A 72,089-nucleotide genomic window follows, 5' to 3' on the forward strand; every position below is an offset into this window, starting at 1 on the left:
TATCCGTGTAGTATATATCCGATAGCTATCGTAACTCCCTTTAAGGAGACCGAGCGTCGACGTCTAACACCGATGGAGAAGAAATTCAACAATTTTCACAGCAAGGCCAGGACTGTTGTGGAGTGTGCTTTCGGGCAGTTGAAAACGAGATGGAGGAGTATCTTTAATAAAGATTTGGAGCTTCGAATCGATAATTCGGTTAAGGTCATTGTGGCTTGTTGCGTACTCCACAATATATGTGTTGACGAAAAGGACGTAATGGAAGCAGAACCTATTATTGACGAGACGGAGCAAGTTGCCAATAGAACAGAACGGAACGAGTGTGGTGAACCACCTGGAAGAGACACTGGAGAAGGAATCGCATTCCGTCAGACTCTTTTGCAACATATGCTGAATCAAATTAGCTGAATGCATTGCACACATTACCGACTCCAAATAACTTCAGAATTACAATAAAATAACTATAAAATGCAGTTCTTTATTTTCTTGACAAAATAGCTTAGCTACAGTGATCAATTTTCTTCATTCGTTTCCTCCTTTGTTAATAACTCAGCTGGATCCTGGTGCATTCCCTTTGATTTTGCTAGCCAATACAAACTTTTACTACACTGTCTTGAAATATATATTAAGCGTTAATAAATCATACGGGCTTGTTTGATTCTGCTAATCTACCTTCTCTATGAACTAGTATTATAGTAGCGTGAACTAATATTCCGATTTTTTCTACTACAGTGACATTAAAGGTTGTATTGGCTAGCACTCAGAATCATAAAGGCCTTCCTGCAAATGATCGATTCGCTTATTCGAATTTCTCTTTTGTTAACAACTTGGCTAGATTACCATTCCTCGGTGTATTACTTTTTACGGTGCTGTTGCTTTTGCTACTAATACAATTTTTACAGCTACATTGATAGCATTTCGGTAAATTATTTCACTTCGCTGTACTGCCCAGAATCGCATGTTAGTCGATATGGATATTCGTCAATTTTGAGATATCAACGCTATACACTATCAATTGGCATCTAGTTTTATATTATGTGATAAAACTACAGACTTTGATCGTGAAAAATGTGAAAACAACATTAGGTCGTATGAATAAAAGCGTTTACTTTACTTTTCCCGTAAGAAAAGCACGGGAAAGTAAAGTAAACTCTTTTTATTCATACGGCCCATTAAGCCAGTTTTTCCCACCAAGCAAAGTAATCGCATATCAGTCCCAATCTGAAATTCCATCGTCGGAAAGTCAAGTTACAATTCTGCTTTTTGAATTACCATATTTTCGCTGAATAGTAAAACATGCAAACCTCATTGCAACTGATTATAACTCGAAAACAATATCAATAAATTTGCTATTGTTTTTCAAATATTAACATGAAAATTGCACTTCATAACTTTAACTGTCATTTTCTCAACACCTACTTTTTTCATATGGGACTGATTTGCGATTCTAGTCAGTGTGGTAATTTAAAGAGAATCGATCATTGCAGTTAAGCCGAGGGGCACGCACTAGTCTTTCAATACTACGCAGTCTGCTGATCAAATATTTAAAATCTTGTCATTACTGCATTCATTACTTTAAATACACTTTAAATTTAATTAAATACTTTAATTACTGACAAAATTTGATATTTCAATTATTTTCAATACACTTAAATTACGTTTTATTATTTTAATTATCGTTAATTATGTGTTGATTATTTTCAATACCGCTAAAAGTATTTAAATTCAAATTATTACTGCCTTCAAAGTATTAAAATTACAACGATGTATTTTAAATATCACACACACATACCTGGAAGGGCGCGCCCCTCGAGTTAAGCCCTTATGAGTTAAGTTAAACTCTGCAGTTAAGCCCGCTCTCTTGTTGGTACCATGCTTATAAAACCCGAGATAAAACCACATATCATCATATTGTTGACTGTCATGTACCTTGGCGATATTACCTCGTCGACCGTTGCTATCCTTCCCCCCGTAAGATATTTGACAGTGACGGCGACAAAGCGAGCAGAAAGAAGAGTAGGTAGAAGAGTACAAATTTTTCATTCCACATGTAACCTTACACTAATAAAGACGCTATTAGTCAAGCCGCGTGTTGTTCACCTTTTTAATCAGTGCGCGTATTCCGAAGTTTCCCTAGCCGGTCGTCCACAGTTCGCCCGTCGGAATTCCCTGCATAACCTGTCCGCTCGAACCGGGTTCTGTCCCAACAGGTTATGGGCCCAGAGGATGGTTGAAAGGAAGTGAACTTTTATTGTTGGATATTGCGTTCCAGTTCGGATTGGTGGCGTCCATTTTGCTTCTTGGCTGTTGGCTGCTCATGGACAAGGTATCTTGTGTGTGCTAGTGCGAATTGTTATTCGGCGCGAGTGTTGGTAGCAGCGACACTGTCGTGTGGGTTATTTGGCTGTGTTCGTTTCATCTCGGCGCGTGTGACTGACTGGTTCGTTTTCGTTGCGAGAGCTTTTGTTTGCTGCTCGATCGATTGCACCAACACCTTAGTCGGTGGAAAATACTTTCAGTGCGGGTGGAAGTTGTCGTGCGCGAGTGAATAGGAGCAAAAATGTCTGAGAACAAGTTTCTGTTCGCACGTCTGTGTAATCAAAATTACCAGACATGGAAACAACGAATGGAGATGCTGCTGAAACGGGAAGATCTCTGGTCTGTAGTGGACGACCCAAAACCAGAGCCAGTGACTCCAGCATGGAAAAGATCAGACCAAAAGTGCCACGCGACGATTGTGCTCTATCTAGAGGACAGCCAGTTAAGTTTGGTTAAGGATGCGGAATCGGCGAAAGACGTGTGGGGGAAATTAAAAACCTACCACGAAAAGGCTACGATGACGTCGCGAGTTTCATTTCTGAAGAAAATCTGTAGCCTGAACTTGTGCGAAAGTGGCGATGTTGAAAAGCATCTAAGTGAATTGGAAGAACTGTTCGACCGACTCGCGTGTGCCGGACAAGCTCTGGAAGACCCGTTGAAAATCGCGATGATGCTCAGAAGTCTCCCGGACTCGTACAGTAGCCTGGTGACGGCTCTCGAAAGCCGACCGGAGGCTGACTTAACAATGCCGTTTGTTAAGCAAAAGTTGTTGGATGAGTACCAACGAAGATCGGAAAGAAGTGCAGATTCGGGAGAAAAAGTGATGAAAACGCAATTCAAGGGACAAAAGAAGAAAGTGTGTTACCACTGCCAGACACCTGGACATTTCCGGAAGGATTGCCGATTGTTGCAACAGCAGCAGTCGAAGAAGAGCGAAGAAGTTCTGAAAAGTGGCAAGCAGCAAAAGAAGAAAAGTGATGCAAAGCAGGTCGCAGAGAGTGATACTCAGTTGTGTTTCACGGCAGCAAGCGTCCGGCATCGAAGTTGCTGGTATATCGACAGCGGCTGCTCAAGCCACATGTCGAATGACCGTTCGTTCTTTGTGAAACTGGATACAGACGTGAGAGTGGATGTGGTTCTGGCCGACAGTTCCACGACAAAATCCGATGGAATCGGTGAAGGATTTGTTAACTGTGTGAGTGGTGATGGACAAGTGAAGAAGATCCTCTTCAAAGACGTAATGTACATTCCAAAGCTGGACAGTGCTTTATTGTCGGTACGGAAGCTGACTCAAAAGGGTTTCCAAGTGAACTTTTCTGGACCCTGCTGTGACATAGTGAGTGCGAGTGGTGAAAAAGTGGCTCTAGGTGAGTTGTACGGGAATCTGTTCGTTTTGAAGACGGTGGAATACGTGAAGCTTAGTAAGGAGATTCGACACCTGCCGAACTGCCAACATACATGGCATCGGCGGTTTGGTCACCGTGATCCGGTGGCCGTTGAGCGGATTAAAAAGGAGGAACTCGGCATTGGATTGCAGTTGCAGGACTGCGGTTTGAGACAAGTATGTGAACACTGTCTCGCAGGTAAATCCTCTCGTATTCAATTTCCGCAAGCCTCGCAGAACAGAGCCACCAGCATTCTCGAGCTGATCCATACGGACGTTTGTGGACCCATGTCCACAGTGACGCCCGGCGGTGTCCGATATTTAATGACTTTGATCGATGACTACAGTCGAAACACGGTCGTATGCTTGCTTCGACACAAGTCTGACGCTGCTGGATACATCAAGCGGTTTGTAGCCCAAGCGAAGACAAAATTTGGTAAGACACCTTACGTTATCCGTTCTGATGGGGGAGGGGAGTATGTCAACTCGGAGCTCAAGACATTCTACGATCAAGAAGGTATCAAATCTCAATTAACAGTGGCATACTCCCCACAACAGAATGGCGTCGCCGAACGGAAGAACCGTTCGCTCCAGGAGATGGCGACGTGCATGCTCGCTGATGCAGGACTTGCTAAACGATTTTGGGGTGAGGCAGTAGTAACTGCTGCTTACCTTCAGAATAGGCTTCCCTCTCGTTCGATTGACAAAACGCCTTTTGAAAAGTGGTTTGGTAACAAACCCACTCTAAGCCATTTGCGGGTGTTTGGGAGCACTGCCTATGTGCATATCCCAGATTTAAAGAGGGTAAAATTGGATACCAAGGCTGAGAAACTCGTATTCGTGGGCTACTGTGAAGATCGCAAAGCATACCGTTTCCTCAATCCAGCGAAGAATACAGTAGTAATCAGTCGTGACGCTCGGTTCATTGAGTTAGGCAATGGCTCGCTCATGGAGGCATCTGACGATGATCCAGTCGTTGAAAGTATTGGTGATGATTCCTGGTTCAAATCACAAGACGAAGAAGCTGCAGCTCAGGAGGAGAACAGCAGAGAAGTACCATTGGATGACGTGATTGATTCCGGTGATGAGTACTACGGATTTGAGGAAGCAGAAGCGGTAGCTGAGGAAGCGGATGTCGAGCAAGACGAGGCATCGGAGCAAGGCAGTTCACGGGAGCAAAGGAGTACCAGAGGTATCCTACCTGCAAGATTGCGAGATTACGTTGTGAACATTGCGAAAGTGATCGAAGAGGAGCCGATTAGCTACGAGGAAGCCGTTCGTCGACCAGAGCAAGATTTGTGGAAAGCAGCTATGAGAGAGGAGTATGATTCGCTTATGGACAATAGTACCTGGAGTCTCGTGGAGTTACCCAACGGCCGTAAGCCCATCGGTTGTAAATGGGTGTATAGGCGAAAGGAGGACGTTTCGGGAAAGGTTTCGAAGTTCTAAGCGCGGCTGGTTGCACAGGGCTTCTCCCAGCAGCCAGGAGTAGATTATGACGCTGTGTTCGCACCAGTTGCTACCCAGACAACTCTCAGGGTTTTGCTAACAGTTGCTGGCTATAAACGTATGACTGTACGGCACCTGGACGTAAAGAGCGCCTACCTGCACGGACAACTACGAGAGGAGCTGTACATGCAGCAGCCGAAGGGGTTCACAGTTCGTGGAAAGGAGCACCTCGTCTGCAGGCTTCAACGTAGTCTGTACGGCTTGAAGCAGGGGGCAAAAGCATGGAACGACACCATTTGTGCAATACTCGGTGAATTGGGTTTCAAGCAAGGCAGAGCGGATCCGTGTTTGTTTAGCAAGAAGTTGGAGAATGGTGAGCTGGTCTACATCCTGATCTATGTGGACGACATGATCGTCGCGAGTGTCTCCGAAGCGGAAGTCGACAACGTTGAGGAACAGCTGAAGAACAGGATTAGCTTGTCGTCTCTCAAGGAAGTTTCTCATTTCCTTGGGATTCGCGTTACGAAAGGCGAAGATGTTTTCTGCGCTTTGGATCAGCATAATTATGTTGCGAAGTTGGCAAGCCGGTACAAGTTGGATAATGCGAAGGGATCGAAAGTGCCGTTAGACGTAGGATACTACCGAAGTCATGAAGGTAGTAAGTTGCTTCCAGATAACAGTGAATAGTGGGAGCCTTACTCTACACGCAGAAAAAAATATTTTAAAACTAATAATATTTGACGTAAAATTAATAAGAATTTCATTTTGTTTTGGCTGCAAAAAGAAATTATTATTGTTTCAACAATCCAGTATTTTTGTTTCTAAAAACCCATGGATTGTTAAATCAAAAAGAAAATCTTTTAGAATTTACAAGAGCTTTCATGGTTTTGACGTAAGCTGTCAAATTTGGCAGCTGGGTCAACAACAAAAATATGTTTGTTTTTAAAAGAGATTTCTTGTTGATTCAATCATATTTATTTTATAAAGTCTGACAATTCACGCAGTAAAAATAAAAATGTGTTTATTAATGTAAAAATAATATGGCATTTTTTTTTATGTTTCGTTTTCATTTTGAAACAAAATTGCAGAAATTGTAATTGAATTTCTGAGGCATAAAATAAAAGCCCCCGGTTCATGAGTTGATGGGTCGATATGTAGGGTCCAGATGTGGGAGCTGCCTTCCTGGCGTCGGGAGCATTGGTACTCAGTACGGAAAACAAGATCGACGGAAAAAAATAAAGGAAAAAAACAGAAAAAATGATTATATTTATCAACTGCAGCTCGAATTGCAGCATACTTACACAACTCAAGTCTCAAGATTTTCGAAAATCTTGCACTTATTTCCCAAAATTTACAATTAAAAACAATACTTACGTGGAACGCGTAAGTATTGTTATTGTTTACATTTTTGTCCGGGTGAAAACGAGGGAATGGTTGGTAGTTAGTTTTGCTTTCATGGCCCAGAGAATGGACACAGCAAATAAATGCTAAATTAAAATTAACTATTGTTGGCTTAATAATAGAATATTGTTATTTTTACAATAGTTGCATTTGAAAAGTGGCTGATTAAAACAAAAAGAATCATATTTTGAATTTATATGAATAAGTATTATTGAAACAACAAAAAGAAATATAATTTCAACTGGAATTGTTTGCTTAAATACAATTAAAGATTTTTTTTGGTTCAATGCAAACAATTTTCTGTCCGTGTACGTGGCGGTCAATACGCGACCGGACGTGGCAGCGTCCGTATCGATCTTAAGCAGAAAGATAAGCCAGCCAACGGAGACTGATTGGACGGAGCTAAAAAGAGTCGTCCGTTACCTACTGTGGACCAGTGAATACAAGTTAAAGCTTTCAGCGAATAGACAACAGCAGATGGAGTTGATTGGTTATAGCGACGTGGATTGGAGCGGTGATCCAACTGATCGAAAGTCGAACACCCGGTACGTATTTCTGTTGAACCGTGCAACAGTCTGCTGGGCAGTATCCCTATCAAGCATGGAAGCCAAATATATAGCTCTGTCCGAGGCATGTAAGGAACTTGTCTGGTTGCGGAGCTTGTTGGAGGAAATGGGTATTAAGCAGGAGGGGCCAACTACGGTTCACGAAGACAACACTAGTTGTATTGAGTTTGTTGAAGTGGATCGTCAATCCAGGCGATCCAAACCCATAGACACGCGGATGTTCTATGCCAGGGACCTATGCGAGAAAGGTGTTGTTTCGGTGCAGTATTTTTCTTCGGATTCCATGATGGCGGATGTGTTGACTAAGCCCCTTGGCGCAGTGAAGCAAAGACGATTTGCGGAGATGCTGGGCTTGGTCGACAGTGTTCAATAAGAAGCAGATCAACATTGGAAATATCGAGGAGGAGTGTTGACTGTCATGTACCTTGGCGATATTACCTCGTCGACCGTTGCTATCCTTCCCCCCGTAAGATATTTGACAGTGACGGCGACAAAGCGAGCAGAAAGAAGAGTAGGTAGAAAAGTACAAATTTTTCATTCCACATGTAACCTTACACTAATAAAGACGCTATTAGTCAAGCCGCGTGTTGTTCACCTTTTTAATCAGTGCGCGTATTCCGAAGTTTCCCTAGCCGGTCGTCCACAGTTCGCCCGTCGGAATTCCCTGCATAACCTGTCCGCTCGAACCGGGTTCTGTCCCAACACATATTAAGTAAATTAACATTATTTTGGATGCACTATCTACCAGATCTTTTGTAATATATAGTTATTTTAATTTCAAAAAATATTTAGGCTATTGGATAGGATAAAATGCATTTATTAATATTTTACAAATATAAAATATAATTTACGTTTAAAATTCCATTTCAGATTCTGAAGAACCAGAACTGAAGTTCGGAACATTGATGTTTTGAGATTGCGCAATGCATTTTAGCATGGTTAAAAACTTTTTCCCTTCTTTCGTCTTCCTTTTCGATTCTTGAACAAAATGCTCGAACATATCTTGTTGAGTAAATCGTTTTCGCCGCCTGTTTCCTCCTCCAGCATGTTCTGCAAAAGTTTTAGGGGGGCTTGAAGGCTTCCGGGCTGGATAATATTGGCGCTGACTCAGCGCTTGAAATATAAGTATCTTTATCTTCAGCTTCATTGGGTATATTGTGAGAATTTTGCACCACAATCCCGCAACCACAACCAACGGTGGGTTAATGATATGTTGCGTTGCCATAAAATCATGAAGTTGGTTGAAGTGTTCCCAATCGTCTGGGGTTTGTTTCCCGTTCTCCGTAGCTCCGCCAGTGGGAGGTGTAACTAGTACCTGAAAAAGGAAATCGTTAAAATTATGATTATATTCAAAGCGTTCAACACTTACTTTGTATTTTGTTGTCAAGTTGGCCCACTTGATTTTAATCTGCTGAATGGAGAATTCACCCAGTCCTGCTTTTTCTTTAATTGTACTGTAAATAAAATTAAAAGAAGAATTAGAGTCCACACTTTGGCTATAAGGTTCAATTTACTTTCATGCATTTTCGAAAAATTCAAAATCATTTTTTTTCGACGCATTATTTCAGATTGCAAAAAGCTCGCGTCATTTTGTGTAAAATAGCAAAAGGAATGGAATGACGCGAGCTTTTTGCAATCTGAAATAATGCGTCAAAAAAACTGCTTTTGAATTTTTCGAAAAAGCATCAGAGTAAATTATACCATAAACGAGGAAAGTAATACACATAACTGATTATTTAAACGCAAAATATATGGCAATTCACAAAATAAAATTCCCTAGAAGATTCAAAGAAGAATCTCAGAACGCTTATAAAAGGAATTATTTGAAAAAAATATTCATAAGGTATACTTTTCGCAATCCTTCATGAACTGCTCGTGGTATCCTTGAAGGATTTTAAAGGGAATCATTTAGGAACCCAGGCATATTTTTTTGGAGATGATTCCAGGTGAAATTACTAATGAATTCCCAAAAATGTCCTTTAAGTATTCTGAGATCATGTTCTGAAAAAATCCCCTAAGAAGTTCGTAAAAACGCGTAAGTATCCTGGAGGATTTTTATGGTATTTATGTTTATCAAATTCATTACTTCTGAAAAAAAGAGTTTCTGAAGTATTCCAAAATAGATTCAAGAAAGCATGTTTTCCCGAAGTTACCTTTGAATTATTTTAAAGAAATTCCTGAAGGATTACCCTAATACAAAACATTGAATAAACGAACGATTACCCAAATCATAGAGCGATTCCGCATATGGTTTGAATGATACCCCGAACACGTCGTTAAGCAAAATAACCATAACATATATTAGGGTACTTCAGAACTTCAAAAGCATTCCAAGAAGAATTCCGGAATGGATTCTTGAAATATTATGGAAGCAATCCCTGGCAAAATACCTGGAGGATTGTCGGTGAAATTTTAAGAAATTCTGATGGATTCCCGAAGTTTTAAGAAGTTCAGAAAAAAATCTTGCAAGATGCATGCAGAAATTCCCAAAAGATTTAAAATAGGATTCCGCAATGGATCCTTAGAAAATAGCAGAAGAAACTACTGGAAACATCTATGAAGGATTCTCGAAGAAATCTCTTCCCGAAGCAATCCCTTAAAAATGTAAGCAGAAGTTAATGAATAAATTCAGAAGGATTACCAAAGGAGCTCCTGAAGGATCTTAAAAAAAACAGAATTAAAAGAAATATGAAGAAATCTCTTACAAAAATCCCTGAAGATTTGCAGAAGCAATTTTTAAGGATCCTCAAAGGAATCCCAAAAGCTTTTCTGAAGAATTTTAAATAATTTTTTTTGAAGGATTCCGGAATGTTTGTTTGAACAACTGTAGAAGAAATCACTGAACAATTACCGAAAAAATCCCTGAAGGATTCCCAAAGAAATCACTGCATTTGTTAAGAAATTCCGTGAAAGATTCCCAAAAGAATCCCTGCCGAGATTTCCGAAATAATCACTGAAGGATTCTCGAAGAAATTCCTAAAACAAAATTGGAGAAATTTCTGAAGTAACTTCCCGAATAAATATCTGAATTTTTTTAAAGCATAAGCATTAGCATTAGTAAGGAAATCCCTGAAGAATTATCCTTGTTGTTCTTGGAAAAATTCATTAATAAATCAGAGTGTCTACTACCTTCAAAACCTGGAAGTACCTGGAATGCTCAGGGAATTTAATTTTTCCTAAGAAGAACCCTGAAGGAATTTTAACATCCTATGAAGATCTCCAACAGTATCAAGATGATTCATACAATTTATTTTAAGATCACAACAAAAAGTAAGGTATGAAAAATTAAAAAATCTGAGGCTTATACATTTTGTACTTGATATATTATACTTAGAAAAGTTATCTTGAATATGGGTTTAGTAAAATTAAATCTTAAAGATTTAAATATTTTTTTTTTACATTCTGGGCTTATAAAATGTGAATCCTCAGATTCCAGGCATGGAAAATGTCCTAGATTTTGAATCATGAGAAGCTTTCAAGATTCTTAACTAACAGAAATATTCGAATTTTTTAACGTATTTTAAATAAAGGTTTCATCTAATCATCTTGAAAAATATGTTTGAGGAAGGAATCGTTGGAGGATTTATTGGGGATATTCTGGAACATTTTAGTAAGAATCCGTGTAGCGTCTCCAGAGTTCATGGAAAAAAATTTCATAGTAAAGCTATGTAAAGCTAAGAGTATTTAGGGTATTTCTCGCAAGGTTCCTGGCAGATAAAATATCAATAGCTTGCATTTAACTTATGAAAAGTCTTATCGTTTCGAAGATATCGATATGATAGGTTATAATTTTTACCGGAATCGTCGGACTGACCAGAGCATTTTCAGAAGAGTGTATTACGGTCTTCAATGGTAAACCATTCATTGATTGCTCAAAATTTGATTGCCTGACAAGATCATAAAAAATATAAAATAATTCATTCAATCAAAGTATAGTGTTACTTCATACCCGAAGTTTACGATTTTCAGAGATGAGAGGAAATGCTATACTAATATCAACATGAAGGTTTAGTGCGATAATTTATTAGCTACAGAAAGTTCTAAAGAGGATAGATTGATAGTACTCTAGTGGAACTATCAATCTATCCTCTTCAGGTATTTATCTAGCAAATAAATTATCACTTTAAAGCTTCATGTTGATATTATAGCATTTCCTCCCAACTGTGATAAAATAATTGCTAACTTAATGGAAACAGAAGTATCGGTATGATCATCGATCAGTGTCGTAATTGTAACAAACAAACAATTAGGCATCTCGATTGCCAAATCAAAGCTAGGTAAATACCATATAATAAAATCAAGCATCGACTGATACCGGTAAAAGCCACACAACAGTGGTAACCTTAACCTACGAACTAATCTAAACGAGGAAAGTAATACACATAACTGATTATTTAAACGCAAAATATATGGCAATTCACAAAATAAAATTCCCTAGAAGATTCAAAGAAGAATCTCAGAACGCTTATAAAAGGTGTAAGTGTCAGCCACCTCAGTCAGGAGCACTTTCGAGACTCCCTGACTCCAATGGCCTCAGGGTCGGCACGCTTACCGATTGCAATTACGCGGGCAGGGAATGATCGCACGTGACACACAGAAAAAACTCCACAAGCACTTCACTACTCAAGAATAGACATTTATTGCACTTTCCTGAACTTTTATTCTCCCTCTTTACTACCTTATTCTCCCACTTTCTTACAATCTATCTGACCTGGTTTCTTCGTCGGGGCCCCTCGCAACACCTCCACTATGTGTCTTCGATTGTCGACCGCTTGTTCTCGGTCGACGTCCGCTTCCTCTCCACTTTCTCGTCGTGTATCTCGTTCGCGCGCTTGATGTACGGGGTGGCGAAAACGAGCACCAGGTTACTCTTCCTGGGCCTGTGAGTTGGTGACGAACTCGGCCGGCAGGCAATGACGATGTAACCTTCCGGTACGTCTACCGAAACTTCACTGCGTACAGGTGATTTGTATTAAATACAGCGGGGTCCTGCTGTCCTTGACTCTCTCCTCACACTTTTTCACTGTTTCCACTCTTACTTGCGTCAATTTAGCTGGCTTGCTTTCTTGATAAACCGTTTTCGCTGGTGGTCTTACGATCAGTCATTATTAATTTCAGAGTTGAGTGAGTCATTGGGTCACTGCTCCAGGCTGTCGGCCAGTGACCCGGGCCATTCGTCGTTCATCGCCAGTTTGTCGTGCCCGTTATCGTCCATTCAAAATGGCCATCTCTATCGCCACCCCCCATGGCCTCCCAACAGGCAGTTGTTTGTCCATCTGGTGGCGGGTTTTTGTAATTTTCGGTGGGGTGGATTGTTGCGTTCTACAGTAAGCTGTCCTACCTCTGCCTACTAGGGAGTTAGACAACGGAGAAAACTGCACAACACTCACGAACATTACCTGCCATTTTTTTTTACACTTTTACGGAACTAAACAAAAAACAACGATAATCTAAAAAATACTCGAAACAAAGACACTAGCACTTACACTCTCCCTCAGCTCGGGTAAAAATATTTACAAAGTAAATATTTTTGCTTCAAACCTCACAAGACTTCCCCGGTTACACGTACCTCTGAACCTACACAACACAAGAATATTATCACCAGGACAAAATCACTGCAACTGACTGAAGTTTGCGAAATATATACATTGTAACGTACAGGGTTAAGATGACTATACAAAAATAAAAAGTATGTGAAGGTTGCTATTAATCATCGAGTATCGGGGTCATAAGTTTTCATCGTTGAACTTAATCAACTCCTCTCAATTTTATGACATTATATCAATACTGACCATCAGTGTTCATAGACTCCGATCTCCAGCGATCAAATACATAGGTTTTTACACCTAGTAACCTCGAAACAAATTAGCTAAATTTTCACCGATTGTTTAAAAAGATATTTACTATAACATAACTATTTACTACATGCAATATTCCATTTACTATCAATTTTTAAATCAAAACAAAATATTAATAACTTGGAGCATATATATATACAATAATTGAGTCATGCGAATGGTGCACGAAACATTTCACGCGACTTGTCGGAGTTGTGTTCTAGTACGTTTTTCGAGATAACGTTATCACTGATTTATCTGTGTGCGTGATCTTGGTTCGGTCTTCTTAGAAACATTGTCAAACTGCTGTCAATAGTGATTCTGATGCGATGATGATAACATGTGGTAAGTAATGATGAGGTTTTAATAAGAAATTATTTGATTTGCCGGCTGCGAAAAATCATCATATCATGATAGATTTTTATTAAAAAAATTGGCCAATTGATCTTTCCATTGGTTTTGATTTTTCGCTTAGTTGAATTTCTTACTAGAAGCTCATCTCTGCACTTCTTTTGTTGATCACGTGACAATATGTGAATGGTGAGTATGTATAACGAAAGTGGAATCTGCTAGAATATGAGTAAAACTCATCGATTTGGTGTTCTATTGTTTTACTATATTGACTTGATCATGACCTTGACACAATTTTTTAACACACAGCTCATTTACACACATACATCTCTGCACAATAGCTTGCTGACTGACTGTATTCGAAGTTAAAACTTGTTTATAACTTTGCTTTCAAGACAGTTGAAACATACAGACGATATACGGTGCGCTTTAACATTCTGACTTTGAATACCAATACAAAACAAACAAATTAAAAGAAAATTATCCCCTTTTGGGAACTAAAATATGAAAATAACCATATAATTTCTAAAATTTTAGGTAAACATGCAAATTTACAATACTACTAGATTAAAACTATCAAACTACAGTGCGCAATCAACTACTAAACAACGTTGCTATTTTTATACGGCCGTATTTACAAATATAATATGGATGCAACTGAATATTCATGCTACTCACGCATTGGTTTGCGTTCTTCTACCCCGGGGTTTTCCTGTTATTTTTGGAAGCTGATTTTCTAAACCATGGAAGGACAGGTACATTAAAACATGATTATTCACTAAAATATCTATCCCTTTCCACATTAAAACCTTCAACTTCTGGATTGCATAATTGAAATGATGTGATTTAGAGCTCTTATTCTTCTTTTTTTTTTTTTTAGGGAACTATGCTTTTAAATCCGCAGCTGAGAATACACCCAACGATTTTCCGTTTAAGTCCGACACCTCGTACGAACTGGTACCGACTTTCCGGAGGATGACGCATGGTGTGTATTGAGGTCCCAGCTTCGCGTTGAATTGGATTCCAGCAGACGACTGACGAAAACTCCGTTTATACACACGCTGACCCACATCAAACGTTGGTGAGTAACGCTTATGTCGGAGATCGTATCGTCTCTTCGTGCCCTCATGAGCTTTCTGGAGATGATCTCTTACCAACTCACTGATCCTTTTGTTTACACCTCTCCACCTTTCCATTCTCTGCTCTTCGGTTTGCTCTGTGATCGCCTCCAGTCTATGCTCAGATCCTTTGCTGATGATTTCGTGACCAAACACTACGCAATATGGGCTGAATTTGGTCGTCGTATGGATCGTATTATTCAGTACGAATTCCATCTCCGAAATCTTCGTGTCCCAAAGTTTTTGGTCATGTTTTACGTAGGAACGAATCATTGCGTTAATCGTTCTGTTGAGTCGTTCAGCCGGATTTGCCTGGCTCCTATGGCGAGCATTCGCCCAATGTTGAACATCATATTTCTCAAGCAGATTATGGAAATCTTTCGACAAGAAAGTTGTTGCATTGTCCGTGATGACGATTTGAGGTGTAGAGAATTTCCTAAACCATTGCTCCTCTAATATTTTGCACAGCGAGACCGTCGAGATCTTCTTAACAGGAGCAAGTAAGCAATACTTAGAAAAGAGGTCCATGACCACCAATAAGTGCGCGTTGCCTTGCTTGCTTCTGGGAAGGGACTGGATGTAATCCATGCAAATTATTTGAAAAGGTCGTGAAGAAATCCTCTGCTTCCCCATTTCCGGAGCTGTCGACACGGTAGAGTGTTTATTTTCCTTGCATAGCTCGCAGTTGGCGATATATTTTTTAATATCGCCGCTCATGCGAGGCCAGTAAAACTTTCGTTTGATTTTCTCAACACATTTTATGTATCCAATGTGGAGATTTTGGTCGTGTTCCTGTTTCAGGATCTGGGTTCGTTTTGAAGTTGGAACACACTGCTTCCATTCAAACCGGTAGTCCATTAAGTCGGACCTAACGGCTACAAACTTGTAGAGAACTCCATCCACAATTTTGAAGTCTAAGTACTTCTCAGGATCTTCCTTCACTGTTGCTAACAATTTCTTGTACCATCCGTCATCGGGCTCATCATCTAGCGTTTCGATAGATCGGGAGAGCGCGTCGGGAACAATATTCTCTTTCCCTTTACGATGACGGATCTCCATGTCATGTTGTTGAAGTTCGATGCTCCAGCGACTGAGCCGTGAGGAAGACCGCCATTTCGCTCGCATTATAAAAGTCAAGGCAGAGGAATCCGTCACAAGAGTAAACTTCGTCCCCTCTATATAACCTCTAAACTTTTCTATGCAGTGGAGCGCAGCGAGTCCTTCCTTTTCTGCCGCGTGGTAGTGCAACTCCGCTCCCTTGAGCTTTTCGGAGTGGTACGCTATGACCTTCTCCTCCCCATTATGCACCTGCGTCAAGACCCCTGCGATAGCGTTGTCGCTTGCATCCGTTTGGACCGTAAAGGGAAGCATAAAATTCGGGTTGGCCATCACAGGAGCAGAGATTAGTCTCTCCTTGATGACCTGAAATGCATTATCAGCTGCTGTGTTCCATTGCACCCTCTTTGGCTTATTTTTTAATAAGTCAGTGAGAGGTGCTGTAATTTCACTATAATTTGCGATGAACCTACGGTAGTAATTGATCATACCGAGGAATCGACGAAGTTGTCTAACCGATTTCGGAACCTGATATCCTAAGATCGCCTGTACACGATCTGGATTAGGCCGTAATCCATCTTGAGACAAAATGTACCCAAGATACGGCAATTCTTTGCAGCAAAATTTAGATTTTTTTACATTAATGCACAAGTTTGCTTCTCGTAAACGCTTCGCTAGGTCTTGAAGTTTTTGAATATGCTCTTCGAAAGTTTTGCTGACAATCACAATATCGTCTAAATAAACGAATATTGCTGGTTCTAAAGCACCGTGACTTAGCACACGATCCATCAATTTACTCAGAGTAGCAGGACTGTTTACCAACCCAAACGGAAGCCGTGTAAATTGAAACAGCCCTCTACCTGGGATTGAAAAGGCAGTGTACTTTCTAGAGTCCGGGCTCAACGGAATCTGTAGAAAGGCTTGCGATAAGTCAATGGTCGTCAAATATTTGACCGGCCCCAAATGACTCAAAATTCTGTTCTGGTGCGGTAATGGGTAAGTGTCCCTTTTGGTCCTCTCATTCAATTTTCTGGCGTCTAAGCATAGTCTTACTTCTTGACTGTCCCTCTTTGCAACAGGTACTACTGGTAAAGCCCAATCTGAGTTAGATTGCTCAACGATCCCATCTCTAATCATGTCGTCCAGTGCTCCGTGAATTTTCTGCTGTATCACTGGACTCCATGGATACGGGTTCTTTCTAACCGGATCTGTTTCCCTAAATTCCTCCTTCAATTCGATCGTATGTATTATTCGGTTCGTTGCTCCGAAATTTCCAGGTTCTGCGACTAAAAACTCCTTTTTCACATTTTCCAGTTGTATCTTCTGTTCCTCCGTTAGCTCATCCTCCATCTCTTCTTTCCTGCTAACGCCATCATCTAAGATCTCAACTGGATCATCTCGAATAGTTGGTCTAATCCCAAATTTTAGCCAAAAATCGTAGCCTAGCACACACCTACGGTTTAGATTCGGAGCGATTAGTACAGGCAAAATTTTCGTAGTGCCATTGAATGTGATTGGAATGTCTGCACATCCTTGGACTTCTAGCTCATCCCCAGCTGCTGTCCTCAAATTGACTGAAGTTGGTTGAAGCTTCAAATTAAGTTTTTTCATGATTTTGCTCGCTCCGATCCCTAGAACCGTCCATGCTGCTCCACTGTCTAGAAGCCCAATCACATCAATCCCCATCAATTCAATCCTTGTAAATGGCCGGGCGTCTCCACTAAGCTTGACGAGCAATGTTGCTATCTCCTCCCGCATTGTGGCACGTCCTTCCACGATTGAGTATCCTAATTCCTGGAGACTGGATGCTGGATCTTCCGGCGATACGTGTTGAGGACTTTCGGAGACGATTTGACTGCTCTGCCTCATTGAGCAGTCTTCTTGGCGTTTTTTGATTCGCAGAATGGGCAGTCATTCGTGGGGAACCCTGGAAAACCACATTTCTCACAAAAGACGTGGCGTTCTTGTTCACACTCATGAAAACTGTGCCCCTCCTCGTGGCAATTAAAACATAAACTACGTTTTATCGGAATGTATGCTTTTACAATCCTTTGTAACGCACTGGTACCGCTCGGACCTGGTTTTGGGTTTTCCTGTCTTCGTTGATGATTTTGGTTGTTCTGCTGGATTGGCTTCTGTTTTGGTTGAAATTTCTGTTGATTATGTTCACCCTGAATTTTGTTCCTCTCAGGTGGAATTTGTTTACCTCCGGGTTTAAAATTTGGGTTAAAATTTTGTCCTTGGTATCCTCCTGTGTACCCTGATGGAAATCTATTGTTTAATCCATTCCCACCTCGGTATTGATTCTGCTGACTGATTTCCTCGACTTGACCATTTGGCCTTTCAAATCTACTCTCCTTTCTTGCATAAACCTGCCAATTAATACTATCGAACTTTTTTCCAAATTCCCTCATTTTAGGAATGGAGGTCACGTTCGCAGCCAACATCGCCGTTCTGCAATCTGCTCTGGTGTTCCGGAAAAGCACATCGAACTTTCTGGCATCATCCCATTGTCTCGACATACTCCGGAAAATTCGTACCATATCCAGATAATAGTCCTGGAATTTCTCCCTAGGACCTTGCTTTCGCGCATTCGCCAGACGTTCATACTGGTAATCAATGTCTACAGGTAAGAACTCGCTTTTAAGTTCAGTTACCAGATTCTTCCACGATCCTAACTCATTGTTCCCATTGACTTCCATAAACCACGACCTAGCTTTCCGCGTAAACAGATGATGTGCAGATACGAACAATTCTGCTTCTGTGCATCCTTCCGACCTTGCATTAAATTCAACTTCTTTGAGGAATTCGTTTAGCTTTCTCCCATTATCCATCCCATCGTACTTTGCTGACCATTTATGCACCGGTAATCGGCTAGTTCTTGCCCTATCTATCTCTACTTTCTTCCTATTGCTCTTGTCTGCATGATGGGAGGACTGAGTAAATCTCTTTTCTTCTACTACACTCTGAATCGAACCATATTTATTCTTCACCCATTCACAAAAATCCTGCTGATTAGCTTTCTGACGCGCATCTTTCTCATGTTGTATCGAACTTTGCTCTAACGGTGTACTAGTGCTTTGTTTGATTGGTTCATTTCCTTCACAATGTTTGGTTGCAGTCAAAGCTTCCAAAGCTTTAATACGCTGAATCAGCTGACCTACTGTTGCCATTAGTCGCCTATTCTCATCCGAAAGCTCTGCAACTCTTTCGTTCTCTTTTTCACCAATCACATCATCTCCACCTACAGCACCAACATCGTCAGAATTCTCCTCATATTCCTCTCTCCTAATACTTTCGTTCATATGCTCACTGCTCACACTCTCCTGTTCTCGCGTTTGTACCACTTCACTCAGACCAACTATGGACTCTACTTCTTCATTTTCATTCTCATTCCTCTCATCTATTTCTTCGCGGACTTGTCGTAGGCTTTCATTTACGATTGCTATCTCAGCTTCTCTCACTTCGGAGAGTGGTGAAGTGATTGAGTAAAATAGATTTAATAACCTGATACATTCTCCTGCTATCGTTGCTATGCTATTCAAATCTTCTTCTTCTTCTGCCTGTGACCTCAACCGTTTCATTCTGAAGAAAATGTGAAGAAGCTTGGATTTGAATTTTTGATCAGCGGCTTTTCGTATTTTCTTGCCTTCCAATATGGATTTTACACCCTGTAGCTTTTCATCACACCATTTCAACTCATCAATCAACGCAATCTCATCGTATTTGAAACTTAATCTTCTCACTTCTTTTTCAGCTTTCAACAAATTCCGCAAGGCTCTCTCCTGTTTACTACGCGATTCATCATCCATGTTCACACCACGAATCCGCAATTCATGATGGAGTTCGTCATCAGCCAGATGAGCAGTATTGAGCGCGTGGTACTGCGTCTCAAAGTGAATTAATTCCATTATGCAATGTTTGCGTGAAATTTAAGCAAAATTATAAAAAGAAAAATTAAAAAGAACTACCTATATTACGCTTAGCGGTCTTTCACGCTGAAAATTAATTTGAAAATCCTAATAATTGTAAAATCCTAGTTTCAAATTCAGAAATAAATCACTTTTCCTTTCTGGTGTTTTAATAACTCCTTCCGAAAACACACCACGCACACGGATAAACAGTTCGCTCCTTTGAATTCAATCTACTTGTTACTCACTTTTTGAACAATCGTTCTTTGTTACTTTTTTACGGACAATCAGAACCCCTCCATTGCAAATAAAATATTTGTTAAACTGTGTCAGGTAAAGTAATAATGTCAAATGTGCTAAGAGACTTGTGAAGGCCTGGATGTTTTCTCAGAGACCTCTGTAGAAACCAGCTCTATCAAGTGCGATCTTCCGAGCTGTATTCTTAAAACAACTGCCGATAAGACAATTTTAAGTTGGGCGCCAAAGTGTAAGTGTCAGCCACCTCAGTCAGGAGCACTTTCGAGACTCCCTGACTCCAATGGCCTCAGGGTCGGCACGCTTACCGATTGCAATTACGCGGGCAGGGAATGATCGCACGTGACACACAGAAAAAACTCCACAAGCACTTCACTACTCAAGAATAGACATTTATTGCACTTTCCTGAACTTTTATTCTCCCTCTTTACTACCTTATTCTCCCACTTTCTTACAATCTATCTGACCTGGTTTCTTCGTCGGGGCCCCTCGCAACACCTCCACTATGTGTCTTCGATTGTCGACCGCTTGTTCTCGGTCGACGTCCGCTTCCTCTCCACTTTCTCGTCGTGTATCTCGTTCGCGCGCTTGATGTACGGGGTGGCGATGACGAGCACCAGGTTACTCTTCCTGGGCCTGTGAGTTGGTGACGAACTCGGCCGGCAGGCAATGACGGTGTAACCTTCCGGTACGTCTACCGGAACTTCACTGCGTACAGGTGATTTGTATTAAATACAGCGGGGTCCTGCTGTCCTTGACTCTCTCCTCACACTTTTTCACTGTTTCCACTCTTACTTGCGTCAATTTAGCTGGCTTGCTTTCTTGATAAACCGTTTTCGCTGGTGGTCTTACGATCAGTCATTATTAATTTCAGAGTTGAGTGAGTCATTGGGTCACTGCTCCAGGCTGTCGGCCAGTGACCCGGGCCATTCGTCGTTCATCGCCAGTTTGTCGTGCCCGTTATCGTCCATTCAAAATGGCCATCTCTATCGCCACCCCCCATGGCCTCCCAACAGGCAGTTGTTTGTCCATCTGGTGGCGGGTTTTTGTAATTTTCGGTGGGGTGGATTGTTGCGTTCTACAGTAAGCTGTCCTACCTCTGCCTACTAGGGAGTTTGACAACGGAGAAAACTGCACAACACTCACGAACATTACCTGCCATTTTTTTTTTACACTTTTACGGAACTAAACAAAAAACAACGATAATCTAAAAAATACTCGAAACAAAGACACTAGCACTTACAAAGGAATTATTTGAAAAAAATATTCATAAGGTATACTTTTCGCAATCCTTCATGAACTGCTCGTGGTATCCTTGAAGGATTTTAAAGGGAATCATTTAGGAACCCAGGCATATTTTTTTGGAGATGATTCCAGGTGAAATTACTAATGAATTCCCAAAAATGTCCTTTAAGTATTCTGAGATCAAGTTCTGAAAAAATCCCCTAAGAAGTTCGTAAAAACGCGTAAGTATCCTGGAGGATTTTTATGGTATTTATGTTTATCAAATTCATTATATCTGAAAAAAGAGTTTCTGAAGTATTCCAAAATAGATTCAAGAAAGCATGTTTTCCCGAAGTTACCTTTGAATTATTTAAAAGAAATTCCTGAAGGATTAACCTAATACAAAACATTCAATAAACGAACGATTACCCAAATCATAGAGCGATTCCACATATGGTTTGAATGATACCCCGAACACGTCGTTAAGCAAAATAACCATAACATATATTAGGGTACTTCAGAACTTCAAAAGCATTCCAGGAAGAATTCCGGAATGGATTCTTGAAATATTATGGAAGCAATCCCTGGCAAAATACCTGGAGGATTCTCGGTGAAATTTTAAGAAATTTTGTTGGATTCCCGAAGTTTTAAGAAGTTCAGAAAAAAATCTTGCAAGATGCATGCAGAAATTCCCAAAAGATTTAAAATAGGATTCCGCAATGGATCCTTAGAAAATAGCAGAAGAAACTACTGGAAACATCTATGAAGGGTTCCCGAAGAAATCTCTTCCCGAAGCAATCCCTTAAAAATGTAAGCAGAAGTTAATGAATAAATTCAGAAGGATTCCCAAAGGAGCTCCTGAAGGATTTTCAAAAAAAAAACAGAATTAAAAGAAATATTCCCTGAAAATCCCTGAAGATTTGCAGAAGCAATTTTTAAGGATCCTCAAAGGAATCCCAAAAGCTTTTCTGAAGAATTTTAAATAATTTTTTTGAAGGATTCCGGAATGTTTGTTTGAACAACTGTAGAAGAAATCACTGAACAATTACCAAAAAAATCCCTGAAGGATTCCCAAAGAAATCACTGCATTTGTTAAGAAATTCCGTGAAAGATTCCCAAAAGAATCCCTGCCGAGATTTCCGAAATAATCACTGAAGGATTCTCGAAGAAATTCCTAAAACAAAATTGGAGAAATTTCTGAAGTAACTTCCCGAATAAATATCTGAATTTTTTTAAAGCATTAGCATTAGCATTAGTAAGGAAATCCCTCAAGAATTATCCTTGTTGTTCTTGGAAAAATTCATTAATAAATCAGAGTGTCTACTACCTTCAAAACCTGGAAGTACCTGGAATGCTCAGGGAATTTAATTTTTCCTAAGAAGAACCCTGAAGGAATTTTAACATCCTATGAAGATCTCCAACAGTATCAAGATGATTCATACAATTTATTTTAAGATCACAACAAAAAGTAAGGTATGAAAAATTAAAAAATCTGAGGCTTATACATTTTGTACTTGATATATTATACTTAGAAAAGTTATCTTGAATAAAGGGTGATACGGTCAAAATTTGGTCAAGGGAAAATGCGTGTAAATCGGTGAAATCGTTTATTTAAAAAATCAAATTAAATTTCTTTTTCAAGTTCAATTAGTATAAAATTCAGGAAAAATATTCAGTTAGGCTTCCGCTTTTCCAAATCCGAATTGCCGGGCCTTACGCTTGACCCCTGCCATCAGATTTTGTACAGCCACCTTGTCCACCTTCTTCGCCGCAGAAAGCCAGTTTGCCTTGAACTGCTGCTCGCCCTTAGCAGTTTTTTTGGTCTTCTTTAGGTTCCGCTTGACAATAGCCCAGTATTTCTCAATTGGGCGGAGCTCTGGCGTGTTGGGAGGGTTCTTGTCCTTGGGAACCACCTGCACGTTGTTGGCGGCGTACCACTCCATGGCCTTTTTACCGTAATGGCAAGATGTAAAATCCGGCCAAAACAGTACGGAACAACCGTGTTTCTTCAGGAAAGGCAGCAGACGTTTATTCAAACACTCTTTCACGTAAATTTCTTGGTTGACAGTCCCGGAAGCTATGAAAATGCTGCTTTTCAAGCCACAGGTACAGATGGCTTGCCAAACCAGATATTTCTTTGCGAACTTTGACAGTTTCATGTGCTTGAAAACATCTGCTACCTTTCCCCTTCCTTTTGCCGTATAAAACTCCTGTCCCGGAAGCTGCTTGTAGTCGGCTTTGACGTAGGTTTCGTCGTCCATTACCACGCAGTCAAACTTCGTCAGCATCGTCGTGTACAGCCTCCGGGATCGCGCTTTGGCCGTCGTATTTTGTTTATCATCGCAATTTGGAGTCACTACCTTCTTGTAAGTCGATAGTCCGGCTCGTTTTTTGGCTCGATGCACGGTTGTAGACGATACACCCAGCTTATTTGCGGCATCTCGGAGAGAGAGGTTAGGGTTTCGCTTGAAACTACCGGCAACTCTCTTTGTCGTCTCAGCGGCTTCCGGCTTCCGATTTCCCCCCGATCCAGACTTCCTGGCTGTCGACAAACGTTCCCCAAACACTTTAATTACATTTGTAACGGTTGATTTGGCAACTTTTAGCGATTTTGCCAACTTTGCGTGCGAGTAGCTCGGATTTTCGCGATGCGCGAGCAAAATTTTGATACGCTGCTCTTCTTGCTTGGACGGCATTTTGACAACTGAAGAGTGAATTCCAAAATCAAAATAGGAGCAACATTCTACACACACACACCTTCAAAATGAGGGGTGTTCAGGATTTTTAAATGCAAAATTGAAAGAAATACGTCAAGTTGATATTGACCAAATTTTGACCGTATCACCCTTTATGGGTTTAGTAAAATTAAATCTTAAAGATTTAAATATTTTTTTTACATTCTGGGCTTATAAAATGTGAATCCTCAGATTCCAGGCATGGAAAATGTCCTAGATTTTGAATCATGAGAAGCTTTCAAGATTCTTAACTAACAGAAATATTCGAATTTTTTAACGTATTTTAAATAAAGGTTTCATTGATAACCTGGAAATGTTTTGTTGAAGTCCTGGAAAAAAAACCAGGAAAACTAAAGGGAATTTTATTTAGCATAATGAGTAGACATGCTGTAAATCTTTGCATAATTGCAGAAGAAATCTCAGAAGATTTTCTGTAAACATTCTGAAGGATTCCCAAACGAATCCTCGAAAAATGTTCGAAGAACACACTCCGATATAATTCCAGAATAAAATAATGAACAAACCTCCCGAAGAAATACCTGAAAATTTTTTGAAACAATTCGGTAGGATTCTCGAAGGAACTCCTTAAGGATTTTCAAAAGGATTCGCAAATAAATGAAGGAATTCTGGAAGAAATTCTCGGAATAATTCATGAAGAAAAGCAGAAGCATTGCTTATTTAATTTAAGGCCTGATAATGCCACAATAGTGTCCGAGATTAGCTCTCTAGAAAACTTGAAGTGGCAGTGAAAATCCCTATTATGTGTGGACGCTGGATCGTATCACCTTAAAGGATTCCCAAAATACTCCAGATGGATTTCGGAATGAATCTTTACAGAATTGCCTCGAGAATTGTGGAACAAGATACTGAAAAATTCACGAAGCAATTCAGTGACGGACTGTGAGATTTTTTGAACATCTAAATTTGCGATTTAGATGTGTTGCACTCCTAGTTCCCGAAGAAATTCCTTATATAATTCAGAAGAAATCCAGGAAAAATTCTTGAAGGATCCGCAAAAAAATTCTAATAAATTCAGAAGATATTCAGAAAGGAAATCTCTAAAGATTTTTCGAAGAAATTCTGAAAGATTCACGAAGAAATCACAGAAGGATTTCAGATAGAATCTCTGAAGCATTCTTGAAGAAACGATCATTAAAATTCATGAAGAAATCTCTCTAAGACTCGCGAAAGAAATTTTGAAGCCTTGTCAAAAAAATCCATGACGGTTTTTCGCAGAAGTTCACAGGAAATTCTTGAAGGATTCGGAATGCATACTTGGCGAATAGCAGAAGAGATCCCGATTAAAACCATGGCATTTTAAAAGGATTTAGGATGAGTTCTGAATGTGATGGATAAATCAAGAAAGAATGTCTTAATGATTTCCTAAGGAGTATTGTTGAGAATTTCAGGAGGAATCCATGGTATAATGTGAACGAATATAATTCACTTGCATCATTATGAAAACCGTTGTGACAGCAATTACATCTAATCATCTTGAAAAATATGTTTGAGGAAGGAATCGTTGGAGGATTTATTGGGGATATTCTGGAACATTTTAGTAAGAATCCGTGTAGCGTCTCCAGAGTTCATGGAAAAAAATTTCATAGTAAAGCTATGTAAAGCTAAGAGTATTTAGGGTATTTCTCGCAAGGTTCCTGGCAGATAAAATATCAATAGCTTGCATTTAACTTATGAAAAGTCTTATCGTTTCGAAGATATCGATATGATAGGTTATAATTTTTACCGGAATCGCCGGACTGACCAGAGCATTTTCAGAAGAGTGTATTACCACAAACGAAGTGACAGACGGAGCGGCTCGAAAACTTTGGTGACTAACCTGCTATTTCAATTTTTCAGTGTACCACATGGCAACACCACTACTACTGGATTGTACCACATGGCAACACTACTACTAGATTGAACTAGCATTTTCACCAAATGTACTAGAATGTTTTGGTTCTATCTCTTTCACTCTACTCAAAACTGAAATGCATAAAAAAATGACAAAATGATACGCACTCTTTGCACACTGTCAAAGAATCATTGTACACAAAATCAACTTTGTTCAAATCAAAACAAAAAAACTAACCCATCTGGTGGATGATGGCACAAGCTTCCAAGAAAATTCTATTACAGTGAACCACATTATTTAAATGGATTTCTTCGCCAGTTAGTCGTCTGTCACTTCGTTTGTGGTATTACGGTCTTCAATGGTAAACCATTCATTGATTGCTCAAAATTTGATTGCTTGACAAGATCATAAAAAATATAAAATAATTCATTCAATCAAAGTATAGTGTTACTTCATACGCGAAGTTTACGATTTTCAGAGATGAGAGGAAATGCTATACTAATATCAACATGAAGGTTTAGTGCGATAATTTATTAGCTACAGAAAGTTCTAAAGAGGATAGATTGATAGTACTCTAGTGGAACTATCAATCTATCCTCTTCAGGTCTTTATCTAGCAAATAAATTATCACTTTAAAGCTTCATGTTGATATTATAGCATTTCCTCCCAACTGTGATAAAATAATTGCTAACTTAATGGAAACAGAAGTATCGGTATGATCATCGATCAGTGTCGTAATTGTAACAAACAAACAATTAGGCATCTCGATTGCCAAATCAAAGCTAGGTAAATACCATATAATAAAATCAAGCATCGACTGATACCGGTAAAAGCCACACAACAGTGGTAACCTTAACCTACGAACTAATCTGAACTGCGGACTCGGGTCCGAGTCGGAGAGTCTTTCCGTAGTATCTGGGGTCAAAATCAGATAAATTCATTCTATTCCACCGGTAAAAACACCATTGGCAGTAACTACGACCCCGGATCCTACCAAAAATGGCTCCGACTCAGCAGCACTAAAATTAACACACGCATGAGAGTGAATAAAATTGCTCCAGGCTACCATCCGGCAGTTTGTCCTTTCCTTTTTAGGAAATCGTGTGACACGAAACTGATGCCTATTATTGCCACGACCGCAGCAGTGAAATAATGATTCATAATTTGAAAAAAACTTACGCCCACGCTGCTTTCCTGTCAAAAAATTTGTGGTGAAAAAATGGTTGCACTCCACCCGGGCGGTAATCATGCGTCTCACTTGCTCCTCAGACACTGCAATGTAAAAATTCAGAATAAATGACAAGGTTACGTTAATTGCTACAGGTTTACTTATTTTTTCTGCTTCTTGAGCTACCCTCCATCACAGCTAAAAAGTTTATTGGTGATAAAATCCACCGAATAATATAATCACCGACCGAAATCGAAAACTGCGCGCGATCTTTGCCAGCAACCAACACAGAACAACAACAGAAGCTAACAAATTTCCATCTGTCCTCCGGAGCAGACTTATTTTTGACAGATTGAAATTTGAGGGGAAATAATTTCTCATCTGTCAAGTTTAAGTGAAAATTCTCCAATTGGAACACAGTGTAAAACGCTGTACAGACTGGAGAGTTATAACATGTTATAACGGTCGTCAAATAATTGCAACACAGAAACCACCATCAAGATAGCGCTATAACATGTTATAACTCTGTAGTCTGAACGTACTATAATACCCCAGACAGACTATGGCTTATATCATGTAATATAGGCTGTCTTGCAATGAGCACTCATACATCTAGTTTTCACTGGAAATCCTATATACGAAATCCTATATAGGAAATAATCATTAATTTTCACGAGTTCTTCATTGTCTGCAATCCAATGTTCTGTAACCAGTTGGTTACAATCCGTGGATTTTCGTTTGTATGAGTTGTTGTTGTTTGGAAAATTCACGTATTTTAATTTAAAAGACAGAAGGCAACACACAGCAGCGAGAGGGTTAGTACCGCTGCAAAAACACTCGAACGATACTAAAGGGAGGACAATTAAGCTAAAAATGGAGAATGATCGGCAAAAAGCATGCGAGTGGCCATGTTGTAAAAGAAAAAAACCTTCTAATTGGCAGAAGTAATCAGGCGTCCGTGTAGACCGGTATTGTGAAGTGTAGTGCATATATAACAAACCCCCCCCCCCTTGTGGGGTTTGGGCTGGAAAGCCTACCTCCGTTCAGGACCTCTTGTGCTCTTCTGCTCTTGTGCTCTTGTGCTCTTGTGCTTTTGTACATTTTGTACACCTCGTACCGTAAGCAAAACGGTTTTACACGGCTCGGCTCGGAAGTCAAGATGGCTTCCGAGCCTAATAGTAAATGATCCTCGATCGTCCGTCAGGGACGATTCCCTCAGGCCGGTGGCCTTAATTGCCAAGGAGGGTCCCGTCTCGGCTCGACCAAGGTGGCCATGCCACGGTCAGCCGATTTTGTCAACGACGGAAGACGCCTGCCAGCCAAACGAGCCAGCAACGCCTGCTGAGCCGTATGTGGCTGATGAACGCCACCAGATCCGCCATTCTCCCAAAGCGGCAACAACACTGTCTGCAGCCCGCGCCGCAAGTTTCCGGCCACACGGTAGTGCAGGAGCAGCCGTGTGGGCCAACGCCAGCGTCGCGACGCCGAAGAAGAATCTGCTGCAACAGTGAGTACCGTAACATTTTAAACCCTCGCATACACGCCACATATATGTGAAAACCCACACCCACACGCCACAGAAAAGGGCAAATAAATATGTTAGAAAATGTGAAGATTCCTGTGTTTCATACTTTGTCCGCGTAGCCCCTCCGAATACCCAGTAACATGCCGGCCCTGCGACACAGTTCAGGGGTCTCATGCTACTGAGTTAGTTACCCGGGAGTGTCTGGTCATGCCATAGTCACAATTGGCGACCGACGTAAAATCGTGAAAGGTATTCGGAGGATCGCTTAAAGTATGAAAATCTAAGGATTTTCCAACGGGAGGTGGCAGGGATCCGTGCTTAGCACGAATGTCTAAAACCGCACACTTGATACGAGACCGATGAAAAGTGTAAATTTACAAGGGATTTGTTAAATCAAAAGAGGTTCTGAACGAGAGGACACAAACCAAAATTAGTTCAAACGATTTTAACTTGTTCGTGTTCGTCCAAATTTGTATTTAAAAAATCATAATCACCCTACCCGTACTATACTTACCGTACATACTTACCTGTGATATAAATGTAGTAATAATTAAGTCAAATGCAGCTCACTTATACTTACCATCCACTAAAATGTTTGACATTGACAACTTTTCTTTTTTATAGAACTATTCCCTATTTTTGCCCAGACCAGAAAGGGTCTTGTGGCGCTAAAAGGAGTTAATAATGTTTATTTTTTCTTTTTAGGATAATAACAATCACTTATCCTAGTGCCATAATGGTGAATGACACAGCAGGTAACTGGGCATGGATGCACGAGTTGGCAAGGAGTCATCGAGACTTGTCCTTGGAACTCGGTGTACAAATCCTCCCCGACCACCACCGCTACAGTCCAAACCAGCACACCAGTAGGAATCGATTGGCCTAAAAAGAAAAATACAACAACAATTAGTTGATAGAAAGTTGTTTTAAAATTTTCAAGAGAAAATTTATTTGTGCTTTCAATTGATTAAGGAGTTCAACACTCCATTAAAATCAATTATGGATCACCAGATCAAAATTGATTGTTCCTGTTGATGGAACAAGGGATTTTCGTACCAGCAACAACAGTGAAAGATCGAGGAATTGCATGTATTGCCCTCTTTCTTTGCACTTGTTACGATAAGACTGCAGAAAATACCCACTTGTCAACTTATGTTGACCTTTTTATGCTTCGATCAATTTCAACGATCGGCAATATTTTAAATTCACTGAATTGTGTGCACTTTACTCACCTGCAGTGCATCTTGTGGATACAAGATGGCTAGCATGGTAATCCCGGGATTTCATGGGTTTTCTGCAGGCAGATCTTCCCCAGGAAGATTTTGGCACTGGCAGCAAAACAACCCACCCACTGGAGCTCCAATCCACTTTTATACACACATACACCTACAAGAAAAACAGGAAGCATAAATGTCGATATGCTTAGTCGATATCTTTATTTACTTACCTCATTTCGATTGAAATTTGGCCAATTTCAACGGAATAAAACACACAACACAACATAAATAACGCGAAACATAAACATTGCTCATGGCGATATGCTTTGACAGATGTTTATTTACACATTGATGCCGTATGACAACCTGTCATCGGTGACTGATCGCTTGATCGACTAATCGATCAAATGACAGTTCACCCGCCGGTAAATCCCGCCTGCGCAAGGGGGACTACCAATGCGAAAGATCGAAAGTGATCTAAATGAAAATTATGTAAATATTAGAAATAGGGTTGTAAAATTGTTTTGCTGCAGCATTGTAAATATGTTTATATGAATGTTTACCCATGATTCGGGATGATTTTTGTAATTTATTAGTGTAAAATAAATGAGTAGTGCACGTTTTTATTATTATTTTAAAATTTGATTTTAATTTATTATTTTAATTTGTATGTACATAGTATGATTATGAATTCGCGTTTTCAAGTAGATTGTAAATAGTTTGTTTTGATTGTTTTTGATGCGGTTGCACTTCCATGATACCGTTTGAGCCGAAGATGGTTTTGATAAAAAAAAAATGCAAAATCACTTCGTGCTTTTACATTTTTCATCGGGGTAGTGGATAGTGTAACCAGTTGGTTACAATCCGTGGATTTTCGTTTGTATGAGTTGTTGTTGTTTGGAAAATTCACGTATTTTAATTTAAAAGACAGAAGGCAACACACAGCAGCGAGAGGGTTAGTACCGCTGCAAAAACACTCGAACGATACTAAAGGGAGGACAATTAAGCTAAAAATGGAGAATGATCGGCAAAAAGCATGCGAGTGGCCATGTTGTAAAAGAAAAAAACCTTCTAATTGGCAGAAGTAATCAGGCGTCCGTGTAGACCGGTATTGTGAAGTGTAGTGCATATATAACAAACCCCCCCCCCCTTGTGGGGTTTGGGCTGGAAAGCCTACCTCCGTTCAGGACCTCTTGTGCTCTTCTGCTCTTGTGCTCTTGTGCTCTTGTGCTCTTGTGCTTTTGTACATTTTGTACACCTCGTACCGTAAGCAAAACGGTTTTACACGGCTCGGCTCGGAAGTCAAGATGGCTTCCGAGCCTAATAGTAAATGATCCTCGATCGTCCGTCAGGGACGATTCCCTCAGGCCGGTGGCCTTAATTGCCAAGGAGGGTCCCGTCTCGGCTCGACCAAGGTGGCCATGCCACGGTCAGCCGATTTTGTCAACGACGGAAGACGCCTGCCAGCCAAACGAGCCAGCAACGCCTGCTGAGCCGTATGTGGCTGATGAACGCCACCAGATCCGCCATTCTCCCAAAGCGGCAACAACACTGTCTGCAGCCCGCGCCGCAAGTTTCCGGCCACACGGTAGTGCAGGAGCAGCCGTGTGGGCCAACGCCAGCGTCGCGACGCCGAAGAAGAATCTGCTGCAACAGTGAGTACCGTAACATTTTAAACCCTCGCATACACGCCACATATATGTGAAAACCCACACCCACACGCCACAGAAAAGGGCAAATAAATATGTTAGAAAATGTGAAGATTCCTGTGTTTCATACTTTGTCCGCGTAGCCCCTCCGAATACCCAGTAACATGCCGGCCCTGCGACACAGTTCAGGGGTCTCATGCTACTGAGTTAGTTACCCGGGAGTGTCTGGTCATGCCATAGTCACAGTTCAGTCCTCCGATGGAACGGGAATCGACTGACTACGGTGCCCCTGTAAACGGAGTCCCATAGTGATGGTTCCGTGGTCGTAATACATTCGCCATGAGCCTGCAATTTGGAGAGATTTGCTGCTGGGGGAACTTGCCTAGTCGAGTGCCGTTTTTATCATCAAAAAAGCCGAAGGCGAAAGAGATCAGAGCTATCGAAAACAAAAATCTAGGCAAACATGATGAAACAGAAAGCTGCAGGTAACATAAACAACAACGGTGAAACGTCATTGAGTGTATGCGTTAAAGCTACACTGTTATTTTTTTTTTACTTTGTAGCTTTCCACTTGACAGTTAATATCATTAATATTTATACTAAAAACTATAATAACTACCAATATGAGCAATTTCTACACCAAATATTACTTCATATCAAGTTGTACTCCCCCTAGACCGGCTGGCTCGCCGACTGGTGAACTCGATGACCTTGATTTTGCCGTTTCGTGATGCGATGAAACTTGTTGGTTAGAGATGTACAGCTCATCTGCTTGACTCGGCCGGAAATGACTGCTTCCTTTCTCGAACGATTGAGCGGCAATTACAATTCCGCGATGCTCACTACACTGTTGTATACTGCAACACCACTCAGTATGAAAGCGGATTGACAAAAAAAACCTCAATAGGGGAAAAAAACTAGTACCGATTACGGAGTGCAAGCAATACTTGACCGAAACAGTCGAGCGTTCGATGTGGAATGACGGTAAGTACTTATCATCATTCAATAACTATTTCTTAATCAGTAAGAAATCTACCATTCATTCCTCATTTCCTAATGCTCAGTTTGTTTACATCCAGTTTCTCCCCATGGTCTGCAGTTCCAGGAAGAAAAGCTGAATAGGCTGATACTAATACGCTAAGTGTTAATTTTTACGTCAAAATTCCATTGACAAAAACCTAATCAACCTATCTGGTAATCATTTTTTTTTCCTTTTTTTTCTGTTTTAGGTGCCGGGCTTTAAATCAGCGGAGGAGAAGATTCCGAGGTGTTTTCCAGAGTCGTCTACCAATTCATACGAGCTTGTACCGATCCAGCACGGTGCAAGTTTGGCATTGAATTTGTCTACTGCGGAGGACTGTTTGAAACTTCTTTTGAGGACCCTCTGACCAACTTGACACACCGGTGCGTGCTTTTTCCGACGTAAGTTGTAATATTGTGAATTTTTCGAGTATTGCTTTTGTAAATTTTTGACCACAAGATCGCGAATAAACTGATCAACCTTAGTTTTGTTTTCTAGTCTTTTTTCATCCGAAATTATCGTCTCATCCCTATCGACTCTATGTTCATCACCCCTTCCTACTACTTCATGACCAAATATGATCTTATACGGAGAGAATCCAGTTGAGCTATGAGGAGTAGTGTTCAATACGTGTTCGACTTCCGAAATCCGAGTGTCCCAGATAGTTTGATCTGATCGGACGTATGTACGAATACACGCATTTATGGTCCTATTTAACCTTTCGACGGGGTTCGCCTGACAATGGTGTCGTGAGTTAGCCCAATGCTGGATGCGGAACTTTTCGAGGAGAGATTTGAATTCCTTCGATATTAAACATTCCGGCACGGCGTATCGTCGAAACAGGTTGTCTTCTAAGATTTTGTTGACTTGAGAGGTGGAAATCTTGCGAAGCGGAAACAACCAACAGTATTTCGAAAACAGGTCCATGACTACGAGCAGGTGACAATGGCCGGTCTTACTTCTGGGAAGCGATTGAATGAAATCAATGGCAATGATCTGAAATGGCTTCGTAGTAACCCTCTGTTGCCCCATCACGGGATGTTGGGACTGGTTACTCGGCTTGCTTTCTTGGTAGATCTTGCACCTTTGCACGTAAGCCTTGATTTCCTTCGCCATATGGGGCCAGTAGTACTTCCTACGGACCTTCGCCAGCGTCTTCTCGTAGCCCATGTGAACAGCCTCATCATGTTCCTCAAACAAAACCTTCTCTCTCAACGCGAACGGAACGCATATCTTCCACTCAAAACGGTAGTCAATGTTCTCCGGGCTGGAGACAAACTTCTTCAAAATCCCATTCTCCACTCGAAAATCCTTGTAGTTTTCCGGCTCCTCGATAACCTTCTGCGTCATGTAGTTATACCAATCGGACGTGGCCGATGTTGCCCTGACCTCTTCCACGGCTCTGGACAGAGCGTCAGGCACAATGTTGTCGACTCCTTTGCGATGGTGGATTTCCATGTCGTGTTTTTGCAATTCGAGGCTCCATCGACATAATCGAGAGGACGTTTTCCAGCTGATCCGTAGGATGTACGTCAAAGCCGACGCGTCGGTGATTACCGTGAACCTCGAACCTTCGATATAACACCTGAATTTTTCCAACGACCTCAGGACTGCTAAGGCTTCCTTCTCGGTAGCAGCATACCGTTGCTGAGTGGCACCTAGTTTTTGCGAAAAGTAGGCCACCGGCTTGTCGATGTCATCATACGTCTGGGTTAAAACTCCGGCAATGGCGGAATCACTAGCGTCGCAATGGATAGAAAATGGCTTGGAAAAGTCGGGGTTTGTCAATATGGGGGCACTGATCAACAACTCCTTGATCTTGACAAACACCAATTCAGCGGAATCGTTCCACTTCACAACCTTCGGCTGATCTTTAAGCAGATCAGTCAATGGGCGTACAATCTCACTAAAGGTTGCTATAAACCGCCGATAGTAGTTGCACATACCCAGAAATCTCCGCAATGCTCGCAGCGACTTTGGACGTTCGAAATTGAAAATGGCTTCGACCCGATCCGGATTTGGGCGAAGTCCATTCTTACTCAAAATATACCCTAAGTACGGGACTTCCGATACACAAAACTTTGACTTCTGTAAGTTGATGGACAGGTTAGCTGCTCTGAGTCTAGATGCCAACTCCTTGAGCCTATCCAGGTGCTCTTCAAACGTGTTGCTTATCACGATGATGTCATCGAGGTAAACAAACACGTTTGGTTCCAGCTCACTCCCGCCCAGAACACGGTCCATCAATCTCGACCAAGTTGCCGGACTGTTCACTAGGCCGAAGGGCATCCGAGTGAACTGGAACAGCCCTCTCCCCAACACCGAGAACGCGGTGTACTTCCGAGAACGTGGATGCAGTGGAACCTGTAGAAACGCCTTCGACAAATCTATCGTGGAGATGTAACAACTCGGACCTAAACGACTCAGGATTCTATCGGCGTGTGGAAGAGGGTAAGAGTCCCGAACAGTTCGCTCGTTGAGCTTCCGGGCATCTAGGCATAACCGGACTGAGCCATCTGGCTTGTCCACTGGGACAAGGCGGAGTGACCAGTCACTGTATGACCGTTCTATAATACCACACTGTAACATACTATCAAGTTCCTGGTTTATCTTCTCTTGCCTAGCGGGGGAGGTTGGAAACGGGTTTATGCGCACCGGAGAAAACTTCTTCGCTTCGTCCGACAGCTCGATTCGATGGCTAATCATTGCCGTTGACTCCAGATGACCTTCTACTGCTGGTTTTAACAACTTCTTCACTTCCTCTAGTTTCTTCACCTGCTCCTGCGTTAAAGAGGACTCCACCGCATGTTCTCGTAGCTCTTCAACGGAACTTGGAAAATCAGTGGCCGCGATGCTCGGCACGATCCCAAACGACTGCCAAAAGTCTGATCCTAAGATCAGTTTGCGTTTGACCGATGGAATAGCTAGAGCTGACAGAATCTTAGTTACGCCATTGAACGTAACTGGTAGATCAACACAGCCTAAAACTTCCAACTTTTGCCTACTGGCGGTAGCGATATCTATGTGGGCGGGTTGTAAACGCAAACGGCATGTTTTAAGTAGAAAATTTGAACCATAACCTAAAATGCTGCGATTCGCTCCGCTATCCAGCAATCCAATCAGTGGAACGTCCAGGATTTCTACTTTTACAAAGGGTCTATCATCGTCTGCGATTTTTAGAAAATGCTCGCTAATTTCAATATTGGAGGAGTGCATATATTCGTCGATACCAACTTGCCTCAAACCTAATGAACGAAGACTACGATCGGGATTACTAGGGGTTTTCTTATCGTACTCAGCTGCCGTCTGCCCCTCCAGACGGGAACTTAAGCGTTTTCTTGCACAGAAAGGGCAAGATTTAGTCTCCACGTTGTGGAAACCGCACTTGTAGCAGAATTTATGCTTGGGGCGCTCGCACTCAGATTGGTGATGACCTGGAAGGCGACAGTTATAACACATGCCGGGCTTGGGTGGAATGTACTTATCCAGTAAAACCTTCAACCCATCAGACACAGACTTTTTACCGTTCTCCTCATCTCCAGACTGCTGATCGCGTGCTGGCTTTCTGTCTCCTTTTTCCCTATTTGGTTTATCCGCTGCTTTCTGATCCGATCGAGATTTAACTGACTGACCTCCATCTCTGCTTGCTTTCGATTTCGTATCTGATCTCAATTCATTAACTTGGGGACGATTCCTCGAAGGTTGTTCATCTTGGTTACGGGTCTCATACTTATACCAAAAAGTGGCATCCAGTTTGCAACCAAAAAGTTTCAGATCTGCGAGATTATCAATTTGAGCAGCTACTACATGCCCTTTGTAATCCGCTCTCAAATTTCTAAACACGATCTCAAATTTCTTTTTTTCTGAAATTGGTTCCGTTAATGAATTGAAAATTTTTTGAATGTCAAAGAAGAAATCCTGAAACTTTTCTTTAGATCTTTGTTTCCTGTCTACAGCTCTAAACTCACTCACGTGGTCGTGATCCGGGCTCAAAAATTCCTTTTTCATCTCGGCCACCAACTCTTGCCAAGACGAAAAATCCTCATTCTCCACCCCTTGCATAAACCAAACTTTGGCTAGGCCTGAGAAAAGATGGATCGCTGAACGAAACAATTCCTTATCGGAGACGTTTTCCGATTTCGCATAAAATTCCACTTCCTTAATGAATCGCATCAAACCTTGACCTCCGTCCCTACCGTCATAACGGCGTAAATTCCAGTCTGACACTGGTTTTGTTCGCCGAGTATTTGGGCCATGGTACCTATGTTTTGATCTCCTCGGTGGAGATGCGGACAATGACGACTCAGACACTGAATCGGATCAACAACTTTATTATTTGGATTTGAATACTTACTCGACAGATCAAACCTATTGATGATGATGATGGTCCCACCTCTAACCCCTACAAAGGTTTGAGCTGGACGAGTTATCTTTAAGATAATTAAATATAAACATTTTAACCAGGTTTGCAAACAAAATCGAGCTGGTTACAATTACAGATATAAATGTCCTGTTAAATATGCTATAGGCATCAACCAAAAACATTCAAAGGTGTAACTAGTTATCAAAAGTCCAAGTATAGTCCTCGACAATACTTCCATTTACACGTGACCTGGGATTTACACGTTTAAGCTTCCGCAGTGCCAGGACTATATCCAAGGAAACGACTTCCAGCCAACCCTTTACTAATTCAAGGCTTTTGCCACAATTTCCACGTATTAGTCATTTATACCTGTATTCCGCGCGCGAGGCTCAAACCATCGTAGACTACTCAAAGCTATTTTTACTATTACTACTACAAAATCAAAAAACTAAAAATCCATCATCACCATCGAGGCAAACAATGTAGTTTTTTGTATATGCTACACCAATTACTAAAATGTCTTTATGACAGTCTCCATACAAAATAATCCGTTAGAGATAACTTTGTCAAGATACATGATTTATCCATTCATAAAAATTTAACTGCTCAATAAACAGCTTTTACATGTGAAATGCAGCGTCTCTTGAATTCTGTAAGTGTAGTTGCACGCTTGATGTGTCTAGGCATCGAATTGAAAACATTTATACCTTTGAAAAATAATGAATTTTGTGAAGCATTATTCAAAAGATGTGGTGTTCTTACTTCATCCGCGTTTCTAGTGTTATATCTATGAAAATCACTTCCTCTTTCAATCCGATCACACAAATATCGAGGCAGCAAACCGTTAACTACTTTAAAAATGAACACCATAGTCAAAAACACAATTCTTTGCTTCACTGACAGCCATTGCAAAGCGTCCAGCATAAAAGTTGAGGAAGTGAATCTATTACATCTTAAAATCAAACGCATTACTTTATTCTGCAAACGCTGTAATCTCGATATTTGTGTTTCATTGGCCAAAAATAAAATGGATGGGCAAAAGTCTAGATGAGGGGAGATGATTGATTTGTATAACTGTATTTTACTACCAATAGTTAAATCGTTTTTCAAGCGACATAGGATTCCATACTTCTTGGCAATTTTCTTGATGACATTGTCAATATGAGAATTGAACTTGAGTTTGTCATCAATAATCACGCCAAGATATTTAATTTCCTGAACGCGATCAAGTGTCTCATCATCAATAACAACAGAGACATCATCATCTACACGATTCCGCGAAATTACCATGAATTTAGTTTTACTTATATTCAATTTCAATTGTTTATACTTCAACCATCTACTTAGAGAACGCAAATCTTCATTCAAGCGTGAAACGGCTTCTTCTAAATCTTTAGCTGCAATGAATAACACAGTATCGTCAGCAAAAAGATTAATATCACAAAACCTTAAAACTCGTCGCATGTCATTAATATACATAATAAATAAAAGGGGCACTCCAAGGTCATTGTCAACGGGACAAGATACAAAATCATTAAAAACAGTCCTTTGTGTTCTGTCAGATAAATAGCTTTCAAACCATTTGTATGCAGAATCCGAAATTCCAAAGCGCTTGATTGTTCTCAACAATAAGGGCCTAGAAATTGTCTCAAAAGCGCGTTTTAGATCCAAAAACACAGCAACAATCGTATCTTTATGCTCCAAATTTTCTTTCCATTTAGCTAACACTAAGTTTAACGCGGTTTCACAAGAATGGCCTTCCCGGTATCCCGATTGTTCCGGTATCAACAAACAGTTACTATTTAAATATTCTAACAGCTGGCCTTTTACAACAAGTTCCAAAATTTTCTCTAATGTGTGCAACATGTTGATGGGACGAAACTCTTCGGCTTTAATCGTCCCAGCAACTTTTTGTATAGGAACAACTAAAGATTCTTTCCAAATATGCGGCACGTGCCCAGATTGCAATGATTGATTAATAAGGTCCCGCAGAGTGTGTCGAATGACATGAAAGCAATCTTGAATAACTCTAGCATTAACATTATCTACTCCAGCCGTTTTTCCTAATGAAAAGCAAATATTTTTAAGTTCATCTAATGTAATTGGGTGAAAACCATTAAATCTACAATTACTATTAATCGGCTGTTTTATTTCGTCCGGTTCATTGATCAGTTCAATAGATTGATTGATCAGTGAAACGCTCTCGACGAAATAGTCATTAAACTTAGAAGCAATTACTTGTTCTGACTGTTCTAATATGCCATCAAAAGTTATGGTCCGCGATTTACAATTACTAGGCTTCATCAAAGATTTCAAAATTTTCCATAACTCTTTGCTGTTGTTTTGATGCTGATCAATTTTCCTCTGAATATATTCACATCGAGTTTTCTTAATCGATTGTGAATATTTATTACGCACGACCGTGTACCTATTCCAATGATTATCACTATTAGATCTACAAAACTTTTTGTACCATTTGTCCCTCTTACGTTTAAGACGCAAAAGATCCAAATTGTACCAGCTGTTCGAGTTTTTCAAAGAAACAAACTTTTGTTCAACTAATTTATTGGTACAAGTTTTCAAAACGTTAGTAAGAACAGCTGCATCTTCATCTAAAGTTCCGGTAACTAATGGAAAATCCACGCTTCTCTCAACAAGATTCGAAACAGCTTGCTTCGAATATTTCCTCCAGCACTTCAATTTTACAAAATTATCGTTATCGTTAACACTGTCTAAGAAATTAATTACTACAGTTTCATGATCGGTTATTTTCAAATCAGCTTGAGTAACTGAACTGACAGAATCAAAATTAGAATAAACATGGTCAATCAAAGTTCTACTGTGCCGGGAAATACGCGTACATTCACTTACTAATTGTTTTAAATTAAAGAAATCAGCTAATTGCTTCAGATGGATCGAATTGCTAGTATCATGCCAATTAATGTTAAAATCACCCGCAAGTATATTTAATTTACTAGAATCTAAAAATGTCTCGAACCAGTTCTCTAAAATTTCAATAAAACGCTGATTACTTGAACTGGGAGAATGATACAAAACACCATAATTACCCATCTTCATGCCACGTTCAACTGTAATGCCTAAGAACCAATTGCCATCAATAACTTCGTTTTGGCGAATATTGAATTGAACTGATTCTTTGACATAAATAGCAACACCGCCAGTGTGCCTCGAATGTGACAAACAAGCAGCAGCTTTATATCCCGGAATGCTATACTGATCAAAAGATTCAATTTCTACAATATGTGTTTCTGCTAACAAAACCAAAAGTGGACGATTTTCTTCTACAATCTGACGTAATGTTACGTAGTTTGTAGATAACCCCGCAATATTCAAATATAAAATCTCTAATTTACTCACATTACTACTGGAACTTGATTGCTATTTATTGAAATGTAAGCTGCTTTTTTTCTGATCATATAGTTTTTTATACACAAAACAATTAGAACTAAATGCTGCGTGGTTGACGTCCAGATTTAATTTACGCTCCTTATTAGTTTTTAAACAATTAACGCATTTCAATACAGTTGACGTACACTTAGAGGTGCTATGTTGTTTGCTGCATCTAGAGCATCGTTCGCAATTTTTGCAATCCGTGCTTTTGTGCCCAAATTCTCCACATCTGAAGCATCGCAAAACATTAATCGCGGGAACTATCGAGCACCGATCAAACCCTACATTTACTTTTTTCGCACATAACAAACATTTATACGTCTCGATATCGACTTCAATCACAACACTAAACTTGTTGTAAGTGAAGCGTGGATTTTCAAACATGTTAACTACTTTTACATCATTAATTGCGATGTCTTCATTTTGACTTTTTAAGAAGTCAATGAAGACATCGGAGGAATACTGATCGCTCATGCCCACCACTTTTAACATTGGCACCGATGTGGGAACAACAGCGTTGTAGTTTTCACCCAAATTGCTTTCAATGCCCTTTTTCACCTCATTTACATTGTATCCTGTTGCACACTCAACAATAATGGAGCCATATTCAGAATACGTTCCTTAGACTTCTGGCGAACTGTTCTTGCTCCGGACGGTTTTGCAATACTGGGTGAAACATACGAATCTGAAGTTGGTTGTTCCAAAGTTGACCGGAGCAGACGACGCGATTGACTAGCACCTGAATTTGACGGCTTTGATCCTTCTGCAACCCGTGATTCCCCGTCGGTATCATCTGTCTGTGTCTCTTGTGACACACGCTGTACATTCGAAGGAACTGGAAGACCTAACTGTAACTGGGTCAGGGAATCTGTAATCTGCAGCATCACTTCCTTGCGAATCGAATCAATCGGAGAAAACATAGTGAAGAATGTGCTGTACAACCGACGAATAGTACCTAGAAGCCTGTCCAGATCTTCTAGATCAATTTCCTCTTCGGCGGCACTTTGAATGGCCGAACATCGAGCAAAATAGTGCACTAATCGTGTCCCTAATGCCTCCCTAACGCCTTCGAACTCCTTCCTCTTTTCCAAATAATCTCGAATTTCCTTAATCTTTCCATCGATCAACCTAATTTCTCCATCGACCGTACGAGTTTCACAAATTGCAAAATCGACTTCTTCCGGATCGCCTCTTTCCCTCTTCAACTTTTCCCGCAAACGTCTTCTGATTACCGACAAACTTTCATCTTTGACGAATTGAACTGCTCTAACCTCTAGTTCAAATTCAACCTCTTCCTTTTCCAGATGGTGAACCAAAAGGGTTCGATATTTTATCTGGATTTCAGAATCCATGACTGTGAATCTTTTGGGTGGTTGGAGCTTTCAGGACGTAACGAGTGTTCGAATCGTGGCTAGATCAACGTCTGTGCCCTGTCCAGACTCACTCTTATATCCAACTGTACTCACCCTTCTCAGTCGCGATTTGGTTTAATCGGACTCCAGGACGGTTTTCAACGCAGCCTTATAGCACAAACGAAGTGACAGACGACTAACTGGCGATGAAATCCATTTAAATAATGTGGTTCACTGTAATAGAATTTTCTTGGAAGCTTGTGCCATCATCCACCAGATGGGTTAGTTTTTTTGTTTTGATTTGAACAAAGTTGATTTTGTGTACAATGATTCTTTGACAGTGTGCAAAGAGTGCGTATCATTTTGTAATTTTTTTATGCATTTCAGTTTTGAGTAGAGTGAAAGAGATAGAACCAAAACATTCTAGTACATTTGGTGAAAATGCTAGTTCAATCTAGTAGTAGTGTTGCCATGTGGTACAATCCAGTAGTAGTGGTGTTGCCATGTGGTACACTGAAAAAATGCAATAGCAGGTTAGTCACCAAAGTTTTCGAGCCGCTCCGTCTGTCACTTCGTTTGTGCTTATAGATTCTAGGGCCCACTCGTTACATCCGGAACAACTCCAACAACCTAGAAAACTTCTCAGATCTGCAAAACAACATCGATTCCGTTTGATTCTAGCTAGTACGAAAATATCGAAAATATCAACTAACCGAATGAATATCAACAAACGAATGAACAGCAACAAAACTTATAAAATGATTTAGTGAAGACCAAGGGTCCTTCATTGTTATTAATTGATCTGTTTCGAATCCTCCCAAATATAACATGCAACATACTTAGAAAAATATTGCTAAAAACTAAATTGCCGTTTGAAGAACGCAAAATAATAAAAACTGATTTTTCTGTTTTTCCTCCCCGCAGTCGGAGTGGTGAGATAATGTAACCGATTCTGAAAGTAATTATTATATTTTTGTTGGGCGCCAATTTGTTACTCCTTTCTATACACTGAACCAAAACACCCGCCGCCCGTTGAATGAAATCTCATTCAGCGTCAAGCAAAACTAATGATTCCTGAGATTGAATGACAATCAAGTCGAATGATTTTATAATCAGCAATAAATTATTTTTGTTTACATTTAAAAATAATGTTTTTTCTATTTCATCCGATAATCAGTCATATATTAACAGGCACATTAAACGTATGTTTTTCATCATGAACCAAAATTAATATATTTCTTCATAGCCCCTTTATGAAAATCATTCTATTTCAGGTTTATCGTCATCTTTCGGTTATTCTTCATACCAGTTAGCAAATGGTGGCGAACAAACAACATTGTGACTGCGCGAGTTGGTGAAAAATTTAGAGTGATTTAATAGTGATTTGTGAAAAATTAGACTATGGTGATCTCGATGGTGATAATATGACATCCATGGACGAGAATACTCGAGTGGTAGACGAGAAATTCTACCACATTTACACCGTTGCCTCGCAAATTGGTATACCCGTAGCCACAGTTCTTGCATTGTTCGGTTGGTCCTTTGTTTCAATATTTCTCATATTTTTTATTAACTAGTTTCTTTATGTTTTATAGATAAACATTACCCCGCAGAATGTTTTGGTACGTTAACCGAAACCGAGTGGGAAACTGTCTTGCAAGGCACCGGATTGGAAGGCAAAGGCTTGGAAGTGTTCCGTCGGATAGTGGCGTGGAAAACTGCAGCGGTAATTATAACCTCACTTTTTATTATGTGTGATGGCTGAAGGTGTGATTTATGTCGCTTTTGTCTTGGTGTAGTACTAGTGTAGTGTAAGCGTCAAGAAGCGCGATTTATTGATAGCTCATCATAATTTGTTCACTCGATATCTACACCCTAAATTTGTGGGTGTACGACGTTGCAGACTCGGTGTAACTCGAGGTGTAACTACATCTCATATCCGAAAACGACATAACCAGTGCTCAGCGCGCACGAGAAAATAAGTTAACATTAATATATTCAATTAATCATGTTTTGTTGTTTTTGACATCATCCACATTCAGAGGGCCATTCACTTTCGAATGTATGGAAATGGTAGGAAACCATTTGGAAATGCATGAAAATTTTCAGTTTTTATTCATTATCGTCTTTATGAGCAGATTTAGATGCACAAAAATTGCACGAGTACATTACTATGGTGATAAGGTAAACACTCGTTTATTTCTTTCCTTCTGTGAAAGCATGCTTAATCACAAATCGTGGATTTTCTGATATTCTCCATACTGCAAAAAACTATTTTCCTACCACTGAAGGGGCGACATCTCTCGGATCTTTAGTATAGCTACTACTCAAATCATATAATTAATTATTCGCCTATACTGAAACTGCTTTTTAAAGTTTATGTGTGCACTAATAAACATCCCTAATCCCGTTTTTGTAACCAAACATGCAACCAAACCAAACTTGCGTAAATGCCACCCATTCAAATAACAGCATTGTCACGCAGGTGATAATTTTGACTACCCCAAGCTAGACCTCAAGATTTTATTGGTTTGCGTGGGTGGAATTTAAGCTTTGCAAGGAAAGCAAGCTGAACATTGCATGATGTCCTAAGTAACATGATTTGGAGGCGAACCAGCCTCAGGCTGAAAGCCTCCTTAATAAAGATTAATCAAGCAATCAATCCTAAGTAACATTGACAAATTCTCTTCGTCGACTTTCTCTTTGTATCCCCACGGCCATGAAAAGACATTACCAGGTATTTTCAGTACACAGATCGATAAAATAAGCTTTTATCTAACATTTAATATGACAAACACAACAAGAAACGGTTCTGTGCTCAACTTATTAACGAAAGAGAAAGTTGACGAAGAAAATCGATCAATGTTTAGAACCTAATGCAATGTTCAGCTTGAAAGGTGTTCCAAAGCTTTGTCAGCAAAAACTGACAAGTCTTTTCTTTTGTTGGCCGAAGTAAGTACCTTTTTTGAACCGTGCAGCAATCATCGAGGCAATCATAACAATAGTTTGCCTCAATAGATATTTACATATCGATTATCAGAGCTTGTAAAACTTGCAAGTAAATTGATAAATGTAATACTTTCAGTAAATAATTAGCGACAACGTTTGTTCAATACTATTAATTTGATATTCTAGTTCTATGATTGAGCTTTAAAATCATCGATATCAATTCTCGTGCTTTTAATCAGCGGTAATTGTAACCAAGCACTTTCCGCTGACGTTCCGTTGTCAATAGATTTCTTCTGTCCAGGATTGTAAACATAAGAATTTAGGTGTGAAATGATGATTCGTAAATTCAATCAAAGTAGCAGTGGTAGCAGTTCCCTTTACTTCAGCTGTTCTAAGTTTGCCTGAGTTTAAGCCACCGATAACTCTCGACAGAATTAACCAATATCGGAAACAGGTACCGTAAAACGGGGTAACATTGATAGTTTTTTTTAAAGTATATTCTAAATATTTTTTTACAGTAATGACTGTTTAAAACAAGTGCTGAGGATCCAAGAATTAATTCGTTAGTAATATGTTGAACGAAAATTTGCACTATTTTTTTTAGTTTTGTGACCGAACTTCAGTATTTTGATTTGGGGTTACTTTGATAATGCTCGATGAATGTAGAAAAAAAATGAGTGAAACTCAAACAATTTAGTTCTTTAAATATGAAACCACAGACAAAATGAAACTTTGAATGACTATATAATCAGAAAACTTCATTAGCAATAATAATACAACATTGAATTTGTGATGGCTATATCGGAAATACATTTCATAAGTCATGTTTTAAGTGCTTTTTGAAAAAGACGAAAAACACTAAGTGGTTTATTAATAGTTTTGTAAAATATGTAACACATACTATTTATAAACTATATACCATATCAACGGAAATACCCTACGCTACAATACCCGCATAAACGCGAACCATAAATTGACCTTACCTAAAATGTTCACGATATATTCCACGTAAAGTTGAGCGATAATACAAAACCATTAATGGACCTTACTGACTACCATAACCATTACCATTAATGTTCTCCAATCATAAGTAAAAACGTTCTTATATAGTTCTCTTTCTGAAAATGTATGGAGAAAACAAGAATTTGGAATGGTAATGGTTCTTAACAATCCATTATTTGTAAGGTCCAGTTCCAAAAAACCATAATACATAAGGTTGAAACTTTATCATTAAACGTTCATGTAATGTTCCATAACCATTTCAGTTAAAGTTTAGCAGGGATTATAAACAATTTTTAGCCATTTTAGGTAAGGTCAATTTAAGGTTCGCGTTTATGCGGGTATGGAACCAATGTTTCTTATTTGGAAAAAGCACAGCGAGTAAATTTATTCTTTATATTATACTATCAAAGTTACCCGCATTATCAAAGATACCCCGTTTTACGGTACATCCGATTGTTTTGATGAACAAGCACGAAATAAAAAAAAAGTCGCTGGTGGTGTAGAAACGGTGTTAGAACATTCAGGTCAATTAACCACTTCATTCGAGCAGCTTAAATTGACGTTTACTACCACTCGAACTTTGAAATAAAACATTATTTTGAGATTTTTTCTTCTAGAACCTCGAGAAAAGTAGCTAACATTTGTGCGTTCTATAAAAAAAATAGAAATTAGTTGGTCCGGTTTTGTGAAATCGCTGGTAGAAAGTCACGCCAAAACTGCTTGACAAAGTGGTCAATTTTTCTGGCATATAGTTCACCGGTATGGGAGGATTGACTGCTTCCGGTGGCTGTATCAAATTATATTATAGAAGCTATTGCACCAACCTACTTCCTGACCAAATATAGCTTTGATTTTCCAATGTGCCTAAGAGAAGCTTTCGCTCGTCAATAGTGAAAATATAAAATATTAAATTATTTATTTATTTATTATTTTTAAACAATTTTTTCAAAAAAGTTGTGCTTCAAAAAATTATTTACGAACTGCAATGAGTATTTGAATTTCTCATGGCCACATGCTGGTCCCCCGGAAGATCGTGAACATCCGTAAAAAAATCAATTTTATTAACCTGGTGACGGTAATCAGGGTGACCAACGAATTTTTATTATGAAATTCCTGATTTTTCCCGGTTTTCCAAGGGAAATTCCAAACATTTCTCGCTTTTAATATAGTCAACAATCCATAACTTGATGTCCACTAACTCGATATCGATTTATAGAACCATAGTAAAAATTAATTTCATGTGATTCTATAACGCAATGGTCCCTTCACTATCGAGTTTTAGAGAGTTCACTGTATTAAACAAAAACTTAAAGTGTTCATGATTACATATGTTCGAATTGATTTTTGGGAAAAACATCTTCTATAGCATTTTTGTATTAAAAAAAGCAATCTTTAAAATCAGGTTTTAATCCATTACCTAAGTTGTTCATCCCGCAATTGAGGATGAGCAAATAATAATTATGAATTAGTTAGTCCAGCATCTAAGTCAACTGAATGGGTGTAACCATAGAGGTAACTGTATACAGTGAGATTTTGAATTTTTTTTAGACATTTTAAAGTTGATATAAATGAGATCTAGTAGAAATTCTTCGAGATTTCGGAGCAAGAAAATATTTTAACGCTCCGTAGCCTATACGCATACAAAAACATTAATTTTGAAAAATATCAAGATTTACTTCCAAGGTTATTCAGCTAATTTTGAGTTAAGGACTGATTTTTTTTAGAGTTTTGTGACTTATGAAAATCTTCGTGTAAAAGATAAAGAAACAGAATTGGAATTTGTTTTCTTCATAAATCTGGAACTGAGAAAAATACTCATTAATGGTGGTAAGCTCCAGCCGGTATTATCCTCGTATTAAATCCTAATCAAGAATGTCCGGCTGGTTTGATGTCGACATCAGAGTTAATCGACATAACTTTGAGCAAACATTTTGCAGATCATACAAACAGCGACGGTATTAAAAGTTAATCCGAGTTGGAGCTTACCGCCATAAGAGTATTGTGAAAAATTTACAAATAACTTTTTATAGATTTTAGGAAAGTTTTGGGTAAATTTGAAAGGAATTTAAGGTTTTATTCTAAAGATTTACTAACCAGGATTCTTTAAAAAATCTAGGAAAAAACACCAAAGATAGTTCCAAGCAGAACTCCATGACTTTTTGAAATAAAGTTTTAAGAAATTCTTAGATTTCTCGAAGAAGAAAGGATTATTCTTCTTCTTCATAGCATTTTACGCTTATTGTATATTGCATACTAGCTTATTGCGTGCCCTCAACTTAGTGTTCTAGATGCACTTCCACAGGTATAAATTGAGAGCTTTCGATGCCTGTACCATTGGTGCATTGGTGTAATTGTGTGGCAAGTCCAAGCATACTTCTATCATAGAGGTAACTCCATAGAGGTAACTCTAAGACTAGAAGGTCCCGAAATAACGTGCTCAACTTTTTGACTCAGCTCTGGTACTCTCTTCGGTCCCAAGCTAATCGATTCACCCCTCGAAACATAGGAAAAACCAATAACCCCTCATTTTATCTGTCAACCTTTCATAGCAAATCAAAACAAACATTGTGTAGTAGTAGAATTTCGACTAGAATGAGGTATGTTAATTGTTTGCTTGGGACCAATAGGCTAGTCAAGTAGTGAGCCAATTTAAAATCGTTAGTTTCGTATTGATTGTTGGTAACTCTAAGACTAGTAGGTCCCGAAGAAACGTCCTCAACTTTTTGGCTCAGCTCTGGTACTATCTTCGGTCTCAAGCTAATCGTTTCACCCCTCGAAACATAGGAAAATCCACTAACCCCTCATTTCATCTGTCAAACTTTCATAGCGAATCAAAACAGACATTTTGTAGTACTAGAATTTTGACTAGAATGGGGTACGTTAATTGATTTACTTGGGACTAATAGGCTAGTCAAGTACTGAGCCAATTTAAAATCGTTAGTTTCCACCGGTTGTTACTACTCCCTACCTTGTACATGGCATTAGCGTCACTGGAAATTAATCTTTCGATTAAACAAATTTTCAATTTTATTATGCCAAGAAAAACAACACATAATTTTATAAAGTTAAAGTTGATCAGTTGCATTTTGTTGTGCACATATTTTATTTAATGAAAAACCTGGCATGATGGCTTAGTCGTTAAAATGTAAAAAACAATTGCAACTGATTCACTAAGAACCGTTTCAATCCATTAAAAAATATGTTTTGATGAGATTATTCACTGGAATTAACGTTCGAATTTCAGTTGCCGAAAATAGTCCAAGGGAGCCAACAATTACTTTACACTCAAATAACAGGTTTTACCGGTAACTTTTTATCTGCCACTAATTAGATAAAGCTAATTCGTTAATTAAGACCTAGCCTGAATTTGATAAATATATATTGTATAGGTATTATTTGTTATATCAAAATAAAACACATTATTAAGATTGATTGAAAAAAAAACTTGTAGTTCGAATAATTTTTTTTTTACGCAGAAAATTGCTCCGGATCAGTCCTGCATACCACCGTTAGAGTCGAGCGTTTACGTGTTCCAGATCACGGACGACACCAATGATAAACGAGGTTCTCATCCAAACCCGTCAACTTCAGACGGACATGCTCTGCCGCACCAGGAAGTAAATCTCATGACTTTCTCAGAAGTGGTTCCGCCTGAACCCGGTATCTTAGACCCCAGAACATCATCTAATGAAGATCCAGAAGAAGAAGATGATGGTTGTGCTGAAGAAGATGGTTCTTGTGACACGATGGTAATGTGTAATGCTGAACCAAGCGGCAGTATTGGATCCAATGAGACGCAGGATGTATTAAGTACTTCACACACTGCTCGACACGCTGTACATCACAACCAAGATTATGCTGAGGTAATTGCTTGATAAAATTCTTTTACGGGGATGTTAGAGTAGGTTTACATGTTTAGGTTATGACCTATATTTAGACCAGTACTAGTACCCCAGTTGTACTCCCATTCGTTGGGCTATAGATCATCGATATCGAAGTCAAACGTCATTTTTGACCATGGGGTTCTAAAATTTGAAAAATGTATCGGTTTTTATACATCATTTGAAAGAGCTTCGTTTTCTGAGCACAGTGATATTCTATTTGAACCCATACACTTTCACCTCGATTTTAAATCAAGATCTAAAGCAAAAGAATAACTTCACTGTTTGACATTAAACTAACAAACTGACAGCTGACTCCCTTACAAAGTGCCGCCGGGGGCGCCAAGATGTTGATTTTTGCAAATTTAATCGTACTTACTTAAAATATTTCCAGTAGTGTACCAAAATTCATGAAATTTTGAAAAAAAAAAATCCATTTTTGATTTCATTTCGAGGGGCTCATGGATGCATAATTTGCATTTTTAAGACGATTTTGATGATAAATAACAATCAAAATAGTTGAGAGAAAACTCATTTTCAGCTTTGACAGCTCAACCCAACTAACATTTCAGATTTCATGCTACTCATTATTTGCTACTCAGTATGACTTCTGATTGTTCTGAAGTTGATAGATTTCAGCATTATTATCCACCAATAAACTAAGCAAAACAACTATCTGGAGCAAGCATGTGTAATATTTTATTTTTTTTTTTTTTTTTAATAATTCGTTTATTTTTCCAGGCTCATTTGCTGTAGCTTTGCGGAGCCGATATTCATTGTTTAGATAACAAAATTACTTAAAACTAACGTTAGTAAAGCGGGGGCCGATTACTCGCGGCTATCTCGAGGTTAGGGGTAACAAATTGTAACAAATGGATGGCAGGGTAGGGATTGTGAACACAAGGTTTGGAGAGCAATGTGCTCTTGATCTCGAACTAGGCGACACTCTGATGAAAAAGACAAACATGGGGGTACACCGATGGGTAGCTAACAACTTGGGAGAACACAAGATGACACTAACTTCTAAATCCTCAAATCTATCCGTTTTAAAAACACATAAATTAAATTCAAATAGTCAAGGTCTCGGCTCGCCAAGACATCTCTAACGGGTATCGCGGGTTGTTTTCCTCGGGCCCTGAGGGATGTGGATAACTCAGATCTGGCAACACGGTGTAAGGTACACGACCAAACAACATGCTCGATATCGTGATAACCACTGCCACACGCACATAAATTGCTGCCTGAGAGCCCAATTCGATAGAAGTGCGAGTCTAACGAGCAGTGATTGGACATAAGCCTTGATATAACGCGTATAAAGTCGCGGCTCATGTCCAACCCTTTGAACCATGGTTTGTTCGACACCTGTGGGAGAATAGAATGTAACCATCTTCCCAATTCACCATCATTCCATTTTTGTTGCCAACTGATGAGGACTTGCTGGCGAGCAATGGAGAAAAATTCGTTGAAGGCGATTTGTCGCTCAAAAATATCGCCTTCCATAGCGCCCACCTTAGCCAATGAGTCCGCTTTCTCATTACCCGGAATTGAGCAATGAGCTGGGACCCAAGCTAAGGTGATAGTATAGGAGCAGTTAGATAAAGCACTCAGTTTAGATCGTATTTCAGGCAGGAAATACGAGGAGTGCTTCATCGGCCTCATTGAACGAATAGCCTCCAATGAGCTAAGACTATCCGTAAAAATGAAATAATGGTCAGAAGGTAGTGAGGCAATTCGCTCTACTGCGTAAAATATAGCTGCGAGTTCCGCAACGTATACGGAGCATGGTTTCTGCAGTTTATAGGAGGCGCTATGAAATTGATTAAATACACCAAATCCAGTGGAAGCATTTATGGTTGACCCATCTGTGAAAAATCTTTTATCGTTACTTACATGGTGGTACTTGATTGCAAAAATTGAGGGAACAACCATCGACCGATGGTGATCTGGTATTCCATGGATTTCTTGCATCATGGTCCGATCAAAATTTACAGAGGAACTATAGAAGGCTTGGAAGCAATCACGATTGGAGATTAATGAAGAAGGACCAACCTCCAGCGTCATGTACTCATAGTACAAACTCATGAATCTTGTTTGAGGATTTTGGTCGAGCAGCTTCTCAAACTGTTCTATTACCAAAGGATTCAATACTTCACAACGGATGAGGAACCGGAAAGACAGCTCAGCGAAACGATCTGTCAGTGGGAGAACACCCGCGAGTACTTCGAGGCTCATCGTATGCGTCGAGTGCATACAGCCAAGCGCGATTCGGAGGCAACGGTATTGAACTCGTTGCAGCTTCAAGATATGTGTTTTCGCCGCGGATTGAAAGCAGAAGCTACCGTACTCTAGAACCGACAAGATGGTTGTTCGATACAACCTGATAAGATCTTCCGGGTGTGCTCCCCACCAAGTTCCGGTAATTGTACGAAGAAAATTGATTCTTTGTTGGCATTTTTGTTTTAGATACGCAATATGTTTTCCCCATGTGCATTTGGAATCGAACCAGACACCTAAATACTTGAAAGATATACTTTGAGTGATTGTTCTACCCTTTAGTTGAAGCTGTAACTGTGCAGGATGATGCTTCCTAGAAAAAACAACCAACTCAGTTTTCTCCGGAGAGAATTCGATACCCAGCTTCATAGCCCAAGTAGACAAATTGTCTAAGGTATCTTGCAATGGTCCTTGCAGGTCCGGTGCACTTGGCCCTATAACGGACACAACGCCGTCATCTGCAAGCTGCCTTAGCGAGCAATTTTCATCAAGACAACCATCAATGTCTTTAACGTAAAAATTATAAAGAAGGGGGCTTAAACATGAGCCCTGGGGGAGACCCATGTAACTAATTCGTGAAGTTGTCGAGTTTCCATGAGAAAAGCTCATATATTTCTCAGACAACAAGTTGCTCAAATAGTTGTTCATAATTGTTGAAAGCCCACTATCGTGGAGTTTATCCGAAAGGACATCGATACAAACAGAATCAAAAGCCCCCTTAATATCCAAGAAAACTGAACCCATTTGCTGTTTTTGCGCATAGGCCAGTTGAATTTCAGTTGAAAGCAACGCAAGACAGTCGCTCGTTCCTTTGCCTCTCCGAAATCCAAATTGCGTATCTGAAAGTAAACCATTCGACTCGACCCATTTGTCTAGACGAAAAAGAATCATTTTCTCCAACAATTTCCGTATACAGGACAGCATCGCGATGGGACGGTACGAGTTATAATCCGACGCGGGTTTACCGGGTTTTCGAATGGTAATATTTTACTAATATGCTAATATCATGAGATTCATTGATCGAATCTCAGGATTAAAATTTAATTTTGTTATTAAAAGAAACCGTTAAAAAAAAATCGTGTGAAATAGGTCCATGCAAAAACTATCCGGTGGAATTTAAATAAAGTTCAGACAGTGGTGCACGAGGTGGCGCACTACGCAATATTTTTTTCATGAGAAATCGATTTTGTTCAATCATTAATAATTTATAAAAAAAATTATAGAGGTTTTTAACGTTATTATGTCTAGATGAAAAGTTATAAATTCAACTTTATTATTGTGTTTCATCAGATTTCATCAGGAGTCCTGCAACCAAGGATGGAGAATGAACCTGATATTGGCAACTCTCCCTTCTTCGCACCAGATGACCTCAATTTACTTCTGTCCACATCTGAAATTGGACAATCCATTCTTCGGAGCAGTTTGAAGGGGCCACTGTCCAAGGATAGCAAGAAAGAACTTGCGAGCATCATAGCGAATCATCACATTTCCCGTCACTCCCAAGGAAACAACGTAGGGTTGTGCCGACTTACCAAAGCAGTTCTTGAAAATTATGTCAACTGCATAAAGCTGCGGTTCCCAACTGAAAAAGACGATATGGTACGAGTAATAAAATTATATCTCTAACGGATATGTGTACATATTTGTTTACATATTTTCAGGTAACGTACTACATTCCGGCTGAACCACCGGAAAGAAAAAATCCTGGAGGATCAATTTACCAGGCTTACAAGCGCATAAAAAGCATGAAACGTGATCGACAACAAAGAGAACTACAACATGCGGCAAAACTAGCCTCAGCTAAAGAAAATAATGGAAATCCTCATCGTGCTGAACAATCCGAAGCTTACAGGTGGCTTGCTCTGAACAATACGCCATGGGAGACAGTAATAAAAATGTGGAAAATGTCTGAAACATCCCGATTCGATCATATGAAAAAGCTGAAACCTGCCGAGATCATAACAAAATATCGACACTATGCAGAACCTCTCGGATATCAGTTGGTAAGGAAGTAAATAAAAAAAAAACATAATTTCTTTAATAATTTTATTGTATGCTTTTCTAGATTGATCTCGATTATCATTCACTAGGATTTGCAGAGGGCATCCAAAACTGGCCCGAAGTTGTGAAAACATTGAAACCGTACTTTATTCTGAAAGTACGTGACCAGTTTTCTACAGCAGTACTTGAATACATGATTCAAGACGGAGCTACAGAAGGTTGGTTATTAAATATAAAAATTAAATAAATTGTTTATATCTTTTATGTTTCAGACATTCTTGTATGCTGCACGCTGATTTTACTTAACTGCTGTGTAAAACCGTGCAAGGTAAACAAAAGCGTCAGGCCAACAATACTCACTGCTCAGGAAGATATATTGTTGTTTGCTGAAACTGTGCAAAGTGGTTCGGATTGTATACATAAACTGTTTGATTCGTATGCGGCGCAAGGTATCGCTCCTCACCCAAAAATTATTGCAATCGGATCCAGCTACAGGAATCTATCTGGAGAGTTTTATGTCCTATTTGATCGTATTCAGTACAAAATTAATTCAGCGGCTCGGGCGGTAGATGTAATTATCAAGATGTGCAATGTAATGAACCAACCATTTTCGAAGGTCACCAAACTCGTATGGTATACTGTTGAAGAAGTCCTGTACAAAATTCGAGCACCCGCTCAGTACAAAGAAATCGAAACCATCAAAAAGCTACTAAAATGAGCAATTCAGTGCAGTGTTTCTATACCGGATGCCAACAGATATTTACCAGAGTAAATGATTACATTGCACACTTAAAAACGCACAATCTTGATAAACCACTTCGACTAGTATGCACATTTACCCATTGTACTCAAAAGCTAACGAATATGTATAGGTTTAGTCGACATCTTAAAACTCATTTATCTGCCAGAGACGATGATATGGATTGTGAGAAAAACCATGGGTCCATTAGGGAATATCTCACTTCCGTTAATAATTCTGAAACGGTAATGATAAGGCATTCATAAATTTATAAAATATGAACCATAACACCATTTTTTATTTTAGGAAACAACCTGCACGCAGGCAAACAATTCACTAGATGCTACCAAATCAAGCATACTACCTGAATCCTTGAGGACGATCGAACAGAAGGCGCTCAGTTTCACGCTCGATCTGCATAGAAGAAAGAATTTCACACGTAAAGATGTAATAGATGTTCAAAAAGAAATTAAAGTGATGAACACTCACCTAGAACATCTCATTCGAACATGTGCTCCGGCAGGAGCTGATCCTCAGACGCAGTATATATTTGATGTTATGTTAAGTAAACTTTCTACTCTTTTCGATTTTATTGATACTGAACATAAGCTATTCAAATATCTTAAAGATTTAGATTTAATGAGGAAACCGCAGAAGTTAATTGTTCAAAGTGGCAAGATGTTCGATATTGGCGAAGATAATGAAGAGCTTGAGAACAAAAAAGCGTGCCTGGTGTTGATGGATATTGAGTTCCAAATTAGAAAATTTCTCGAAAGCGATAACGTACTGAAAGAGTTAAAGCAACATGAGGAGATTCTGATGGGGAAATCAACTTTTTGCCACCTTGTCCATGGTTTGACATATCAAAAAATTAAATCTAAATATGCAGATAGATCAATCATTCCGATTTCCTTCTACGCAGATGAGTTTGAAATAAATGACCCACTTAGTTCGCACGTGAAAAAACATAGCATTTGTGGTCTCTATTATGGGTTTCCTACCCTTCCTGAGCAATATAGGGCGAAACTTTGTAATATTTTTGTAGCAGGAGCCATAAAGAAGGTTGATATAAATGAGCACGGAATAGAACAGTTTTTGGTCCATGTGATAGATAAATTTAAAGAATTGGAACTCAATGGTATTTTAATCAATATTAATGGCGAAGAACAACGAGTCCATCTTGTACTTATGCTCGTGCAGGGAGACAATTTAGGTATTCACCAACTGTTGAAGTTCTCAGGTTCATTTTCGGCAAATCATTACTGTAGATTTTGTAGAAGAGCGAAAAATTTATTATCTAATGACGATAGGGAATACAAGGATGATCTTCGTACCGTAGAAAATTATAATTTAGATATTCTACTCAAACAGTCATGTAGTGGTTTAGTATCGAATTCAATTTTCAACGAGTTACCTTCATTCCATGTGGTAGAGAACCTGTATGCTGATGTCATGCATGATATGTACAGCACTGGCGTTTGCTATTATGGATTTGTCGAAATTATAAACCATTGCATCTATAAAAAGAAGTACTGCACATTAACTCAGCTAAATAAAAGACGAAGGTCTTTGAACAATTACAGGCTAGAACAGGGATTGTCGAGGATGCCAGATATAGATGAAACAACTATTAAGTCGAAGAAATCTGTCTCATTGAGAATGACTGCTAATGAAATGTATGTATTTAGTATATATTTTACATTTATAGTTGGACCATTTTTTAATCCTCAAGACCCAGTTTGGAAATATGCAACAGTTTTGATCAGGATAATAGATAGTGTGAATGCACCTGCTTTTAATTCGAACGATTTGCATCAATTGAATCACTTAGTTAGCGAACATCATAAATTATACACTTCACTTTTTCAACAAAGCCTCAAACCAAAACAACATTTCTTAACACATTACTCGACAATAATTAAACACAGTGGTCCACTAAAAAAAATAAGTTGCTTTAGATATGAGGCACGACATCGGAACTTCAAACAGTATTTTGATAACACATCTTCACGGAAAAAATCCATGTTACACGATGTGCGTTAAGGCAGGCATACTTTTTACGTATGATGTTGTAAACAATAGCTTCTTAAAATTGGAAACTATTGCTGACTTTGTGGATAGTACGTGGGAAGAAAAAACATATTTTAACAACTTAAAAACCACTTTCATGATCGCTAGTTTTGAACACATTCAAACGACCAAGTCCCTAACATACAAAAATATGAATTATAAAGAAGGTCACTTTTTGACAGTTACTTTTGATTCAACCATAGAAGCTTACCAAATCATTGATGTCATCAAATATAAGACCCAATTATATTTGATAGTATGTAAATGGTCTATAAAAAAATATCAAGAGCACTATCAAGCGTATGAAATAGGGTATAAACAAAACTGCATCAATATGATAGGAATAGATATGTTCGATGGTCCTCCATTTGCACTTGAGCGGATAGAAAATTTACTGATGTTCAGAAGAAGAATGTATGCATTTGATAACATTTAATGACGAATTAATTTAAACGAAGATCAATTAGTATTAATATCTTTATTTAAGTTAAATTAAGATCTATACTTAAGTAATAAAGTACATGTAAATAGTAATAAATATCTTATTTTTTATTTAAATATTATAGAAACATTTAATTATACAACCATTTCATTAGAGATGACTCATGTAATCTTAACAGTAGAAAAGAAAGCATTTTTTTCGTTTTTATTGATTAGTGGCTAATTCTTTCCGTATTTAACAACATTTTTACTTAGTAATGCTTATAACTGATTGAAATGGTTGTGTAATTATTTATTTCAATAATATTTCTGAAAAGCAAATACCTCTATTAAGCCAACTACATAGATATGGGCATCATTTAATAACGATCTGATTTTCTTCCATTTTAAGAATGATGAGTTTAAAAGTTTATGTATGCAAATCATTCACATCTAGTTCTATTTTGATTTGTTTGATGTATGATTATAACGCTGATTTTAAATTATATTCATACATTTGACTTGATTCTGTCAAAATATGAATTGAATGACGATCTTCTTTAAATCATCTGATTATAAGCATGGGGCTTGGGTGAGGCAAAAATCATTCAGTAGGCGGCGGGTGTTTTGGTTCAGTGTACCCTCCTTCAATTCAAACGAATAAAGGAAAGCTCACAGGGTCGTTTTATGTTTACTCTCTCTGACACTGCACACGGTTAGAAAAAAGTACCCAAAATTAAGTTCTTTTCACTCATCTCGGCACTACAGTGCAGGAACCCAAAAGTAGGTAAAGCGGGTCAAAGTAATTTTCATTTACTTGTGTGCAATTCGTATGGAATTTTCCACTCGCTTTCAACCCAAAAGTAAGTTAGTTGTACCCAACAGTAGGTAAATATGATTTTACTCAACGTTGGGTTCCCACACTTTACAACCCTTGTTGGGTGGTTTTGCTCCTCCGTTTTTGACAACATTAGAAGGGAGGAAAGGAGACAAACTAGTCAAAAGTAGGTAAAAGTGAACTGGCCGTTGGGTACTTTTTTCTAACTGTGCACCTTCTAGCATAAAGAAGAAACATGAACAACATGAACGCTAAAAGGTTCATCAGGGTTGAATCCAACTAGATACATTAGTTTCACCAAATCTAACATCGGAAAGATTTCAGAAAGCGAGGGGTGGGAAATTCCAGCATTGGGTGAATTTTCATCGTCGAAACACGAATAACTCAGAAATGTGTGAAATTCTAGAAATATCTATTTCTTAATAAATCAACAAAGCTGTAATGTGTAATTTAGAAATCATGCCTCGATACTTGAACATTTATTATTTTGATGGTTTACAACATACAAAATCCTACGTGATCACGTGTTTTATCTGTTTCCTTTTTACTATACATGTCAACTAACTTATGTGTTTTGTCTTCGTACTATTCTGTTCTTGCATGCTCATTTGTGTTTTAATAATTGGACCAGCGCGACTTACGGTTTTGGTGGTGGGACTATGGTGGTAGTGATGATGGTGACTTACGGTGGTGGTACCGACTATCGGTGACGGTGGCTTACGGTTTCGGTGGTGCTGGTGATGGTGGCTTTCGGTGATGGTGGCTTACGGTGATGGTGGCTTACGGTGATGGTGGCTTACGGTGGTTTTAGGCGTTATGATGGCATCCTTGAATGGCGACTAACAATGACCACAGCAATGGTTTCCCTGACCATGCGTCGATCTGACTACAATGGACTTATTGTCTATTGCATCGCCATTTTGATAACGAACGTGGATCCACAACTTGGACGTCGAGAATTTCCCGCTTCTGCCGTTGTCTCCAAGGGAGTACACGCAGGGTTGATTTCTGGCTCCGGGAATCGTATAGCGTTCACGTGTGTCCAAGTTGGGAGTAGAACTGGAAATAAATGTCCGATTTGTGCACAACGGACGGAAAAAGGCCTAGTCAGGCCTATTAAAACAGGCATTAGTCCCAACCACACACATACACCATAATTTCCGCGTCGAATTGGAAATCTTAACCATACAAAACTTAACCTTTTTTCCGATTTTCAACGTGTAAGACCCGCTTAACGGAAAGGGACCACGTTGGCTTTGTTTTACACAGAACCCTAAATAAGGTAACACTAACAATTAGTTTATACACTACTAACAAATAACTAACTCTTTACCTTATTACACACTACTAACACTACTTCTACACGAAACACTAACTTCCTTACTACATACTACAAACTTTCCTAAAATAAAAGAATTAAATATTACTCAAAAATTACACTTTTCACTTCGGACAACTAACTCGATTTTTAAGAACACGCCGCGCACTACTAACTATCTCGAAGTCTTGAGCCAGAAAGAAAGAATTGGTTGGACGGTGGTATCTAGAAGGTTCTTGGGGCTTCCTTTTTTTGACAAAACCAATATTATTCATTCGTGAATCATGTTCCTTTTTTTATGCTGCATTTACAGTGTAAGAATAATGAAAGTCTAATTGGAAGATTGCCGTAAAAGCTAGACGCAGATGTCGCCACGGCATGATGATGATAATGTTGACAGACTGCATATAAAATTCGTGAAAATTAGCATGAAATCATAATTTTTATCAAGCCTGCGTAAAATCCTTCCAATAAAGGGTGATACGGTCAAAATTTGGTCAAGGGAAAACGCGTGTAAATCGGTGAAATCGTTTATTTAAAAAATCAAATTAAATTTCTTTTGCAAGTTCAATTAGTATAAAATTCAGGAAAAATATTCAGTTAGGCTTCCGCTTTTCCAAATCCGAATTGCCGGGCCTTACGCTTGACCCCTGCCATCAGATTTTGTACAGCCACCTTGTCCACCTTCTTCGCCGCAGAAAGCCAGTTTGCCTTGAACTGCTGCTCGCCCTTAGCAGTTTTTTTGGTCTTCTTTAGGTTCCGCTTGACAATAGCCCAGTATTTCTCAATTGGGCGGAGCTCTGGCGTGTTGGGAGGGTTCTTGTCCTTGGGAACCACCTGCACGTTGTTGGCGGCGTACCACTTCATGGCCTTTTTACCGTAATGGCAAGATGCCAAATCCGGCCAAAACAGTACGGAACAACCGTGTTTCTTCAGGAAAGGCAGCAGACGTTTATTCAAACACTCTTTCACGTAAATTTCTTGGTTGACAGTCCCGGAAGCTATGAAAATGCTGCTTTTCAAGCCACAGGTACAGATGGCTTGCCAAACCAGATATTTCTTTGCGAACTTTGACAGTTTCATGTGCTTGAAAACATCTGCTACCTTTCCCCTTCCTTTTACCGTATAAAACTCCTGTCCCGGAAGCTGCTTGTAGTCGGCTTTGACGTAGGTTTCGTCGTCCATTACCACGCAGTCAAACTTCGTCAGCATCGTCGTGTACAGCCTCCGGGATCGCGCTTTGGCCGTCGTATTTTGTTTATCATCGCGATTTGGAGTCACTACCTTCTTGTAAGTCGATAGTCCGGCTCGTTTTTTGGCTCGATGCACGGTTGTAGACGATACACCCAGCTTATTTGCGGCATCTCGGAGAGAGAGGTTAGGGTTTCGCTTGAAACTACCGGCAACTCTCTTTGTCGTCTCAGCGGCTTCCGGTTTTCGATTTCCCCCCGATCCAGACTTCCTGGCTGTCGACAAACGTTCCCCAAACACTTTAATTACATTTGTAACGGTTGATTTGGCAACTTTTAGCGATTTTGCCAACTTTGCGTGCGAGTAGCTCGGATTTTCGCGATGCGCGAGCAAAATTTTGATACGCTGCTCTTCTTGCTTGGACGGCATTTTGACAACTGAAGAGTGAATTCCAAAATCAAAATAGGAGCAACATTCTACACACACACACCTTCAAAATGAGGGGTGTTCAGGATTTTTAAATGCAAAATTGAAAGAAATACGTCAAGTTGATATTGACCAAATTTTGAGCGTATCACCCTTTATAACATTCGAATTGAAGAAGTAAATGTTTTCACGATCATACTGATGTGCATCTTTGACTTTTCCAGATGAACTTTCATTAGATATATTCATTTAATTTCACAGCTCCATCAATGCTGCATCGTACATATGATGTAAACAGAAGTAACTTGCACATTAACTTAAAATAAAGATTATTTGTCATCTTGTTATCACTTTATAAACCATCGAGCACCATTTTATAGTATGGTGCGTGTTGAGTTAATCAAGTTCCGTAGCGGTTTCCGTCGAAAATTGTGAGCATCAATATGTTTACCTAAAAAAGCTAAAATGAACATTTATTGAATATTGGCGTCCTATACATCCATTTCTCCATTATCACCAGGATGATACAATCTTTCTTAAGTAAATTCACTTAATTTCCACTTTCATCCTAGTGGAAATCGCACAAATTCACCATTTTCCGAAAAATTCAGCTGCGCAGGAGGTAACCTCTACCTGTGCGTGCAAACTTGTTATGCATAATTTTCCATGAAAACATCTCCGATCCATACAAAAATAATAACAGTTAGTTTGCAAACACGTTTTCTTACACGATTCAAGCAAAAGTTTCCACCGGAAATTATTAGTTTTTCTCTATGTACCGATTTGCCCCAAAAATCGTCTGTTTTACTTGGAAAATTTAGAAACTATCCTCCTTCTAGTAGTTCTCACTTCGAAATGTAGGTGGCGAAAGCTTGGAAAAGTTTCACTGTAAGACGCCAATTAGGTCGACTACTGAATGAACACCGTCTACTGACACATAGGTGGCAGCACTACTTTGCATAAGGCAAGGTGTTTTTAAAGGAGGTGGTGCACTTGGCGAAGCTAATGCAAATCGATTTAAGAAACCAACGGTTACAGCGTTGCTGGCTCATGCCGCGATAGAATGGCGACATGGGCAGGCGATGGGGATTACTAAGCTTCCCCTTTCTGATAAACCGCTGCATGAGAGAACCAAAGATCTAGTCTAGCAGTGATAGTATCACACTTGTTACTGCTTTTATTGAGAGCCACGTCGTAGTACCAACAATCCTCGCAACAATCAATACGAAACTAACGATTTTAAATTGGCTCACCACTTTAGTAGCCTATTGGTCCCAAGCAAACGATTAACGTACCCTATTCTAGTCGAAATTCTAGTACTACGCAATGTTTGTTTTGATTCGCTATGAAAATTTGACAGATAAAATGAGGGGTTATGGGTTTTTCTTATGTTTCGAGGGGTGAATCGATTAGCTTGGGACCGAAGAGAGTACCAGAGCTGAGCCAAAAAGCTGAGCACGTTAGTTCGGGACCTTCTTGTCTTAGAGTTACCTCTATGGTAGTACATGGATAGAAATCTCCTTATACCTTTTGGCAAATTTCTATTGCTGATTATTCATAAAATGTATAAGTCAACTAATAAGCAGACGCCTTGCAAAAAGTTTATGAAGACCATGTGTCAAATGAAATGTATAAGCGGTCACACATACCTTTTATGCATTCTTATAGGACCTATATGGTTTGTCTTATGGAATGTATAAGGCTGATGTTTGGCAAAAATGTATAAGTGAAACACATGAATAAAATAATTGATTTTCGTTTCGTGTACGCTTACGTATTGACGAGTGCACGGATGAATTTGAGTTCAGTCACTCGACAAAAAGTGGCACAACAGCGGGGCCCTGTTTACTAAAAATGAACACATGAATAATACTCACGTAACATTTGAAACGGGTCTATCAACTTATGTACACAAAACTTGTTAAGCCTTTTTCGCGCGAACCGAATACGCTCACGTAAACTACCAACACCATCGGGCAAAGGAAATTCTCCCCTTCCCCATAGTGCTCTTGGTTTGCGTGGGCGTACTTCGGTTCTCGTGAAAAGGACCTAGCAATTTATTTACAAAAGTTGATAGGCTTTTTTCAAATGTTACGCGAGTATTATTCATGTGTTCATTTTTAGTAAACAGGGCCCCGCTGTTGTGTCACTTTTTGTCGAGTGAGTGAACGCAAGTTCATCCGTGCACTCGTCAATAGGCACTGACGTTGGGTGTGATACTGGCGGGTTTTGCCGCAAATCACTCTTATTTTATTTATTTTTTACGCAGATACATTTATTTGGGTTTGCAAGGGAATTATACTATTGAAATATTTCAGAAAGTGCCCATCGGTGCTCCTTCTATTTGCGTAACAAGCTTTCATTGTTGTTTTCATTGAGGTATTACTCAGGGAACAATGTTAAACGCCATTTTGGTACATGGTATTGTAACTAATCTTATATGTGCTTCATTTTGATTTGGGATAAGTGTTTAAACTATGGCTCGGGATTTCCACTGTGGCGTGCTTCTATTGTGACATACCCATACTTATTGTTGTGGTGCGACGTAGTGGAAGCGTGTGAGCATAGTTGGAGCATATACCCTATATAATTTAAAAATCAGCTAGGAAACTAACTTAAAAATGAAGCATTTTAGTCACATGAAGGTGTTACCTGGGTCGAACTAAGATATAATAAATAGGTATAGGCTTAAATCAAAAGTACTTGAAACACGTTTAATTTTAGATTACAAACACAAGTGCAGGTATTTAATAAAGCATGGGTTATGATTGATTAGGTGAATTAGAACTTTTAATAATTTATTAAATTAGACTAATGAGATATCATAATCATCAAATGAACTTAAATAAGAAACTTCAGAAAGTTTAATGACATTATGTAGATTAACAAAAGAATTAGGATGCGGGGGGTCCGCTTAGTGAGGCAATTAACCTTTAAAGTTGTAGAATAAATCTTCTTATGTAGTCTTGAACTTTAAAAAGAAAACGCCGGCAGACCAATAGCATTAAGCAGATTTACAAGGAGAGGAATAGTTTAGGAAATAAGAAAAGGAAAGGAATGTGACAATTAATAGCTTTTAAACTTTTGGAGGTATTGTATTCCCATGAGTTTATTGTACTCGATTACTATATTATTCTCTCAATACGCATAAGCATCTGAGTTAACTTATTTCTTAGTGTTCAAGTACTTACATTTTTAAACAGCAGTCAATGTTAATCTATGAACTAACCCATACGTAAAATCGATCTTTCCTTATGTGGTATTGATGCATGTTTAACTTTTCGCGGCTGTCGGAATCAACGCGCCTACGTCTACGGAGCTTACGCAGAAGTGATTCGCAATGCAGTAGAGCCCACCAAAAAAAAATTTTTTTTGATCTTCTGTAGTATAGAATTTGTTCGGTACGGTCGCGAAATCTTGAAATGATTGATACGTGCGGTAAAATAACTAAATTGAAACAAAGCTCAACGGTAAAATAAGTAGAATATTTAGGGAGGAAACCAAAACTTATCAACTTGCCAACATAGGCTATCACATTTATTTTGGTGGCACTCTTTAAGTGATAATAAGTTGTTTTTTTTACGGTTGTTTCGCGTGGCGTTCACAATTTGCGCGATTTTCGTATCTTACGTAATTTAGATGTTTAGCTATAAACGGTTTCACTGACTCGAGGTCATTTCTTAAGCGGTGTTGGTACAGGTTAAACCTTTGCCGACTGTCGGATTCAACGCGCCTACGTCTACGGAGCTTACGCAGAAGTGATACGCAATTCGGTAGAGCTTGTCAAACGCTTTTGAGCTTATAGAATTTGTTCGGTGCGGTCGCGAAATCTTGAAATGATTGATACGTTCTTTAAATTAACTAATTTGATACAAAGCTCAGTAGTAAATAAGTAGAATATCTAGGGAGGAAACCAAAATTAATCAACTTGCCAACATAGGCTATCACATTTATTTTGGTGACACTCTTTAAATGATAATAAGCCTTTTTTCTCGCTTCGGTTGTTTCGCACGGCATTCGGAATTCGCGCGGTTTTCGTAATTCACATAATTTAGATATTTCGTTCGAAACGGATTTACTTATTCAATCGGTTTACTACGCGGATGTATCTACGCGCACACGTCACAGCATTTTTTTGATAACTATCTTGAAACAATACATACGGAATCCAGTGTTCAAGCGGCCAACATAGGCTAGTCCTTCTGATGTATTGTCAAAGATCGAAGCAAAATTTATTCAAATGGGTCAAGTCTTGAAAATTAAGCTGTCACGCAGCTCCAGCTTGATACCCAAAAAAAAAAAAAGAAAAAAAAAGTTATCGAACGGATCCCGTCACTACAATCCAACAAACACTTAGCCTCACCAACGATAGCTAAGCAAAGCAGCAGCATCAGCAATCCCTCAACATTGCCCGTGTCCAGCAGCAGCATCAGCATTCCTTCAACCCTGCCCGCGCCCAGAGACCGGCAGTTAGCAACATCGACGACGACGACGACGACCACGCGATCCACCGGCACCGCACGTACCGCTGACATCGCGAGACATCTGACACTCCAGACATAACAATCATCATGTGTATTAAATATTTTTGACCAGTAACCACTTGAGGTAACAATAAATCATTCTTATAGCAAATTCGTTTATTATTCAGTTCCAACCTGGATCGGGTATCAGGATTGGGTCTGCTTGTTTTCTGACAAACGTCAGTTTGCTCGTTTGTTTTTAAAACCTAGCTCAGGTTGAGGTTCGCACTGACAAAAAGTTCGGTTTCGCACCGATAATAAACGAATTCGCTATTAGTCAGGCCTTCAGCCAGTGTAGGTTATTTTTTAAAAGGTCCATCCGAAGGCCCGAAAGTTAATTGGCGCAGTCGGTAGGATGCGCAAAAGTTAGTGAAATTTTCTAAGTGTAATCGAAGTAATCCTATTCGGGAGTGAAGTGATAGCAAGCAGCAACCATCTTCCAGCTACCGAGGGACACCACTAAGAGGACACAAGAGAAACACCAACAACCGCGCAGCTACACCATTCATCCGGGAAACCATCTGTGACGGCTTATCACAGACTTGAGGTGAGTGGAGTGTTTTTTATTTAAGTGAAACCTAATTAAACATAAGTAAAGCAAGATTTCGAACCCGGCTAAGGTTCCGGGATCTGGCGTAAACAATTTAACCCCTACTAATAACACACCGAGGCGCCCCCACCCAGGGTAAGCAATCCGGTAAAATATCACATACAAGCGCAAAAACTAACTTAAAACCGAAAAATATAAAAATTCAAAGTGAAATAAAAAAAAATAATTCAGTGTAGTATTAAGAAAGTGAAAGTGAAGTGACTATCAAACCAATAGATTTTTCTTGTATTTTTATGAGACGTGGATTAAGGTCAAATCGATCTAGAGAGACATGGATCACAACGAAATAGACGAGTTGCAAGAGCAGCTCGATAATTTGAATGAGCAATTGCGAAACCGAGAAGACCAAATCGCTGCTCTACAGGCGCAAGAAAACATTCCACAGAATGTACAACAGCCAGTTGTTCCACCAGGGCCGAATCAAAGGCACGAACCGGACATCAACGAAGAGTGTCAAAAGGGAAAAATACCCGACCTCATTAAAAATTTACCCACATTTTCGGGGAATCCAAAACAAATCAATCACTGGATCACTTGTGCTGATCGAGTGATGCGAATGTATCAACATTTAATTAATACCGACCTCTACGAACTCTGGCTCATGGAGATCAGGAACAAAATAATAGGAGAAGCCGGAGACTTATTAGCCTCCAGCGGCACTCCATTAGATTGGAAGAAAATAAAAGAACAGCTGAAAATAATCTATGGCGATAAAAGGGAACTTTCTACGCTGTTACAGAAGCTATTTTCATCAAGACAAAATAAATATTCTGTTAGAGATTTTTATACGATGATCAGTGATTGTTACACTGGTATTTCGACTCACATTCAGCTGGATGCTCAATGGCAACATCCAGAGGAACTTGTAAAATTCATAGACAAATTGTGTCTAGAAAAGTTTGTGGATGGGTTAGATGAACCATATTCGTCGCATGTAGGGTTACTACAGCCCACCAACCTGGGACAAGCATATCAGTATGCTAATGACAAAGCGAATAAAATTGCTAGAAGAAATGGCGAGTGTGAATTAAATACTCGCCAGAATTTTAAAATGGTGCCGAACGTACCAAACCAAAATTTACATCAAGCAAAAACTAATGATTTCCAATTCCGTCAAAACCCTGCAATTAGACAAGTGCAGATACCGCCAATGGCTGGTACTAGCAGACCTACACACTTAAATTTTTCTACCGAGCTCGGCTGTGCAATTCTCGGCAAAAAAAATTTTACTGAGATCTCAGCATACATTTCATTTGTTTGCTGAGATTCAGCTAAGCATTATCCGATACTCAGCAATCAAATGTCACTTTTGCTGAGATCTCAGTGAAACTTTTTTTGCCGAGAATTGCACAGCCGAGCTCGGTAGAAAAAACTAAGTGTGTATGAACACATTTTCAAACTTCAGGCAACCTTTCCATTCACAGAATATGTTCAGAAACAACAATATGAATCCCCCTGCGTATAACAACGCTCGAAACTCTTCGAGGAACGTGTTCGCTCCTAGACCGACGCAACCAACAAAACCGACACCGTTAGAAACAGATGCAGCTACACGCTCGCACAAAATAAATTACATGAATCGACCCCAGAGAGCGATAAACTGCCACGAAGATCAGAATGATAACTATTACTATGACAACTATTACTATGACAACTATTACCATGATTACTATGCAGACGCCGAAAATGAAAACTTCGCTGATACTGATCAAGTTACAGCAGAAGTTGAAACACCACAAATGACCAGGGAAACTATTACCACAGATGATCTAAATTTTCATCTAGCCACCGATTTCCAGCTCAACGGGTGAATAATTTTATTCCATATATAGAATTAAGCAGTACCAAAGGTCCGCTTAAATTTTTGATAGACACCGGCGCTAATCAAAACTATATTAGCCCCCGGCATGTCAACCTCAAATATTGTGGATATAGCAACCCACATACGAAACGTTAGTGGGACTCATGCTATACACAGATTCTTAAAATTAAATCCTTTCCCCCTTCAACCAGACACAAAACCATTGGTATTCTACGTATTCGAATTCCATCCGTTTTTCGATGGATTGATTGGGTACCAATCCCTTCAGGAACTGAGGGCAGACATTCTGACCTCGACTAACGAATTAAAGCTTCCCTCGACTACCATTAAAATGTTTAGAAAATACCCCGAGGACACTTCAGTGTACCTTAATTCTAACGAAACAAAGATGGTAAATCTTAAGTCACAAATTAAAGATGGAGATTACCTTATTGATCAAGATGTAAAGATTAACCAATATTCAAGAATTCTATCTGGACTGTATTCATCCAAAAATTACGAAACACATGTCATGATACAAAATGAAACCAAAACCCGATCGAGATACACATTTCCGAACCTCTCACTGTAGAACTAAACAATTCTGAAAAGGTAATCCCTGAAGAAGAAACTGACCAAGATTTTAAGAGCGAAGAATTATATTCTCAACTTCGAACAGCTCATCTGAACGAAGAAGAGAAACGTAAATTATTGCAGTTAATATCGAATTATAAATCAACATTTTATTTAAAATCAGAAAAATTAACATTTGGGAATACTATAAAACACAGAATTGATACCAGGGATGATATACCAATTCATGCTAAGAGTTAAAGATATCCCTATGCTCTGAAACAAGAAGTTCAGAGACAAATTCAAGATCTTTTAAGTCAAGGAATAATACGTCCTTCTAGATTACCGTGGTCCTCCCCAATTTGGGTTGTACCAAAAAAACCAGACGCATTGGGTCTGAAAAAATGGCGGCTTGTCATCGATTATCGTAAATTGAACGATAAAACGATAGACGATAAATATCCAATACCCAACATTACAGAGGTATTGGACAAACTTGGTCGATGCAATTATTTCACGACACTAGATCTCGCATCTGGATTTCACCAGATCGAGGTGCAAACCCGAGATATCCCAAAAACAGCTTTTACAGTGGAACACGGGAGATATGAATTCATCCGAATGCCCTTCGGACTGAAAAATGCTCCTCCGACATTTCAAAGAGTCATGGATAATGTACTACGCGACTTAATTGGCACTGTGTGTTTAGTGTATATGGATGACATAATAGTGTTCTCCACATCACTTCAAGAACACATTATAAATTTGAGAAAAGTATTGGAAGCATTGAAGAAATATAACCTTAAAATTCAGCTGGACAAGTCTGAATTTTTCATCTCACTGCGTCCTAGCAAGAAGTACGGTCGACTTGTTTCGCGCTCCGTTGTTTTGGAAGTTTTCTCGGTATTCGCTTGATATAAATTATCAGTTTTTTTTCTCACTAAGTGACTCCTGGCATAGTTCACGGTAAATTGATCGAAAAGTGAGTTTTTTAGTAGAAAGTGTCATTTTCGGAACGATTAATCCGTGCTATTGATAATTCGCAAACCAATTTGGGCATCATCGTTGCGTGGTCACGCATACGCGCTCACGCATACCCGCTCACGTATCATCATCATCGAGTGTGAGCACCAGTTTCTACATCTACATCGTTCATCAATCATCGTGCGCCTGTGTGCGCTGAGTACCGAGCCTCGATCAAGTGCACCACAACGAAGGTCATCCACGCAGCGCGTCTCTTCCAGCCAACTGTGTAAACGTATACACATATATCGCTCGCTGGTAGTAGTATAGGATTATCAGATAAGTTTTTGTTTTTTTTGTTTCTTTTCCTCCCCCATTAGTTAAATTTTCATTTTGTATTTCTGTGTTTGTAGTGTTTTCTGTGTATTGTGTCTGTGCGTCCAGTGGGAGAGCGTTTTGCGCTCCCACTAGTTGAACAAAATGGATGTTTTGTCAGAAGACGACATGGATGACCATTCATCTCAGAAAAATGATGATGTCATCCATGGTTCGTCGTCTCAGTCTGTCAATGGGCAAGCTGAGAAAAGCTCCAGATTGCGGGCCTACCCGAATGACTCGACTGGCCCATGGGTTGTCTATTTTCAGCCCAAAAACAAACCCTTGAATGTTATTCAGATATCTGATGATCTGACAAAGCGATTCTCTGCCGTGACCGAAATAACGAAGGTTAGGCACAACAAACTTCGTGTGACCGTCGCTAACCTGAAACAGGCCAATGAAATTGCTGTTTCCCAGTTTTTCACACTGGAATATAGGGTGTACATTCCAGCCTCTGATGTGGAGATCGAAGGCGTGGTCACTGAGGCGAGTCTGAACCCCGAGATACTGGAGAAGCAAGCGGTTGGCCGATTCAAGAACCCCTTGCTTCCTCCGGCAAAGATACTGGCCGTTCATAGAATGAAGTCAGTATCGCTCAGCGAGGGTAAAAAGAGTTTTACCCCCACAGACTCGTTTCGGGTGACCTTTTCTGGATCTGCTCTTCCTCAATACATCGAGCTGGGAAAACTTCGTCTTCCTGTGTGGTTGTTTGTACCTCGGGTCATGAACTGCCAGAATTGTAAGCGGTTGGGACATACGGCCTCCCATTGCGGCAACAAGGCACGCTGCTCCACATGCGGGGAGAAGCATGAGGATGGCGCTTGCGCAGCTACTGTACCAAAATGCGTGTACTGCAACGGAACTCCTTCTCATGCTTTCTCGTCGTGCCCGGCGTACAAACAGCTCGGGGACAAAATGAAACGCTCCCTTAAGGAACGTTCCAGGCGATCTTTTGCAGAAATGCTTAAGACAGCCACGCCATCGACCAATGATAAAAATCCCTTTTCTCTTTTGTCAGATGACGAGACTGACTCTGACTTGGCTGAGGAGGGAACATCTTTCAGTTTTCCGGAAGGTTCTGCATGGAAACGAATGCGCATCCGTTCGCGGATTGTTGCAAATAAAGAACCCCAAATCAGCTTGCCCAAATCAAGGAGTGGTGGAAAAAATGAGGCTTCTACTCCTCCTGGATTCCGCAGAACTAACTATACCCAGGATTTTCCACCTCTTCCGGGGACATCCAAAACCCCTGATGCCCCAATTTTAAGAACAGAAACCCCTTCTTCATCTGGGTTGTTCTCATTTGATGACATTGTGGACGGTATTCTCAAATACCTCAATATTTCTGATCCTCTGAAAAGCATTGTCCTCACATTGCTTCCCACTGTGAAATCCTTCTTGAAGCAATTGACTTTAAATGGCCCCTTCTTGCAGCTATCATCTCCTTCGATGGATAATTTTCCAAACTAGGTCGGGGATTTGATCACTGTTCTACAGTGGAATTGTCGAAGTCTTATTCCGAAATTAGATTCGTTCAAGTATTTAGTCCATAACAATAATTGCGATGCATTTGCCCTCTGTGAAACATGGCTCTCTTCAGAAATTGATCTCCCTTTTTATGATTTTAACATTATTCGATTGGATCGTGAGGATTCACGTGGAGGAGGGGTACTTTTGGGGATCAAAAAGTGCCATTCCTTCTATAGAGTGAATCTTCCCAAATTCCCCGGTATTGAAGTTGTCGCATGTCAGGCTACCATTAAAGGTAAGAGCCTTTGTATTGCTTCTGTATATATTGCTCCTAGAGTCTCTGTTAATCGCAAACAACTTTTCGACATATGTGCGGTACTTCCCGCTCCATGGTTGATCATGGGAGATTTTAACTCCCACGGTACAAGCTGGGGGGAGCTGTACGATGATAACCGTTCTACTTTGATTTATGATCTCTGCGACAACTTCAACATGACAATACTTAACAATGCAGAAGTAACACGTTTGGCTGGTCCATCCTCTAATGGTAGCAGATTAGACCTCACCTTTTGCTCCAATTCACTATCGTTGGATTGCACTTGGCATGTAATCCAGGATCCGCACGGTAGTGATCATCTGCCGATCAAAATTTCGATTGCCAGTGGGTTCAACTCGTCAGAATCCGTTAACGTCGCGTATAATCTAACCCGTAACATCGATTGGACTAAGTTCCAATCCGCGATAGACGATTCAGTATCGTCAGTGGAAGAGCTTCCGCCGTTGGAGGAATATAATTTCCTCTCTAATCTCATCGTCGACAGCGCACTTCAAGCTCAAACACGACCGGTGCCGCGATCGTCAATCCGTAGGAAAACACCATCGCTCTGGTGGGATCAACAATGCACGGAGGTTTACCGTAAAAAGTCCGACGCGTTTAAACTTTTTCGGAAACGCGGAACACGCGAGCATTTCGACGCATACACATCTCTTGAACGTGAACTCAAGAGCCTCATCAAGGCCAAAAAACGGGGTTACTGGCGGCAGTTTGTAGACGGATTGTCGCGCGAAACGTCTATGAATACGCTTTGGAGTGCGGCGCGAAGAATGCGTAACCGGTCTACTAACAACGAAAGCGAGGAATGCTCGGATCAATGGATTCTTAAATTCGCGCGAAAAGTGTGTCCGGATTCCGTGCCGTCGCAGTTGATTCCTCGCGAAACCGCGAATTCGGTAGACGAAATCAGTCAGCCTTTTTCAATGGTGGAACTTTCACTCGCTCTCCTTTCGTGTGGCAATTCTGCCCCGGGATCTGATAGAATCAAGTTCAACTTGCTGAAAAACCTCCCAGACGTCGCTAAGAGGCGCATGTTGAACTTGTACAATCAGTCCGCGGAATTCCAGAGCATCATCGTCCTATGATTGCTCCGTCATTATACGCTGCAAAGTTTGGCCATGTTGATTCTGCAAGAACGTTTTTCACAGATGGATCTCTAATAGA

The 72,089-nt window shown here is 39.6% G+C and overlaps 1 protein-coding gene and 2 long non-coding RNA genes across 3 annotated transcripts; 2 read left to right on the plus strand and 1 right to left on the minus strand.

Moving 5' to 3' along the window:
• Positions 1-13,804: 13,804 nt before the first annotated feature.
• LOC135715367 (uncharacterized) lies at positions 13,805-20,477 on the plus strand. Its single transcript, XR_010519046.1, has 4 exons — positions 13,805-14,062; positions 14,188-14,388; positions 17,901-18,110; positions 19,239-20,477. It is a non-coding gene; the product is annotated as an uncharacterized LOC135715367 (long non-coding RNA).
• Positions 20,478-27,695: 7,218 nt separating this feature from the next.
• On the minus strand, positions 27,696-30,012 carry LOC135715369 (uncharacterized). Its single transcript, XR_010519047.1, has 2 exons — positions 29,384-30,012; positions 27,696-29,033 (listed from the first exon to the last, which is right to left on the minus strand). It is a non-coding gene; the product is annotated as an uncharacterized LOC135715369 (long non-coding RNA).
• Positions 30,013-42,463: 12,451 nt separating this feature from the next.
• On the plus strand, positions 42,464-55,338 carry LOC135715366 (uncharacterized). The gene is made up of 7 exons (XM_065238679.1): positions 42,464-42,697; positions 42,760-42,890; positions 48,592-48,978; positions 52,561-52,869; positions 52,932-53,273; positions 53,336-53,489; positions 53,544-55,338. The coding sequence occupies exons 1-7, from the start codon at positions 42,589-42,591 to the stop codon at positions 53,987-53,989; spliced, it is 1,878 nt and encodes a 625-aa protein (XP_065094751.1). The 5' UTR covers positions 42,464-42,588; the 3' UTR covers positions 53,990-55,338.
• The last annotated feature ends 16,751 nt before the right edge of the window (positions 55,339-72,089 follow it).

The sequence above is a fragment of the Ochlerotatus camptorhynchus genome, unplaced genomic scaffold (assembly GCF_037179485.1).
Source record: "Ochlerotatus camptorhynchus isolate MF236.1 unplaced genomic scaffold, CSIRO-AGI_Acam_v1.1 ptg000878l, whole genome shotgun sequence".
In the NCBI taxonomy this organism is placed as follows: Eukaryota; Metazoa; Arthropoda; class Insecta; order Diptera; family Culicidae; genus Ochlerotatus; species Ochlerotatus camptorhynchus.

Excerpts from the sequence above, each read along its gene's own strand:
- LOC135715366 (XM_065238679.1), top strand. The coding sequence starts at position 42,589 with ATGACATCCATGGACGAGAATACTCGAGTGGTAGACGAGAAATTCTAC. Across the intron at positions 42,698-42,759 it reads CACAGTTCTTGCATTGTTCG|ATAAACATTACCCCGCAGAA; the intron begins GTTGGTCCTTTG and ends TATGTTTTATAG. Across the intron at positions 53,490-53,543 it reads TCAAGACGGAGCTACAGAAG|ACATTCTTGTATGCTGCACG; the intron begins GTTGGTTATTAA and ends TTTATGTTTCAG.